The sequence below is a fragment of the Nycticebus coucang genome, chromosome 3 (genome assembly GCF_027406575.1).
Source record: "Nycticebus coucang isolate mNycCou1 chromosome 3, mNycCou1.pri, whole genome shotgun sequence".
Classification (NCBI taxonomy): Eukaryota; Metazoa; Chordata; class Mammalia; order Primates; family Lorisidae; genus Nycticebus; species Nycticebus coucang.
The window spans coordinates 24,689,792-24,761,880 of NC_069782.1; positions in this window are offsets into that span (position 1 = coordinate 24,689,792).

Consider the following 72,089-nt stretch of genomic DNA (forward strand, 5'->3'; position numbering starts at 1 on the left):
AAGCAAACAGAATTTTCCATCTTCCCCACATTTGCAGACAACCAGTTTGGGGAAATGACGTTTACTCCTTTCTAAAGTACATGGGTTAGTTACCAAAGCAAAACTGTAAAGTACATTTTTTCTCTTCTTTTCTACACAAGGTAGATAAAAAACACATCTGAGCAACAATGAGTGTGGAAAATTGCAGATAAAGATTAGAAATAGTCATGGAAGAAAATAAATGACAATAGGGTACAAAATACCAGAAAGGAAATCAATGTCATGATAAATATTAATTATATTTAGAAAAAAATCATATTTCAAGTTTTTTTAAATCAAACATGTTCTCTCAAAATGAAATTCTTCAAATACATATATGCATTATATATACATGATATATATACACACATTATAAATACACACATATATATAAAACATGATTCAGGCAGCTATTTATTTGCAATCAAATTATAGTATCATGAATCTAAGCGCTCAACTGTTTCAAAAATGTGACTTGTTCTATGCATCTGAATTTATAAAATCTTTCAGCAGAAAGAATTCGCTAGAGGTTGTCTAATCCAGACCTTCTAATTCTGGGATAAGAAATATTTAAACCATCCAATAGATGATTACCTATTGCTTATCCGATTTTAAAGTCCTCCAGGGATGTAGAACATATTATTATTACCTGTTCAAATACTTATTAACACTTCAGTTGCTGGGTGATTCTATAGAGTTATTCTGAGATTCAGGATCACTGATGTCTGTAACAATGGCACGTCAGGAGTGGGAGTGTGACGGGATAGAAGAAACGGAAGGAATACTAAGGCTAGAAAAGGTTGAAAATGTTAAGGAATAAGTCAAACTCAGAATTCATTATCTGAGAAAGGAATAAAAAGTATGCCTGGAAAAGTATCAGCCTGAGTAAATTAATTCTACAATTTGGGGACTGAGAACAGAAATACTTCTATATTTGATTCAGCTGATAAGGGTGCTAAGGAATTAAACAGAGGTGGAGGAGGGCAATCTGTTTCCAGGTGTCTCTTGCTGTTTCACAAACCACTCAAAAACACAGCAGCATAAAACAACAAATGGTACAAATTGGTGGGCCAGGAATTTAAGAGCTCAGCTGGGTAATTTTTCTATTCCATGGGGTATCAATAGAGGCCACTAGTAGTAGTCATCTGGCAAATGCAATGTTTTGACGAGTCAAAGAAAAATTCACTCGTTAGTCTCTTGACAAGGGGCTGAAGGTCAAGGCTCCACAGGGCCCGCCGATCAGAACACCTGCATGTGTGTGCTCTTCAGCTAAAGGGTCTCAGGGTATTAAACTTTTTACATGACAGTTTAGGGTTCCTAGAGTGTTTCCAGGGGATCACAAGGAAGCTACAAGGCATGACCTAGCCCCAGAAGTTCCAGAATATTCCTTCTTCTATATTCTGTTGGCCATAATGGACGCTAAGGCCAGCCCAGAAACAAAAGGAGATAAACTATATTCTTCTCAATGGAAGAAATTACAAAGAATCTATGGCTTTCTCTAATCTGCCACTGTCTACAATAATCTTGCAGGACAGGCTTTTTAGGCCATTATGTAATAAAAGCAAAGATTTATATATCCAATTAGGATTAAAATTTAAATAAATAACTACTATGACTATTTTTTTTTTTTTTTTTGAGACAGCATCTCAAGCTGTCACTCTGGGTAGAGTGCCTTGCGTGCGTCATAAGCTCACAACAACCTCCAACTCTTGGGCTCAAGCAATCCTCTTGCCTCAGTTTTTCTATTTTTAGTAGAGACAGGTTTTCACTTTTTGCTCAGGCTGCTGTCGAACCTATGAACTCAAGCTATCCACCCACCTTGGGGGTGGGTGAGGGCGAGGATTACAAGTATGAGCCACCACACCCAGCCTTATGACTATGTTTGTATTCAAGTAGAATTATAAATAAGCTAATGGACTTGTGTAAGTTGTGTTTCTTCATGTGTGATCAGGGGCTCACCTAGTGAGAGAAAGGAGAAGGTGAATGAAGAGAGAGTGAAGGTGAATGGAAATAATAAACTTCAGTTCTTTCTGTGCAATTGAACAAGTAGTTATTGAATTCTTTCTTGTCCTGACCCATAGTGTATGATAGGGACTTCCAAAAGGCAAATGGTGCCACCCTACAGCATATACTCTGTAGTAGTAAATCAAATACAGTAGTAGGACAGAGTAGTAAAGATAAAGGGGGATTTGTAAAATCTTGGAAATTCAGAAGACTTACTGATACGAGTGTGATTAATCTTGACAGTTCAGCTTCAGAGGAAACGTCAAGGAGAGACATCTAAGCAAAGTTTCCATTGTGGGGGGAGGAATCTGTTCAAGTGCACTGAGCAAAGCAAACAAAACAGATGCATAAAAGCAAACAGCCTGGAGAACCATGATATGGTATATTGTGTGTGTGTGCAGGGGTGGGAAAAAATGTAATTGGAGATGAAGGCAGGAGGCTTATATGTAAAAAGCAACCTTACGTTTCATATGCTTCATTCCAGAAGTTAGCAGATGTTGTTGTAGGATTTTAAGCAGAGGTCTAATGTGATAAGATTTTAGGAAGATTTCTCCAGGTCCTGATAGAGTAGAGACCAGACTTGACGCGGCCACCTCCCACTCTAAGTAACTGGCAAGTTAAAGGTGATTCACCAATTATCCAGAAATCATTTCTTTCAACTAACTGAAATGCCTCTTGCCCTCACTCAAGCCCATTTTTTCTTGTTGGATTCTTCAAATGTTTGCTGTTGATGCATTAAGTTATACCTCTGGCTTCTCTTTCTCTCCCTGAATTGAGAAGCCTTTCCCTCTTGATTTGCTAAGAACATACTTCACAGTCCTATTACCTGCTCCAAAGAATGTGTACCTGATGGGAGATCCTGCCATTACAGCTTTAAAACCTGCCTGCCCAAGGAGTTTTCAGAGATCAAAACAGAAAGAAACGCTTTTGCTCTAGCACAGAACAGGTTCAAATCCTTGTGTGTGTGTGTGGTATAGTTTTTATTGTCGAATTTATTTCAGCTTGACATTCTTTATGTTGTTGTTTCCTTTTACCATCTTATAAATCCTTCTTGGGCTAGAAACCACTTCTAAACACTTCAGTACCTAAGCTGCTGAGCGCTAAGCCTGTGAAATCAGGCCATCGTGGGACTGTTTCACATGTGAGGTTTGGTCTTTTTGTTAACATAAGAAATTTTTTTTCCTTGGAACTAGAGGACTCTGTATATATAATAAATACAGTCTTTCCTTGGTATCCTTTGGGGATTGGTTCCAGAACCCTTCCAGATACCAAAATTCATGGATGTTCAAGCACTTGTTATAAAATGGAGTGTTATTTGCATATAACTTATGCATACCCTTGTACATACTTTAAATCATCTCTAGATGACCTAGTACAATGTAAATGCAATGTAAATAGTGTTATACTGTATAGGGAATAATGACAAGAAAATATAAAAGGGAAAAATATGTACATGTTCAGTACAGATGAGACCATCTGCTTTTTTAATAATATGTGTTTTAGATCTACATTTAGTTGAATCTACAGATGTGGTGCCCATAAAGAGGGCCAATTATAGTTTTAAATGTACATATAAAAATGCTTTTATTGATGAACATCAAAGTCTTGTGCAAAAGGGAGGCATGTGGAATTTTTCTAATTTATTTTAAAAAATAAAACATCTCTGTAAAAATATTGAGATTAAGCCTGTACACAGACATCAAATAATTGTGAAGCATTCAATATCTCCCCCCAAATTTCTTAATTCTAATTTTCTTTCATTGTTATAAAAATTGCTACATTTACTCTTCAAATTACCCTTTATAGGAAAAATAAGAGCAATATGTCCTGTGTGGACAGATTGAATGAGCAGATACATGGGTCACAATGAAAGTTTTGAGACAGGCTGTGTTTACAGTCTATTATTTCACCCAGTAATCACAGTGACCAGTGTCCTCTCTGATTCACCCAGGCAAGCTTTACCTCCTGGATTTATCAGTGTTGCTGAGAAGGCTTCACTTGTTTCTGTCTATTCAGATTTTATGTTTCTTGATTTTTACATGTCTCAAAACTTTTGTAATGACCCTATTAATGATTTATAATGCATCATCCACTTTGAGAGAAGAGAGTGAAGCTGCCAGTTCTGCTTAACTCAATAGGTTACCTGGCTAAGTGCCCATACTCAGTAATTAGAACACTGGCCCTGTGCACCAGAGGTGGTGGGTTCAACCCAGCCAGGGCCTGCTTAGCAACAACAACAACAACAACAACAAACAAGTTATCTCAGCCACAATGAGGAAGCACAGGTATTTGATGAACTAGAATAGATTTATCCTGCTGGACACTTTTCTGTTTGAAATAACCTCGTAACTGACCCATTGGAGGCACCCTTTATTATATGAACAAAATAGCAGAACATTTAATTTTTAATTAGGAGGTATTCACATCGTCTTGTTCATATCACGTCCTTTCAGCACACTGGGGTACTGCATTATATATAAACAGGCATGTTTACCTAGATAATTCCTTTCTAGCAAAGCTATACTTTATATAATGCCTATTGTGCTGTGCACGTATACTACATTTCCTGAATCTCCTATTCTTATATTTCGTCCAAAAAAAAAATCCATGGCAACTAAAGTATTATTTTGAACTTCAAGCTAAATAAATAAATAAGTAAATAAGTAAATAAATAAAATTGTGTCCCTTAAAGCAATAAATATCAATTTCTGGCTTGAGCATTAGAATCACCTGGAAAGCTTTGGAAAAAAAAAATACCATTGCATATGTCACACTCGTTGGTATTTTTCTTTTTGTTCTTTTTTTAAATTTAATTTCTAATTAGAATCATAACTATACATTTATGGGTACAAGTGATAATTTGATATACAACGTGGAATGTCTTACATCAAACCAATTAACATAAGCATCACCTCACTTATTTTTTTGTGGTAAGACATTTAAAATTTACTCTTAGTCATTTTGAAACATATTCTTGCATTGCACACACAAGGCGAGATCCCACACACCCAGGGGTATTTTTCTGAAAATATACCAGGAGATTCTAATCTGCAGGCAGGTTTGAAAACCACATCACCAGAAGATTCTTTTGAGGTGTATGAGTTATATAAAAAGAAATTTGAATAATTGTATTGGAAAAATATTTTCTTCATGGCTTTACTTTATTGGAAGGTCTTAAATAATATGTGTAATATTATTATAATATGTGTAATATTATATAAAAATTCCCAAAGAAATCAACTTAAACTGAAGTTAATTTTAACAGCTAGCAAGAAACCCTTGTAAGCATGACACGCTATGAGAAGTGGAGAGAAGCTGATCTCAAGTACAATAGGATTCACCAGAAAGTTACTGAATTAAACTCCAGAGCCTTGCAGACCCCCTTCCAAGGCCACAAGCGGGGCCCTGGCAATGTCTTGATATGTTCCGATATTTTTGTAAGAACGAATCTGCAAAAAATCATATAGTTCATCCACCGCTATCTCTTTCCCTCGTAACATTCACACCACACTTTCCCCTGAGCCCGGTGGTATCTGAGTAGTCAGGAACACTTTTGAGGCTTAGCAAAGGGAAAGCTTAATTGAAGACACATTACTTTGGTTTATAGAATGTATTTAAATGCTTTCCTGTTATTTCTGTGTATACCTAAGTGATTTCTAGTTGTCCAGGTCCAAGAATGGCTTGCAGAAAGCCTCTTACTGCCCACTAGACAGATTTAGACTAGAGACATGAAATTTCAAGGCTGACAAAAAAAAAAAAATTCATAATGACATAGATGAAAAACTGGGTAATGAATGTTGTCCATTCAAAGAGCATTTGTGATTAGTCACCGCACATGAAAACTTGAAATGACCTGAGGTCAGACATCACATCTATGAAAGAAACTTAACAGAAGCTTTCCCAAATTCAACAATAATTCCAGTCATATATACGACACGACCAATCACAAACTGTTAAGATGAGAGAATCTTTTCAAACCTTTTAATAATGGATCTAATCAGCCATGCTGGAGGAAAGATGAGATTATCCTTTTATTTTCTATATAGAAAGTACTTTTCTGGGCGGCACCTGTGGATCAGTTGGTAAGGTGCCGGCCCCATATACCGAGGGTGGAGGGTTCAAACCCGGCCCCAGCCGAACTGCAACAAAAAAAATAGCCGGGCGTTGTGGTGGGCACCTGTAGTCCCAGCTACTCGGGAGGCTGAGGCGAGAGAATCACTTAAGCCCAGGAGTTGCAGGTTGCTGTGAGCTGTGTGATGCCACGGCACTCTACTAAGGGCCATAAAGTGAGACTCTGTCTCTACAAAAAAAAAAAAAAAGAAAGAAAGTACTTTTCTAAAATCGTTGTTAGATGAAAAGTTAAAGAACACAGGAATAAAATCACAAAAAAAGCAGGGGGAGGTGTATCATTGGTATGTCAGGAATGTTTTTGTTATTGTTGTTGTTTATTTTCCTAAATCTTAGGATGTTTATAGACTTTCTCAGTTTTTATAATTTTATTTCAAATTAACATGAGGGTACAAATGTTTAGATTACATTGTTCTCACTTCCAAGGTAACACTGCGTTTAAAAAGCACCCCCCTCCCAGGGGTCATGCTGTACACCCTGGCATTGTGCACATTTGGTGAGATCCTGCCAAATGCCCTCCTTCCTCCCACTAATCATCCTCCCCCTTCCCCTCTCCTGCCTCTCGCTATCCCCTTACTAGACGAAATTTGTCTTTTATTGTTCATATGAGCATGTAATTGTTTATATATTGCTTTTATAATAGTATTAAGTACATTGAATACCTGCTGTTCCATTCTTGAGATACTTTACTAACAGGAATGTGTTTCAACTCCATCCAGGTAAACATAAAAGATGTAAAGTCCCCATCTTTTTTTTTCTTTCTTTCTTTTTTTTTTTGCAGTTTTGGCCAGGGCTGGGTTTGAAACCACCACCTCTGGCATATGGGGCCAGTGCCCCACTCCTTTGAACCACAGGCACCATCCAAAAGTCCCTATCTTTTTATGGCTGAATAGTATTCTATGGTATACATATACCACAATTTATTGATCTATTGATGGGTTCATGGGCATTTGGGTTGCTTCTATAACTTATCAATTATGAATTGAGCTGCGATAAAGATTCTGGTGCAAATGTCTTTGGATTTTTGTTCTTCTAGGTCAGTGGTTCTCAACCTTCCTAATGCCGTGGCCCTTTCATACAGTTCCTGTGGGTTGCAACCCACAGATTGAGAACTGCTATTCTAAGTGGGTATCTAATAATGGAATTGCAGGATCAAATGGAAGGTCAACTTTTAGCTCTTTGAGAATTCTCTATACTTCTTTCCATAAAAGTTGTATTAGTTTGCAATCCCAGCAGCAGTGTAGAAGTGTTCCCTAGATTTTTCTTTTGAATCACCTTTAATTTGTCGGGCTTTGTTTTCTTATTTTAAACAAATATTCATTTTCATATCTATTTTGTATTTGTAATTTGTTTTGCTTTGTTTTTTTAACAGAGAGCCTCTCAAAATTGTACAAGTTTCATACCCCACCTGGATTCATCACTGCTTGAAAAAACTTATATAAGTATTGGCCCATAATTACTTACACTAGAAGCAGTCATGTGATTAAAATTCCACCTTCCTCCCAAATTAAAGCACTGGGTATCTAAGAAAAAGAAGACAAAGAGTGAAAAGTAGATGCTGTTAGTAGGGGTAGACAGCTCAGTGGAAACAGAATATAAAGACAGAGAGGCATTGGTCGTAAATATCAAGGGGTTACACTACTAAGTCATTTTTATTATATTGTATATACACCACGGTGTGCAGCTTCAAAACAAATCATATTATAGCTGTATCATGACTGTCTGGCAGCCACGCAGAATCAACCAGACCAGCTAGGCCAAACAAACGGCAAAGAGGGACGTCAGCAAGTTGCACACTGCAGGTGCTTCTGCCTTCCGTCCCAGCCCATGAGCCTCCATCAGAGTGTAACGTGGGACACCAGATCTGCAGTTCTTGGCTCTCCCTTCCTCAAGGGTCTCTTTTAGTGTCAGCTTATCCCTAGGCTAGGTATGAGTCCAGTGTTTAAAGACACGTATTTTTTGTACAACATGGAATGTAAATAGAAACCAACTTGCTCATCTGGCAAAAACGGAGGGAATTTTGTTCATGTGCAAATTTTTGCCTTTTGTGTTGATTTTTCAACCTGAAATTTTTAACTATAAAAAAAATATACGTACGTACATATATACATATATACACACACATATATGTAAAGATAGGACGATGAAATTCCATTTTTCGAGTAAGTAGGGCAAGTGCCATATTTGCTTCATCTCTCTCTCTCTCTATATATATCCATTTTTATTAAACTGTCACAAAGTTACAGACATCATGACACTTCATCCATAATACTTCAAAACACACCTTCTAAAATCAGGACAGGCTCCTATATAACATGACACCATTATCATCCTTACAGAAGTAACAGCAGCTCCAAAGCATGGCCCACACAATCCACATTCAAATTTCTTCAGTTGTCTCGTGCATAACTTTTAGAGCCAGTTTTTTCCAAACCAAGACCTAATCAGGTTTTGTGCACAGAATTTAGTTAATGTCTCTTTACTTGTTTTTAGCCTTGATGATATTGACTTTTTCAGACACCAGGCTCTGTATCTTATAAAATGTCTCACATCCTGAGTTTATCTGATTGTTTCTTAGCACTAATTAACTTGTGGCATTGTCCCCTGACTTTCCTGTAATGAGGACATTAGATCTATACACTTGATCAGATGCATACCCCATAAGTGATTCCAAGTATTGACTTTGGAATATAATTTCCTCATACGATGCAACTTTACTGTATTATCTTCGTCTTCAATAGAGCCCTGAAATTTCTATCCAGGGCACTGTCATTCTGAAGGCCTTCTCCTTACTTGTGGGACAAATATAACAGAAGCAAGGGGCCTAGAGCTAAGAGAACACCCTGTAAACTTCAAAAACCTTACAAATCTTTAAAAACTTTTATTGAACATTCCAAAATGTCACCACACCTTGATGTTAGGAGTTAGCCTACTAGCCATTCCATCTCACATCTCTCTGCTGGTTTACCCTTCCTCACCGCTTTTCTCCAATCCAAAGTATGAGGCAACCTCCTTTTGTTTAAGACCCACTTGCTCTCTCTCCTTTAATCCAACTCCCTGCCTTCTCCCCACATTCTTCTTCTTTTCTAATGTCTTCAGTTTCTTCCTCTCCCTTAAGTCACCTGTCCCCCAGATTATGAACATGTTCAAGCCTCTGCCTTCAGAATATATAATTCACCCTGGTATGCTATATTCCAAGTTGTGACCTTGAGAAGGTCAAGTTGAAAGAAGTCTATGCTCATCATCTCTACTTCCTCATCCTTCCTCTCTCCCACAGCATTCTGGCTTCTGCCTCTACTGTTTCATTGGAAATGCTTCCATCAGGATTATCAATGAACTCCATATTTAAAAAAATCACAAAGAACAGTTTTTACTGTCTTACCAGCCAATGTTGATGACCCTGTGCTCTTTGTTCTTTTTTTTTTTTTTTTTTTTGTAGAGACAGAGTCTCACTGTACCGCCCTTGGGTAGAGTGCCGTGGCATCACACGGCTCACAGCAACCTCTTAACTCTCGGGCTTACTCGATTCTCTTGCCTCAGCCTCCCGAGCAGCTGGGACTACAGGCGCCCGCCACAACGCCCGGCTATTTTTTGGTTGCAGTTTGGCCGGGGCTGGGTTTGAACCCGCCACCCTCGGCATATGGGACTGGCGCCCTACTCACTGAGCCACAGGCGCCGCCCGACCCTGTGCTCTTTGAAATTCTTCTTGCCTTTGCTACTTGTGGCCACAGCCTCTCATTTTTCCTACAATAGTTAGCTCAGTCTCCCAGAGCATTTATTTCAGATGGGCCCAATAAACTGGGACTTTTTCGAGTTCAAGGTGTTACTTTTACTCTCTTCAATGACTACCATCTGTATGTCAGTAACTTCCGAATTTATATCTCTCCAGAAGTGTTCACTACTGCCTCCCCTCATGAAAGTCTCAGAGGCATCTTAAAATTGACAGGCCCCAAGCTGAACTCACCTCTTGCACTCACCTTCTAATTCTCCTTCAATTTTCCTCACCTTGGGTCCTTGTAACCACACCTAATGGCATCATATCTGAGACAAATACCCATTTAATAGCATTGCACTCTGATGGAAGTGAGGGAGGAAGAGTCGTCTAGGGTGCAAAACAGAATGTGAATGTGGAGAACGCTATTTGTTGAGTGTGGAACTGTGCACCAGGCTCTGCATAGGTGGTGTTCACAGTGACTCCATTAACCCCCACAGCTCTGTGAAGGCCTGATCACCTTCATTTTGCATATGAGGAAGTTGCTGCTCAGAGAAGTTAAGAAACAGGCCAAGGTCACCCAGATAGTAAGTGGCAAAGCAGAATTTAAATCCAGTCCTATCTACCTTAAATGCCCTGACATACTCTATGCTCTTCTGTTGTCACCTAATGATAAACTGAAACCTCATGTCCCCCCATCAGCATGGTTTTTCTCCTCTTCATCCTGCCCTGACATGGTTTCGAGGCACCAAACTCTCTGTGAGTTTGAAAGAGAGACAGTGATGTCATCCTATTTGGCTTCAAGGATCAGTATGTGATTTGCAAAACAGAAAGTTCCTCTCAAAAGGTGAAGATCGGAAGGCTTTCTGACCTGCCCAGAAGGGAAGGTTCCAGTGCTCTAAATCATACCAACGAATAGGGCCCCAGTGCAAGTTATGTGCTGGTTTTCTCCCAGGCATCTGCAAGGTCATTCTGCAAAGTGGGGTTAGCTAGTGAGAGAACAAGACATATATAAGCCCCATACTTTGGAGAGAATTGAGAGAAGAGAAAGAAAAGAACGCTTTAAGAATTCCATCCAGGACCCTCTATCTTTTGTAAATTAGTATTAATGGCTTCTCATTTGAGAATTATCAAGCAGAGAAGCAAGGGTCAAAGAAAGCCATACCATCTGTTTCCTTCAAGAGCACTCGCATGCTTGAGAGAGAATTTTCTTTTGTTTATGTGCCCTTAGGGTTATGACTTGTTCAGTGCAATCCAAGTCCACACGCTCACACTTTTTAATGACTTCCCTATCCTTTTTTCACTTTTCAACATGAATTAAAAACATTCTCATGTGATATATATCTTAGCATCACCCTAGTTTCCAAATAAGACTGTTTTAAGGGAAAATTTCCAAACGATTCAGGCTCCCTGGGGAATCTTACATTCTGCTGCCTCATGATTTTTACATTCTACTGAAAAGCAGAGAAAAATTAGGGAAGCAGAGATAAATGCAAGTTATAAATACCATGGAAGGAAACAAAAAGATTGAGATGAAGAGATGATTTCTCCAAAAGAGGTGAAATTTATCTATATGTGGATTACTTGACTTTATAGAGAATGAACAGCTTAGACTTAATATCAGGCTTGTTCTAAATTGCACGGTCCCTTACTATTAACTCTGGGAATGCAAATGCACCCCCTCCTGAACTCAGTGGTCTTGACCTCCGTGGTATCCATCCTGTCTTCTCTTCTGAGGCTTCTTCACAGCTCTGAAACCTACAAAATCCTCTCTTACCTTAAAAATAGGTGAACAGACCCACACAACCTATGTTGACCTTCATTTATTTCCCTATTTTCCTTGTCAACCAAACATCGTTTGCTTTCTCATCCCTCATCTCCCATTCACTTCTCACCTCAGTGTCATCTGGCTAAGGTCACCAAATACCCTTCCATCCTGAGGACATGGCCTATTCCTTAGGTCACTGCCCATCCAGGGCACTACTGAACCTCTTTCTTGCAGTATTAGAACTTCGGACTCACCCCTGTCCTTACAAGCTCTGCTTCCTGGGCCTGTATGATGCCATCTTCTCCTCCTTCCCCTCTACTTGTCATATCAACCTTTTCTGGTTTATTGTCCTTTCCCTTGATCTTAAATACTCGTGTTTGCTAGGATGCTTTCCCTGTCCCCCTTCTCGTCTCATGCTACATAATTTTCTGGACAGGCTCTGCTATGGCCTCAGGTACAGTATAAATGTTGATGACTGCCCAGCCTGCATCTCTGGATCTTGCCTTTTGAGCCAGAGACTTTGGGTTGAATTCTGGTTGCACCATTTATTGGCTGTCTGCCTTAAGCATGCCTATAAACTCTTAGCACCCAAAGCTCTATCCTCTTAAGAATAGACATGATAATAAAACCTTGCTGGTAAGGGGGCTGTGAAACGTGCTGGAGTTAGGATCGGTGCCCTTTTGTAGCCACCTCAGACCTGAGATGAGTGAATCTAGCCACACCATCTTCGTGGACCTTCCTCCACTTTAAATTCAATAGCTCAATGATAAAAGTTGAATGAAAAGGTAGAGATGTGTAATTGTGCCCTCCTTGTGTTGCTCTAGGGTTTGTTTGCTAGTGTCTACTAAAAGGAGGTGCCAATCCTATCAAATGTCCAGAATGAATCTCATCTAAATCCACCCTGGAGGAGAAAGGGATTTCTCATTTTATGGACCGGGAAGGGGTCAGATAGGTCCATTAATTATGCTCATCTCATGACAATACTTAGTGGGATGAAAACCACTGCAAAGGACAGTGTCCCTCACATGCTTCTGGAAAAGAAAGGGTCAGCATTTCCTTTGCAAAAGTGATACTCAAAGTGTGTGCTTTACAAAGAGTGAAAAAACAAATGTGAGAGATACCAACCACATCCCTTGGATCCACTGGTCCTATTCTATTTAGGCAGGAACCCCAAACTCCTCTTAGAATATTGCATTGTAGAGTTTCCATTTACTCTGTCCCTAGGGTCTTCCTATGGGTGTTCCATCATTCATTCATCCCAAAGAGTCCCACCAATTAATTGTCAAGTGACTGCTATGTCTGTTCCAGTGACTGTGCTCAGTATTGGAGATAAAGTGGCAAATAAGATAGACATGATCCCTGTTCTCCAAAAGCTTCATTCTGATGGGGAGAGAGGGAAAACTTAATGCATAAGGTCCAAATCCTGAGAAGGAGCCAGCCACACCCAGTCCAGGAGAGGCACCCTCCAGACTGAAGACCAAAGCCAGGGGCAGAAGGAGATGCTGTCTTCAAGGAGCTGAAAGCAGGCAGTGTTCCCAGAGTAGACTGGGGGAGGAGAGAGAAACAGGAGCTAACAGAGGGCCTAACTGAGCATTTACTACTACGCAAGCCATTCTTCCAGGAACAGTGAATTTAGTGTTGCTAGAACTTTCCACAGTATTTTCCAACAGTATATCAAGAAACCCACTTAGGAGTTGTGATCAACATTGCTTAATGATACAATAGACTTAGCCAGAATAGAAAATACCAGATTGCATGGCACCGGGTAAGGATGAATATTATTTGTGGAACCTGCACTTCACTGGTGTGCACGCCTGTGCATTCCTGTGAAGGTTCAGGGTTTCTGTCCTTCTGCACTGTGGATGCTCTGGACCCCACAGTTCTTTGCTGCAGAAGCTGTCCTACCAGGGTGGTTTAGTAGCAATATTCCTGACCTCTCCCAGATGCCCATGACACCTCCCCGCACCTTCAGCTGGGACAAATGTCTCTAGACATTTCCAAGGATTTCCTGGCCAAAGCAATCTCCCCCCATGAACCATTGTATTAATTATAAAATGTCTCAGATAAAGAATTATGCTCTTAAAATGTTGAAAGCCACTAGATTCCAGGATGTGTCTTTGTCTCCTTTCATGCCCCCTCTCTGCCCCTATTCCTCACTCTGTACCCCTTAAAGAAGTGACTTCCTCCACTCTGCACCCTTCTCCTTCCATCTCACCCACCATCTCCTCCCACCTCACCCCTACTTCATCTTCTCGACCTCTCATCGTCACATCAAGACTAAACCAGCTCTCTAAATAGCATTTTGGAAATCTAGGGATTGTCATCCTTCTAGACAGGGCCCTGTGGGCGAGGGCGGTGGCATCTTGCTTAGGCTGCACACACCTCCCAACACACAGTGCTTGATTCACAACTGCTAAACAGGAGGGTGTTTCTGGGCTCAGAGCACCTTCCTGCCTTCCTTCCTCCCTTCCTTCTTCCCTTCCTCCCTTCCTTCCTCCCTTCCTCCCCTCCTCCCTTTATCCCTTCCTTCCTTTTCTCTCCTCTCTTCCTCTCGTTTAAACTCCCAGTCTTCCAAATATAAGGTAGACCAAAGTACTCAAAGGCACTATAACAGGGATGGCTAGCCCAAGAATGACCTAACGGGCCTCATCCTCCTCTAGTTTCCTTGCTCCCCCTGACCTCAAGGCCTGTCTGCTCCCTGCTGCATACATGGCTGTCTCCTGCCCACACACCCGTCCCCCTCCCAGGCTCAGTTACAGACTCCTTCTGTCCTCCGAGAGGCTGCGATGTGACTCCTGCCATGGGCGCCGACCATGCCATTCTCTTTCCTCTCCTGCTGTTCCCATGTCACCATCACTTTTTCTTTCTCTGAGTCCTGGTTTTCACTCTTTTCCTATAAACCAGAACCTTTTCCTTTTTCCCAGTCTCAATGCACACTCTTGGCTTCCCTCCACCCCTGGCCTGCCCACAGTCTGTAGTCAGGATCTTCTCTGTCTTTTCCGCTGGAATGAAGCTTTCTCTTTATTTCCCTGTTTATCTCCCATAACCACACTCAAACACACCTATACAGATACTTCCTGTGTCTATCCCCTATAGAATGTTTCTATACACTAGGGGAAAATTAGGCGGAAATGAATAGTTATTCTTCTTGAGACCTTTTTTAACATGCCAGTCTGTTCAAACTTGCTTACTGGTTTATCTGTAGCCAAGCAGGAGTTTGTAGAGAGGATGGCGGTCACACGTCTCCAGTCCTGGAGAGTTCATTGTGGCCAATTGATATTTTTTTTAAAAAAAAGAAATATCATCAGTGACACAGGTGGCACAGAATCTTCGGCTCTCCAGCTAAACCCTAGAACATGCTTGAGTTCATGCTGAGTTTTTCCTCGCTTTGTCCCACTGTCCCAACAAAAGTACCATTAGGCAGACTTCCTTGTGTTTCTCCTGCTCATTTGCCTGTGGGAGAATGGCAAGTCTCTCAAATAGGCCACTCGTATAGCCATTGTGGTGCTACATGTCTCCCCCAGGACCCACCAGATGATAATGAAACTGCGGTATATCTGCGTAGGCTTTTCAGAACATTGGCGCTCCTGATTCCCTTAACAAGCCCCCGAGGAAGGGAAAGAAGGCAGAATAAGAAATACACGCGCACACATACACAACTTTAAATAACTAACTACTACAGCTGGTCACCCTTGGGGTTTTATATACACGATCTCATTTCATCTTCACAGAAGCCATATGGAGCTGCTATGCTGATTCACACTCATAAAAACAAGGAAATTGGGACTTGCCCAGCTGGTGCATAGTGGAGTCAGGTTCATTCACTCATCTCTTTGATGGTGCTCACAACATGCTACCCTAAAATATGGCACCTTGGCATACTGAGTATTTTAAGTTGAAGGAACCTGAAAAACCACAGAAGCAGAATGGTCTCTCCGATCTTCTCCCACTCCTCTCCTCTGAAGTAGGTCATAAAATCTTGAAACCATGTTCTGGTTTTCTCCCTTGTTGCAGGTCATAAAACTTCAGGTGAGGAATGCCCTTCCTATACCAGAGGAAAGGAACAAACTTATCTTTGAAGACACTGGGACATGGAGAAGAATCAGGACAGACAAACCTTGCTAAGCTCCCCCCAGTTTATTACCATTAGATTGTGCCCCTTCATTCTCCAATCATAATTCTCCATGATAGTCCATCTCCTCATCAAACCTTATGTATAAAAATGCACACACTGACCTATAATCCTAGCACTTTAGGATCCCAAGGTAGGAAGATTGCTTGAAGCCAGGAGTTTGAGACCAGTCTGGCCCCATAGTGAGACCCCCATCTCTACAATATACAGGTACCTATGTATAAAAAGCAATGACCTGAGTGTGGTGATTACCACTTGTAGACCCAGCTACTTGGGAGGCTGACATGGAAGGAACACCTGAGCCCAGGGGTTGGAGGCTGCAGTGAGCTATGCTCGCACTTCCGCACTCTAGCCTGGGCAACAGAGTAAGACCCAATCTCCAAAGAAAGAGAGAGGAAGGGAAAGGAAGAGGGAGGAAAGGAGGAAGGGACGGAAGGAAGAAGGAAGGAAGTGAGGGAGGGAGGAAGGGAGGAAGAGAGGGGAAAATACACCTGTTTGAGTTTGAAGTTTACCCGTTTGAGTCTTAAGTTTCTTATGAAGGCTCCTGTGCTACGTGAAACTGATTAAATCAATGTGTAAGTCTTTCTCCTGTCAATCTGTGTCAGTTTTATTTTCAGATCCAGCCAGAGACCCTGAGATAGTTGAGGAAAAAACATTTCTTCCCTACAGTTTCTTGCAACCATGGAGAGACAGCTGAGACACCACACTTGCTGTGGAGCCCTCTGATAAAACCCTAAAATAACTGACAAAAAGCAAATGAAGGTAAAAATCTCACCAAAGTCAGCCCTCCTGGATCTGTGTCTGCAGTGCCTGGTCAGGAGAGGAGGGTAAACATTTCTCCTCGTTCCTTCCTTTCCAAATTTAGATTTCAGGACAAAAAAATATTCATTTGGGTTGTGACTCTGACAGCTTCTGTGTGATTGATGTAAGACCTACATTAAGTAAATCTGTGTGCTTTTCTCTTATTAATCTGTGTTTAGTTATAGGGCCTCAGTTGTGAACCTAGAGATGGGTGAGGAAAAGGTATCTTTTTTTTTTTTTGCAGTTTTTGGCCAGGGCCGGGCTTAAACCCACCACCTTCGGCATATGGGGCCAGTGCCCTATTCCTGTGAGCCGCAGGGGCCACCTGGAAAAGGTATCTTTTTCTTACTCCTCCAAACAACCAGCAGCTATTTGAGACCTGTGAGCAAAGCATTGTTCTAGGTCCTGAACGCCATGAGACCTCTGTGCTAAGGGAGTGAAAATGATATCATTTAGAGCAAAAGGCTGCTCTTACATACACACAGCCTGCATTACAAGCAGTGACCAGAAAGAAAACTAAGACCACCCTCATTAATTTCCAAACAATTCACACATAGGTGACATAAAAAGAATAACGAAACATGTACCATGGTCATCAAGGATTCTGTCAGAAATCCCTGTTTTGAATTTTCTGCCTTCTGTGCCAGGTAAAGCCTCCTTCATGAAAGAAGAGCTTTCTAAGCCCCTGTTTAATACATCTCAGAGAGGAGACGCCTGCCAGTAATGACCCAGGCTCAGAACGTAAATGCAAAACTGACTGCTTGGCCCACTCTGCTGGGCCACCCGGCCCAGCGATCCACGCTCCTGGGAGGCCACCTTGGCCTGCATTTGCCACCCCGCCAAGGGCTGCGTGTTTTTTGTGATAACCTTTCCTGTTAGGACACACACAGCCCTCCGCTGTGCCCGTCACTTTCCAGCGTGCATGTCTTTCTCTTTTGGCCGGGGGGTGGGAAAAAAAGCCAGCTGAGATAGTTGCCTTACTGTTATTATTATGGGGAAGGGAATGTCTCTGAATTGGGGAAGAGAGGTGAGCAGAGCATTCCGCGTTAACCACTTTCGAGATACAGAGGAGGCATGCTCCAGCGTGTCCTCCCACTGGGTCCCCGCACGCAGAAGCACTGCCAAAGGGAGTCAACAGCATTTGGATCCTATAAAGAAGCTACTTAGAACTGCTAATGTGCAGCAAAATAATGAAGGGAGGCCAGGAAGCGCTCGGCAAAGTGATAATAGGGAAATTATGACATCTGTGGCCCCATTCGGTCTCTAGTCAATAAAGCACACAGCCCAAATAACTCTCCCATTTCCCCAGAACTGCTGGAAACAGGGCTGGCCCCACTGAAGGGAAAGGTTGGTGAAAATCACATATAACCATCCCTGGTCCTGCTCACAGTCAGGTCAACCTGGCATCGTCTCCCCTCCTCACCCTTAACAATACAAGCGCAAAGGTAATCGTAGGGCGCTAGTTCATGGACCTCATGCTTTATACACAGGGTGCCAAAAAAGAATACACATTTTAAGAAAGGAAAAAACTGTATTAAAATTGTAATACTCAATATAGGCCAATAACAAAAGAGGAACGTGAAGTCATGTTGAGTACCTCTTGTAATTTCAGCAAACATGCCTTGAATATTACAAATTTGATAGCTTTTTTCCCCTTTCTTAAAATGTTTATACATTCTTTTGGCACCTTCTGTATACACATATTTGACTGCTTCTGTGGCCATTTTACAGATATATCTGTATGTTATACAGGATTGTTTTCTTCCCTCTAAGCCTTAACTTAAAAGGAGAGGGCTGCTTTCTTCAAAACCACATTGCAAACATTCAACAGAACTTTTTGAGAATCTAACATTTACATCTCTCTTTCCTGACCTAGCCCAAGAATGAGGCACTTTTCTTCTATTGAGACAGGAGAGGAGCTTTCTCAGCTCAGGATAAGTGAGTTAGACACAGGCAAGAGTGATGGGGTCTTTGAAAGCACTAAGGGAAAGACTTACACACTGCAAGCAATCCTTTTTTTCCCTTTTTTAAAGAAGTTTCATGGCATTGAAATGAAAGCCTTTAGTAAAGAAAAAGAAAAAGAGCACAACTCAAATGCAAAGACATGGGTTTTGGGAGAGTGAATAAGCCAATCGTATTAGCATGAATGTGCAGAACCAACTCTTTATGCCTAAAGATCAAAACAGGAATAACCTGGCGTGAACAGTATTCTGCCATCCTGACATCTCTGCAAATGCATCCTGGGAACAGGTTCACTATGTAAACGAAATTGAGGATTGTTGTCATATAACTTCTAATCAGCTAACACAATCATAATATTTCTTCAGCTGCAATATGAATTTTATTTTAATCAGCCATCAAAGAAGAGAAAATACAATAATCTCACTTTAAGATAGTATGCCTTTAAAACAAAATGCATGTCGAATGGTTTCTCTTTATCCTACCAATCAACAGGACGCAATTCTTGAACAGCGCCACCAGCTTTTGGAATACAAGTGCTCTCTGTCTCAAATTCAATATAGAATGTAATTCTCCATAGAACCACTGCCCAGAAAGCTAACAAGGATACACCTAGAACTGAGACTATGTTACTGTGAGTGCATACACGCATGTGCACCAAAGCACTTACACACATACCCCACCTTTACCTACAAACTAGTCTATCACATGCTGGAATATATTTCACAAAACCAAACCAAACAAAGACTGTATGGAGAAAGGATTTATTAAGCAGAGCACATAAAAAGAGCCTAATATTAAACCAGGAATAGGGATATAAATACATACAACTCACACATACCTAATAAAGGCTTCATAGCCAGGAGATCTGGAGAGAAAGTACAAGGGAGAGAGAACAGGAGGATGGCACAAAATGTCTGAATTGTGTGAATGACAACGGCCATTTTATCTCAAGGGGTTATCAGGCACAATTTCATAACAGAAGCACATTTTATTGGTGTCCTCTCACCCTGCAAGAAGATTCCTGGGTTTATTGAGAGAAACATTCTGATGATGATAGCCTTATTAATCCATGTACTTTTCCATTCCAGATGAGATTTATAAAATGGTGATATCTGTGGTCTCTGAGTACTCAGCTTCAGAGGTGGATGGGGAGATGGACCACAGAGGGCTGGGTGTGGAAGACAAGTCCTACATTAGAGTAGTCATCGAAGAGTCAATAACTGGAGATGGTATCAGACTAGGAAACAAAGATGGAAAGGCTGATGGGAGTCAGGAAATAGAAAGAGTAGTTATACAATAGCTATAAAGTAATCATTTCTCAAGAGAAAGGAATGAAAAACTGTTAGTTTGACTAGATTCTAGACGCATCTGTAGACAGTTTAGGGAGAAAATGCAAAGGCAGAACAAGGATACTCTGGTAGCTTGAAAGCTAAATTTTGTTTGGCTTGAACAATTTGTTTAACTTAAAATTCTTCAGGTTGGCACTGTGGGCTGGGCTCAGCTGAGTGGTTCCTCCACTCCAGGTTGATCTTTCTGTGTCAGAGGCAGTTTGGGTAGATGACTTTGATGATCTTGGCCACGTACTGTCACATCTCTAGACCAACACTGAGCTGACTGGACTCTGGTCCTTATGTTCTCTCATCCTCCAGTAGGCTAGCTCAGGCTTATGGCACATGGTTAGGGTTGTAAGAGAGAAGTAAAAGGAAGCACACAAGAACTTCACACAAATGAACCTTATCACTTCCACTTCATTATATTTTCAAAGTAATTAACAAGGCCAGTCTGGGTTTAAAGGATGAAGAAATCAATTTCAATTCTTGATGGGTGAAGCTGCAAAGTACTATGGCAAAGGGGAGTAAACATTGGGAGGCATGAGCAATTGCAGCCCTCTTTGTAAGCAGTCTCCCACATTGTGTAATGAAGCCTGCATTTCTGAGTGCCAGTAATCATCTGAATTCATGTTAGAGATATGCCCTCTAGATGACCATATTCACTAAGATTCCTGGCACTCTTTGTTATCTTCCTCATGTTATAACCAGACATCCTGACACATTTACACTTCCTGATTGTTCCTTATTATCTTCTCATTTTAAAGCCCTCTTATTAAGGCTGTAGATGGGGGGAAACATGGAATAACAAATCCTTCCCATTCTATTAAGGTGATCCATCCTTTTGATGTATCTTTTCTTTCCCCTCATAACAGAAAATCTTTTATGATAATTTCTTTTGAGCCCACTTGCTCTAATATAAATGCTGATATTCTTGTGGGGAGGGGAATGGCTCACAAAATTTCCTTTCAAAGGCATCATAGCCCATGTATGGCATATAAGGACCTCAAAACTAAAAACGTATGGCTGATTAGTCCAACAGTAGCAAAACTCTGTCCACCAATGTGCAGTAGAAGGGCTAAGTATGTTACCAAACACTTCACAAATTCCTTGAACTAGAAGAAGAAATTATTCTGATCATGAGTTTCCTAGCCATCCTCCCCTTCTACAGCTAGCTGTTTCACTTGTGATTCTAGGCAGTGAAATTAACTCCTGTTATATTCATTGTCTGGCCATGGAATCCCTTCCTCAACTTGAGTTATTTTTCTTCTGCTGCTCTCATCTCCCTGTATAGAAATCTTAACCATCTTTCAGATTCAGTCCCAAGGCTATCTGAACCTTCCCCTATTTCTCCCTCTCCCCTGTAACTTGTGCCTTATACCTTCTGCCTAATTTCATAGTTAATTATATATTTATCCCCCCTTCACTAACTACTTAGTAAATAAAAATTGGAATTGTTCCCTTCTAATGTCTAGGATAATGTTTAAGTTGTAGATACTGAAAGAATTGTCACTGGAATAAGTGAATACATGATTTAAATCTTGAATGAACAGCAATAAATTAAATCCAACCTTATATTAATGCACATGGTACTTATTTTTGTTTCAAAACATTTGTACATGTATTATCTCATTTTATTCCCCATAGTAACCATAAAGCTTTGGTAAGAAGATTAGAACCCCATTTTGGATTAAGACATGGAAAATCCAAGTATTAAAACTGTCTATCACCCAGTTAATGATTGATTGGGTTAGGATCAGAATCCAGATCTCCTGGCTTCCAGTTTAATGTTCTTATTTCTCATGGACTCAGTGACAGCACTCTAGTTTTACAATTAAATACAACCCAAATGGTATTTTTGGAGGCAGTTTCCATGAAGCCAAGGTTATTAGGAGTCCATAATGCCTCAAATATGGGGAATTCCTTGAGTTGATGCCATAGGTGTCCACTTGAGCAAGCAAAGAACGCACTCAAAGGTCCTTCCCACACAGAAATTCCCATTGATAGTTAATCTTTAGTGAAGTAGAAATTAAAAGTTGCCAGTTTCCAACCTAGTACCTTCTGGCCTTCATTAACCTAATTATTTTTCTAATTAAAATAGATAACAAACCACCAAAGCTTGCGTATAGCTGGTTACCATTCTTTGATTTGAATGATGTCTAAGCACAATCTTGAGGTAGGTTGACACACTCATTTTACAAATGAAAAAGTTGTAGTGGGAAAGAAATGTCTTCTTTCTTATAGCCAGGTTTACGGCTAAGCCCCTGTAACGAAAGGCAGACTAACAAGAGAAAAGCATAAATTTTACGTGACATGGAAACCTTCAGAAATGAAGACTCAATAAAACAGGAAAACCTGTGTATTTTATGCTAAGTTCGATGAAGTTGTGCATAGCTATAGAGGAGAATGATTGGACAAAAGGAGTATGATCAAGTGGTAACAAAAGGGGGGGAACTCAGTGAGGTCTATTTGTTCAGATTCGTCTGTGTCCTTGTGTTTTCACAGATAAAGATGTACCTTTCTTCTGTGTAAACAGGGGATGCCTCGTGAGTGAGGGCTTATTGCCTGTTTCAGGGAAGAAGAGTGGGAGTTCAAAAAGTGACCTTCCTGTTTCCAAATACCAAGGTGCTGTATTCTAAGCTAGCATTCCCTGAACCCCATCGAAGTCAAGGCATAAGAGTTTAAATAACCTGGACCAAAGTTACATAGTTAGAGACTAACAGAATCAAGACTTAAACTCAAACATCCCTGAAAATCCTGCGCCACCCCTCCACTGGATATGAATCCTTTCTAATATTCTTCTCCATAAAGATTTCAATGCAATTCTAGAACATTCTGCAGGAAATGAGCTCACTCTTCTCTGCTCTTTCTCCCATCACGATCTCTCCTGCAGTCACTGGTAGTTTGATAACAACAACTTCACTCCTTTGGCCAAGCAATGTAATAGACCCTACCCTCAGACCAATGAGCGAGGCAGTTAGGAATACTGTCTTGGAAGTGAGGTGTGTGGACCTAAACCGTGATCTGGCATTTTATAGCTGCGTGACTAGGGACAAGTTAGTTATTCTAGTCTTCTTTATTGGTAAGATGAGGCTGAAAAATTGAGTGCGTCTTGGGGTTGTTGTGGGGATTAAATAATTTTTGGAAAGGATTTGGTATAGAATTTGACATATAGTAACGATCAGGTGTAGTGAACACTACTCCAAAATCTCACATACTGAGAGAAAACCATGAAGGCAAAAGTGTCACTCTCCAGATTTTCTCCTGTCTTTCTCCCTTAAAACACAGACATAAAGAAATCTTCTGATCTACTTCCTCTGCAGGTAGATCTTAAGAGCCTCACGTGACAGGTATCCTGCCATATACCATAGAGCAAAAGAATGAAACACAGAGATGCCGAGAAGTATCTGTACAAACAGGTCTTGTAGAGTTCTCCCCAGTTTATTACCATTAGATCATACTCATTTTGTTTTCCAATCACACCTCTACATGATTTTCCATAAAATACACAGTTCTCTCTGTGTCTTTGGGTCTTTGTTTCTGGAGTTTCTCATGTCATAGAAAACTTCAGTCAAATAAATTTGTGATGCTTTTCTCTTGTTAATCTGTCTTTTGTTATAAGGATGCCAGCCACAAATTTTGCAATGGATGAGGAAAAGATAGTACTTTTTCTTTCCTACAGTAAGTTCTCTATAGCATTGGCAATGATGATGACGATAATATTGTTGGTGCATTCATACGAAGCCACGAGCTTATGAGATGGAATATGGATTTTCTGCAAAAAAATAGTACCAATCACTCATCTCATTTGTCATAAAAGCAGTGATCATAGAATGAATGTATAAACCATAAAATGATTGTTTTAAGTAGATCAGGGGATTAATGGCATGTGAATGTTTGTCACTGATTCATTTATTCAATGGCTAGATAGATGACTGTTAGGAACTCGTGATGCAAACATGAATAAGACAAAGACTTCCAAAAAGCACACAATTTCAAATAGAAAATATCTGGCAGAGGGTAGTAAGTAACATTTATTAAACATAGCACTACAGGTTAAGAACTTCACACAAGCTTAATCCATATTAAGCCATTTAGTACACAGTGATCCCCTGGATTAAGTCCATTTTATAGAGGAGGAAACTAATTAAACAACTTGCTTGAGATCATGCAGCTATTAAGTGTCAAAACTGAGACCCAAACAAACATGGGGAGTCCAACTGAGAAGTCAGAACCCTCTAATAACTACTTTCATTATCTCTCTATAGGGACTCAATTAGCACATCTTGAAATAAAAGAAGATTTGGAACACTGGAGATAAAGCCTTGAGCAGAAGTGTTCTTAAGTTGTGAAGAGGTGAAGTCAGTAGGGATGGTCTCTCTCTCTCAGTCTGGGATAGGGAACATGGATGCTCTGACACAGCAGAGAGGATTTCACAGCAAGACATTAGGAATATAAACTAAAAATAAAGTCCTAAGCCTTCCCTCCTTCCACTTACTGAACAGACCTCCTCTGGGTCTAGAGGGCCACAGCAAAACCTTAAAACTGAGGATATTGAACTTGTCTCTAATGAACAGACTTCCTTACCTTAAATTAAAACATTTGAGTCCTATAGACAAAGCTTTATTTCTTTAATCAATTACCAATCAAAGAATCTTTGATAACCTGGAAACCCTTCATTCAAGATGTCTCCCACCTTTTCAGTTCGAATCTTCTAAGTGTTAATTTATGATGTTCCCTGCAATTCCTGACTCCCTAAACTAAACGGTAACCCAACCACCTCTAGACCACTTACTCAAGGCTTCTTGGGTATGCCTCCCCAAGCCCATGGTCACACATATTTTGCTTAGAATAAACCTCTTTGAATTATTTTACATATCGTGGATTTTGTTTTGTTTTTCTGTAAAAAACCATTTTTTTATTAAGTCATTTGTACATAAATCATAAATACATTTGTGCCATATGGGATTCATGTGTGTTGATTATTTATACAAATTGGAGTGCTTACATCCTACCAATCAACATAGCTTTCACCTCATTTACCCTATTACAGCATTAAGACATTTGTGTTCTACACTTGATAGATCCAACTTGTACTTGCAATGTGCTCCATAGGTGTGGTCTCCCTACTAACCCCACCCATCGACCCCCCCCACCCCTGCCCCTCTCCCTTCCCTTCTCTCCTTCATCCTAGTAGGAATATTCTAGGTGATCAAAGAGGAAAAGGGCATTTCAGGGGAAAGATACGGCATCTGCAGAGATTCAAAGTTGCCATGGAAAAACACATTTAGGAACCCAACTTAGGAAGCCTATGATATTTCCCTCAATATAAAAATGGGATCAGGGATCTCCTATGAAAGTGGAGTCAGGGGCCCCTCATGAAAGAGGGGCCAGGGATCCCTCCATCTGTCTCACTCACTCTAGCTATGAGGTCCTCGGGGGTCCCACTTCCCACACAGCCCTCTGTGCTCAATAGGTATTAATAGTACTGAATGAATGAATAATGTTCCTCCCCCAACTGAGCAAGAACTAGACACAGAAGTGGAAACCAGAGTTTCTGAAGCAAAGGAAAGGTAGACGCTGGTGGAGATGGGGGTAAGGGAAGGAGCAAAGAGGGGGAAATAAAATGCTAGTAGCCAGGTTCCTCTTTATTCAAATTATTACTAGAAGGTGTTCTTCCTCCAACAATTTTTCCTGGCCCCAGGCAAGCCAGCCTTCCCGTGCTGCCCCTGTTCTACTCCCTTTGCTTCTAACGAATCATTTCCTTAATAATTTAAACTGAAGGGAAGGGAGAGTGAAAAGAAAAGAGAAGAAAAGCTCCGTCTGCATCCCCCAAAGCACATTCTGTACGCATCTAAACCATTTGCCCTAGTAGCAGGTGAAACCTTCACTTTTAAATGCAGAGCAAAAAAACAAAGCCACTGGGAGATGCTGATTATAAGGCTTGGAGCTCTCAAAGGACTGCTGGAGGATAAATCTACATTTCAAAGGCAAACCAAACTGAGTCCCTCTGGGTTTTATAGGAAGACCACACTTAAGAAATGTAGTATGGTGAGGTTAGAGGAGACCAGCTTGGACAACATAGGAAGAGCTTTGTATTTACAAATAATTTTTTAAATTAGCTAGGTTGTGGCAGCACATGCCTGTAGTCACAGCTACTCAGGAGAATCGCTTGAGCCCAGGAACTGGAGGCTATGGTGAGTACAGTGAGCTGTGACTGTGCCACTGCACTCCAGCCTGAACAACATTGTGAGATCCTATCTCACAAACAAACAGAACTCTAGGATAGAGTTTTATTTGTGAGAGAAAGAAGGTTCCATCTTCAGAATGAATAGGAAATGGACACTGGGTCAAGGAAACATTAGGAGATATTGAAAATTACCCACTAGCCTCTGAGACTATGTTTGTGGACCCCTAGCGGTTTAAAGAGAGCAGAAAGGGAAACCAGCTTTCTGGTGTGAATGCCTCAGTAGATGGCAGTCCCGGGAGATAATGACACCAATCCAAAGTGCAGCCCCCTCTTCCCAATAATGTTTGGCTCTCTGTAGGCTCCTGGGACCTTAGTGTGTCCCCAAAAGACAAACACACAATCAGGCTCACTGTGCCCAGTTCTGATGGTTGTGGTCTCATGGGTAACCCCAGACAATCCTGGGGTACTCTTACCATCAGAGATTGGGCTTCTGCCTTCTGGCAGGCAGACAACTTTAAACAGAAATTGCATTCAGCTATAGAAAAATAAACATTGAGTTTCTTGTACACTGGAGATTTTAAGTCAACATCTCTCCTTTGTCCCCCCCTATTTCAACAACCTGAGTCTATTGGACTATATAGGATTTGTTCTACTTCAACCCCAGTATCCCGTCCATCACCAAGAATTAGCATTTCTGCAATGTGTGTTTGGAAACACCTTACCCTCTCTATTCTGTCTGCCCCTGAACTGTCGTACTCCACGTCACCAGGTATATTAAAATGCAGGTTTCTGAGCCCTAGGAATCACCTCATCAAGTCTAAGTCCATACAGTTGTTCCTCTCCAGCAACCCCTGATCTCTCTGTTCTCTGAACCCTGTTTTCACAGTGCATACTTCTTCGCCCAGCACATAAACATTCCCCCCTTTCCTCTTAGGCATGAGAGGGGAAAAGAATTTTTCTCACCCAAAGTGAGGCTCATGGTTGAGGCACCAATAACAAAAGACAAATTAACAAGAGCAAAGCATACAAATTGGTTTGGCATTAGTTTCATGTAATAGTGAAGCCTTCGGAGTTGGGAAAAACCCATGTATTTCTGTGCTAGGTTTGATGGAGAGTGAACAGTCATGGGGATGGATGATTAGACAAAGGGTGCATGATCTCATGGTAATGAACTTGGGCTATTTAGCAAGAACTGTTTGTTCAGATTTTTCTTGGCATCTTCGTAGATAAGGATTTTTTTTTTCTCTGTACTAGGAAAAACATCTCTTGGATGAGGGTCTTATGACCTGCTACAGGAGAGCAGGGTGAAAGAAACATGGTGACCTTCCTATTTCTGCCATTGTCTCAATAACCAAGGTGCTGTATTTTGGAGTAGCGTGTCCTGAATCCCATCGGGTGATCATTTTGTTTTCCAAGCTAGAGTTTTACTTTTTTGAGGGCAAGAATTACATGTATACATTTTTAACCCAGGAAAGAGAAAAAGAAAGAAGCATATTATGTATATAACGTAAATTATAGATAAATAATATATGTTATTTGGAATATATAGTATAAGCTAGGAGGCTTCCCACATGTGTTCTCATTCAATTCTGACAAAATCTCTCATCAAAGCGTAATTTTCAAAGTGTTAAAAACATAACTTTTATACAAATATAGAGCGAGTACATGTCAAATTTTATTTAGCTCTTTATTAAGGAAACTAGCAGGATGGAAAAGCCAGTTTAAAAGAGTTGGGAGTAAAAAAAAGTAAAAAAGAAATAAAAGAGTTGGGAGAAACAAGAATTACAGGGTAGCAGATAGGAGAGAGGGGAAAGAAACAGTATGCCAAACGAGCATTGCTAAGTAGGTACAGAACTAGTTACTGGACTACAAGGCAAAAAAACCATCACTTTGGTGGTGTCAAAGACAAAACAGAACAAATTTAGTTTGACGATCTTATTTGGCTTTTATTTGCAATTCTAGAATTAGATGATGCCTAGATAAATGTTTTCATGAACCAGTTTTCATGAACCAGTCTATAATTCAGTTTTATAGACAGAAAAGGGCTGAGCGAAGAAGAAATAGAGAACAAACAGCAGATTGGTCATTTCAAAATTATTTTTCTCATAAAGGTTAAAGCAGAGGGGGCTTTTGCATGCTAACCCTGCCTGTTTGGGGAGCTGGTTATTCTCTCTCTCTCTGTCTCCCAATTTCCTGGAAGGTCAGATAAATAATTTAATTTCAACTCGGTGGGTAGAACTTCAGCGTAAGTCCATTCTGGTCTGTTGGGCCTAGTGGAGCTCAGTCTACACTAATGGCATCCTACAAATTTTATGTAATAGGGGCTATCTTCTCCATTGGACAGAGATATTCATTATCATATTATATCAGTTTTACAGGTAACATACCTGAAACCTAATAAATCATGCTTATGAACATTACTTTAAATAGTCAGATGATGTGTAGGTGGGCTTCTTAGAAAATGTTATCAGCATGGCATTAAAAGATCACCGTATCTTCTTTCTGCCTTATTTTTTTTTTGTAAGTTTTTCTTAACAGGAGGTGTCATTTATCCCCTTTTTACAGACATGAAGGCTGAGGTCCAGAGTAGTAAGCCCTTTGCCTATGACTGCTAATGAGTAGAAGAACCATGTAGCAATGCTAAGGTTTCTCTGTTTCCAAAGATGACCTTTCCTCTGCTATACTATATACAGTCAGGCACACAAAAGGTATTCAATAAATATTCTGAATTGAGTAGCATCCAAAGGCTTAGTTTATAGAATACTGGTCCAAATCACCTAGAATAGTTAATACCTATCCTTAAAGTGCTTAAAATACTCACTAGCAAAGCTTATGTACAGAGAAAAAAAGCAATTAGCAGTATTTGAACAATAGTCCTTCAATTCTGAGCCAGAGCCCTACGTTTTAGAGAAGCAAGCAACAATCTTGACTGCCTCTCTACTGCAAGCAGGATTGTCTCAGATGCTCGAAGATGCTGCATCTTAACTCTGTATTATTAACTCTGTCTTTGATAATCATTAAACAAATATTTTTGCTCACCTACTAGATATTGGGAACCCTAGTTCCGCCAATATCACCATTCGTTGTATACTTTAAGACATGTATAAATAATTATTTTATTATATTTTGAGAGTCATAGGATATTAATTTCAGATGATCAGAGACAAACCAGTGATAGGTAATGATGTCACATGTTAAAGACTAAGAATTATCCTGGTAGTTAGGAGATCATGTTGACTTCCTAGTTCTAATAATTCCCTACCCATTAAGGAACACCATCAAAGGTGACATTTGGTAATTTTTTTTTTTTTGAGACAGCGTCTCACTTTGTCACTTTCCATAGAGTGCTATAGCATCATAGCTCACAGCAACCTCAAACTTGTGAGCTCAAGCGATTCACTTGCCTCAGCCTCCCAGGTAGCTGGGAATAGAGGCGCCCATCACAACATCCACCTATTTTTAGAGACGGGGCCTTGCTCTTGCCTCAGGCTGGTCTCAAACTCCTGAGTTCAGGTGAGCCACCTGCCTTGGCCTCCCAGACTACTAGGATTACAGGCGTGAGCCACTGCACCCAGCCTGCCATTTGGTAGCTTGACAAGGGAAGAAAAACTATGTAATTTTTTTCCCAGACATGTAAAACAACACTACAGTGTATTTACATCTTCAAAGAGCCAAATAACGTTTCAGTAAGGCACATCACCTTTCCTTTGAATATAACTTCAGTAAATCCATTCTTTTTATAAAAATAGTATCTAATTCCCAGCTGATTTGTATAGTTGCAGTACTGCTTCTGGACAGCAGAGGTCACTAATAACAGCTACACTAGATTAGCAAATTTTAATAAATTCAGAACAGCGGAAAGAGGAAGAAGTTTTACTTAAATTGTGTGCTCTGTGGTAATTCTACAAAATAACTAATAATGGCATCCATCCTTCGAAACCCTCCACACTTATACTGGGGAAAGAAGTTTCTCAGAAAGTTAATGTTTATTGGTATTCCATTTGTATTTTACAGAAAACAAACAAAATAACTTTAGGAAATTGGTATCCTAAGAAAGAGTCGACCATTTACCTAGTTAACAATCCATAGTATCCATCAGATAATTCCCTCAAAAATCTTGGGAGGAAATATTAGGTCACCCTGAAAAATATTAGTAGTCACCCATTAGCTTGACAGTGCAACTTTAAAGGACCAGTATTGAGGCCCCCCATCTTTGGTATGACTCATTGATGGTAACAAAACATTCAAAGAAGAAGAATTCAAGTGAAGGGCACTCATTTCAAGTAGCTCTTACCATGTGAAGATTGAAACATGGGTGTCTAGGCCCTAGGCCAATGGCTCTCAAGATTTTGGAAGCCTTGGTTCTGTATCAGAATCACCTAGAAGTCAAGTTAAAACTCAGATTTCAGGTTCTACTTCCAGAGTTTCTAATTCAGGAAGGCTGGAGTCAAGTCTAAAACTTGCAGTTGTAACTGGTTCTCAAGGGATGCTGCTACCATCGGCCCAGGGGCCACACTTTGCAAACGATTGCTCTCCACCAAAGCCTGAATTCTACAAGCCCCCGGATGCTACACGATGGTCAGGTATACAGAATAAAGCCTCCTCCCAGAGCTCCACAAGCCGCATCCCAGGTGGCTGGGACTCAAACGAAAATGTTGCTATTCTGCTCATATATATATATTTTTTAATTCTTTTTTTTTGTGTGTGTGTGTGTGTGTGTTTTTTTTGGCCGGGGCTGGGTTTGAACCCGCCACCTTCGGCATATGGGACCGGTGCTGTACTCACTGAGCCACAGGCGCTGCCCTATTCTGCTCATATTTTAATCATGTCCTGTGTCATCCCATCATTTTTCTTCTGTTCTTATCTCAATGTTATTAAATGTTATACTGATTCTGCTACCACTTTCTATCAGCCTATCCAGCACCTCACTGTTTGTGTTGAATTCTAAACAGCTTGAAGATGTAAGAGTTAACTCTTAAAATTTCCAGAGCAATTTATAGCAATGGAGAGAAAAGAAATCATAAAGAGACAAAGTACCTAAAGCAAGGATCAAATGAGAAGAGTTTTCACAAGAACAGCCAGAAAATGCCTCACCCATGGCAGCCTGGTCTTTCTAAATGAAGAATTGAGTTCCCCATTTCTTTGGGCTGTCCTTTTGCCTAATTACCAGCAGGCAGGCCAGATCTTGAGTGGGCATTCAATAGGAAGTTATAATACAATATCAACTTCCACGCTCATAGAGAGAACTATTGGCAGTAGAAATACAGAGAGTGAATAGAATGCAAAATCCCCAGCAATTTATCACTGACTCATGAATTCATCTCCAAATCTCCCAGAAATGTATATTAATGCCTTTATAGTTACAGTCTCTGGGTCAGATAGAGCCATGTGAATAGCCCAGGTATAACAAAAGGATTCTTTAGTGCCCTCATGAACGAATTCACCTCATTTCTCAGGGCTGTGAGTGAATGAAAATAAGAAATTACAAGGGAAATCACAGGGCAGTCTTCATTCTGGGCTAGGTTACAATGAAGGCTATAATAATACGTAATAAATATGCAGCAAACCATGCCTATTAAAGAAGATGCTCCTTCTGCCGGCACATGGTACATGTCCATCAGTGCACGCACAATAGGCCAACTGCTCCCCAGTCCAGGAGCCACGTCACTAGCCAGTAATTACAGGCAGGAGATTTCCTGGGCACAAAAAGGAAGTAAAAGTGCCTTAAAACAATACAGACCTGATACACTTGCTTTGTATGCAAAAAATGTCCTGTTTTAACACTGTCATTCTTGCCTCTTGAGATGAATATTTATTAAAAGAAAAAAAAAAGCTTCTAGAACAACTACTTCATTTCAGACCCAGGTTGAAGTCACAAAGGTTAGGTTTCAAGGGCCAGGACTTCAGAATGAGGTTAGGATCTCCAGGGCTCTGCTGGCAGAGAGGCCAGAGCAAGACAGGTTTCTGACTGTAACTCCAACAGAGAGTATTTTAAAAATAATATTTTATTAATCCCGTCCACATACAGACTTCTTCAGGCAGAGAGAATTTGCATTTTAACTAATGCACTTTGTGGTAAGGATCAGAAATGAAGGAGTGTGCCTCTATCAGAAATTAAAAAGCCTGGAGAGATTCCTGTCCACTGGATTTTGGGGTGGTGGGGCATGCCATCTCCATAATTGTATGCTGTCAGCAGCTTGCCACAAAGCACGGAGCATATGGCATTCTCCAAGGATTCGCTCCTTTTTTTTTTTTTTAAACCGTGTGAATCAGCTGGTCACTCTAGCTTCTCTGTAGGATAATTCAAACAGCTGATCCCAACCAACGTGAGGTGGGAAAAGGTCTTTGTCTTACTTTCTAACCCATTGGCTTGGATAAGGTTGCAGCATTTTGTCAGTGGTTCTTTTAAAAACATGTAACTAATTGGCGTGACTACCCTGGAAATAAAGAATGGAACAATGAATGTATTCTGTCCACAGAGCATCCCAGAACCAAACAGGTGAAGTTATATTTTTATGTAACCGAAAATTAACTTTCATCGGGTGGCAGCTTCAACGCAAATAAATTGCCACTTTGCTTTTATGTCACTAACACAGAGAAACATTGAAAATGTTTCAGGACCAGCTCTACTTAGAGCAAGATGGGAAAATTGGAGACTTTTGAATAGTTTTAATCTTAGTCAAAATCTTGTAATCCAATTTATAGAATAATACTTTCTTTCAATCTATTTTTTGTTTTGTTTTGATCAGAAGAGGATAGTGTCTGCTGTAATTTTGCTGTGGCAGTCTAGACTTAACATAGAGCAAGGTCATGAATATCAGACTTCTTGGAGTTCTTATCTTTCATGGTTCACAGATCTCATCTCTTCTTTGATCATCAGGGTAGCTCCCAAATTGAATCTGTTTTTCTCTCCCTTCTCCCTCTGCAGCCAACTATTTCATTCTGGACCCAGAGATTAATGAAATCATGGTTCGATGAAAAAGAACCTAGTGAACCAAAGAATGGTAAATGAGTAAATAAATTTCAAAGAAAAAATATAAACAGAGAAAAATTTCCCTAAGAAGAAAGGTGAATACAAATAAAGACCTGGCAGTGAAGCTTGAGCATCATATACATTTATAGATAATGAGAAAAAAACAGAAAGAAAATCTCCCAAGAGATTTAATCCTAAAGGGAATCTTTCAAACAGAAGAGGTGTTTTCACAGCATTTTATTGACACAATTTTCAAGTTTCACGTTTAATTGCAATTAAATGCTAAAACAGATTCTAGGTGAGACTTAACTCAAACCTGAGTTGAATTAGGCTTTGGAAAGACAATCAAATCCAGACATCAATGATAAGCCCTCTCTTTATGAACAATGGCTATCGTTTTACTCAAATGTCTCAATCAAATAAAAAATAAATGATGTAATATAGAGTGACACTGAAGAGAAAACCATGACATTCTTTGTTAATTATCCAGCTGCCACAAAAAGACACACATTGGCCAACTGTGCTCCTGATTCCAAAGGCTCCCCCAGATCTCCTAGTGACAACTGTCAGGAGGCCCAGTTTACCAACACAATTTCTCATGGTTTATATGGCTTGCCCAAGTAGCTAGCCACTGCACTTCAATTAAAGGGAAAACAAATAAACAAAAACCCTGGAGTCTTTCATGTCCTTTCTGTTCTTGTTTATCCTGTGCCTCTAATATCCCTGCACCCACTTTGGCCCATCCTGCAGCCATTCTCAAAAAAGCAAGAGTGGCATCAGCTGCAGCTGAGAATTGAAGGCAAATTTTTAAAAGAAAAGATGACAAGGCAGCAGAGAGAAATCTTAATGACTAAATAGAAAGGAAGGTGAAAAGCAAAGCAGAAAAAAGAAAGTTAAAAAAAAAAAAAAAAGGTCTAGGGATCTAAGACAGTGCTAACCTAGAGAACATTTAGGAAAAAGGGGATTACTAGAGCCAGGATAATTCACTAAAGTTTCCTGAATTTAAGACCAACATGAGGCAGCAAGTTGCCATTACTAAGACTATTCTAGGCTCTGGAGTAGTCTGGAAACCCATCCTTTCTTGGAGCAGGTAGGGTGGGCTGGGAGATTCCAACCTGAACAGCAGCCATAGAACTAAGCCCAATGCCCGGAGGCCGCCAGTAATGTGCTGCTGTGCACAGTTCATGGGAGGGTGGTACAGTAGACAGCTCAGATATTCCAGCTTGTGGTGCTCTATGTGCAATACTTGTAAAAAGAGGCAGCATTAAATGTGAAAACAGAGTTGTTTTTTTAAGCTGAACAAGTACAAAGTATCACGATTATAATATTTAACAAGCATATGCCTGTTACTTTTCTTAGTTTGATTTATTAATATGTAATCAATAGTTGAAAGCAGCTGTCACCAAAGAATCTGCCTCCAAAGAAAAGTATAATTTTTATTTAAAAAATCCCTCAAAATTCACTTCTTCCCACCTGCTTTCCCCTAGCACTACCCTGCTTCCCCTTCGGTGGTCTTTGGTTGTTTCAGGGGTGAAGAGGGAAGTCAAAGGCTCTCAGTCTGACTGCTGTCTTCTCCTCCAGCTCCATTTCCTGGCCACTCTCTGGGCTTTAGCCACCTTGCCCTCTTGTTTCCCATACTCAACAGGCTCTTTCTACCACTCAGTCTTCCCTACATGCTGTCCCTACATCATGGAACACTCTTGGCCAAGACTAATGCATAGTCTTCCCTATAGAACCACTTCCTCGGAGAAACCTCTGACTTCCCTGATAGATCTAGTCCCACTGGTACAGGCTCTCAATGCCCCATGTACCTCTCTTCTCCACCAGGTATGGCAATTCTGTTCTTGGTTCTTGGTATGTTCTCGGCCAAAGAATTATCAGACCTCCCAAAGGCAAGGCAAGCATGAAACGATGTTTATTGACAAAGGTCAAGAAAGGTTTACAGAGAAAGAACAATATACATTTGCCACAGATGATGACTGGTTTCCCTGTCATAACAAAAAGGCCTTGGTTATGGTCTGGGGTCTTGTTTTACAGTGTTTGGATTGGACCCTCCTTATGGTTCAGACATCATTGTGGAACTACTTTGATGGACAGTTGGGCATTATATGACCTCAGTCTTACTACACATTTGAACCTTCCAGGAGCCTCTCTGAAGTCCATTTGGGGATTGCACCACAATGTAGATTTAAGGTAATGACATGAAAATTAACCTTAAGATTATTCTGGGTCACCTTTCAGACCCTGCTATGCCTGTGCTATTAGGCCTGTGGCTAGGCAGTCCTCTGCATTCTTTTGCAGTTGGCGCCCTGAGTTCTAATTGGTAGATTGGTAGAGCATTCCCTCTTCCCCCAGATGTGGGCAAGTGCTAGGGGCAGGACCATGGCGGGGCAGCACCAAGTCAGGACACCTGTCCTTGGTGCCCCAGGAGGACCAGAGGTCCTAGCTACCCAACACCCCTACTATAATTAACTCTATACACTGGAAATGTGAATGATGTCTGTCTCCCTCCAAAGACCCTTAGGCTCATGAGACTCACTGTATCAATTTTGCTCAGTATTTGTCCCAATGCTGGGGATAATAATACACACAGTAGTTGATCAGTAAAGAATCATTGAATGAATGGACAGTGAAAGGAATAGATCCATCTTCAGGTAATTAGCCATCATAGTTTACCTCAAGCAAACAAACAAACAAAACCACCAAATTTTTGAATCATTGTCTCCACTAAATATCAATTTATTGATTAATTTATTCAATAAGTAGTTATGGCACTTCCTGCTAAGTGGACTAGATACAAAAATAAACAACGTACAGTTTTTATGCCATCACTTTTCTTATTTTAAGAATAAGGTCATTTTTTCTATTAAAAATTTTCGAATGTCTAGATCTTTTCACTAAAAAAAGATCTGTATCAAGATTTAAATGCAAACATTGTGGCAATCATGAAAAAAAGCACAATTACTTCCCTGACAGTACTTATGCTCTAGGTTCTGTAAAGTGTCAGAGAGTAAATATTTCCAGTTTTGTAGGAGAGACATCTCTGTTGCAATTATTCTATTGTGCAGTGCAAAAGAGGCCAGGGGCAATATGTAAATGGATGAACACAGCTGTATTCCAATAAAACTTTATTTATAAAAACCGGCACTTGGTTGGTTTGGGTTGTAACTGGTTGCTGGTTGGCTGTGTTTTGCCACCTCCAGCTCTAGGAGAAATTACAAGACATTATTGCACATATTAAACATTCTGATTCAGCAGCCATGTGTTCAGTCCCTAGTATGAGCCGTGCACCGGGCTAGGATTTGGGGGCACACAAGATAAAGAAGACTAGACCTGCCTGAGGGCCAGCTCACTAGGGAAGACACTTACATGCCCATTAATTATTATAAAACAACTGGAAAAGGATGCAAAATAAAAAGCTCTGTAACGCAGTAAAAACAAACTGTTCTGAAGGCACAAAGGGGACAGAGATGTAGGCATTTGGATTCTTGAAAGATTCGTCACCAGTAAGTGGTACATAGACAGCCACGCTTTGGAAAAAGAATCTGAGCCCCAGTGGGTTGGGTGGCTGCAAAGGAAGGAGGCAGAGGGAGGGGAGAATATAAGAGCTGGTGAGTGCAGCCTGGGTAGAGGATTGGAATTAGTGTGGCAGCTGTTGAAATGGGGAGGAGAGGACAGATTCCAGGGACACTGCAGAGGTTCCATCTGTGAGACTGATCTGCTAATTGGTTTATACTGTTGTGATAGGGCAGAGCTGTCTTTTAGCTTACAGACAGAGATAAAGCCTCAAACGTGTGGTCAGAATGTGAGCTCGGGGTTATTTATCCACCGGTGGTGACAGCAAAGGCCCTGAGTCAACAAAACTCCATTCTAGCGAGATGCCCTATGACCTGCATGCATTAATAGATAAAACACTGCAGTTAGGGACACTGTGAACAGGTAAAAAACATACTTTGCACTTTACCTCTTAGGCCACCCAGCCTATTACGGGAGCATCATTGGTGGCTAATGACTCTTCCATGCAACTTTCCATCTCACCTCTGAGTCTAAGAGAGACCGATTCTTGCTCGTTGACTTTAAAAGCCAGATCTCTTCTGGGAAGACCCGGTTTTAAATCACTCCTTTTGCCAAGGGCTGGAGAGTTATTCTGGAGACAGGGACTTGAGAGGCCTGAGGAAGAACTCCTAGACACCCCAAAATGTACCCTCCTTCAAACAGTGAGTCAATGCCCTGCATTCATCTCCTCTAGTATTCTCCTTGGAAGTGCTAATGAGCAATGAAAGTGAGGAAGGAAGGAAGGAAGGAAGGAAGGAAGGAAGGAAGGAAGGAAGGAAGGAAGGAAGGAAGGAAGGAAGGAAAGAAGGAAGGAAGGAAGGAAGGAGAGAGGGAGAGAGGGAGGGAAGGAGGGAAGGAGGGAAGGAAGCAAGGAAGGAAGGAAGGAGGGAGGGAGAAAGGGAGGGAGGGAAGGAAGGAAGGAAGGAAGGAAGGAGAGAGGGAGGGAGGGAAGGAAGGAAGGAAGGAAGGAAGGAAGGAAGGCCGGCCGGCCCTGGGGAGGTGGAGACCCACGCTGGGCTGACAGAAACCATCCCCTGACTCACTCAGATCTCTGGGACCATCTTTCATGTCTCAATTATTTTCTAACACTCTGAGGGAACTTTGACTAAGCCTCCTGCATCTTAGAGCCCACTGCTGGCTCCCTGGGGGAGTTTTCTGCTCCAAGTGTAAGAGTCACTGAGAGAGGGGCTGGGCCTGGCAAATCTAGCTCTAATTCCAGCTCTGCTGAGTAACTCACAGTGAGTTATTTTCTCTTTTGAAATTTCTGCTTCAAAGGGATAGTGTCATTCATCACCAGAACCACTATTTTATTGGCAGAAATCTCTGATTAACATTAAGGAGACCACACACAAAACAGAGGAGTCTGATTGTCTATAGTTGTAAACAAAGTGGGGGGGGCGCATAAAGGCAGAAGCCACAGGTTCAAATCCTACCCTCCCACCCCAGCTAGCGGTCCAGTGTGGAGCAGGTCACCCTGATCTATACAAGGATTTGAATGTCGCTGTAAGAGAAATGGAAAGGGAAGGGAGGGGAGGGGGGAGGCTTGACAGAGGGAGGGTAAAAGGCGGGACCAGACCTATGGAGCATATGACAAGGGTACAAGTCAGATCTGTCAAGTGTAGAACATAGACGTTTTGGCACAATAATCAAGTAAATGAGGTGAAAGCTATGTTGATTGGTTTGATCTAACCCCATCAGACTGTATAAAAAAAAATCAGCACATTGTACCCCACATATGCATAAATGTATTCATGATCTATGTGTATTCGACTTAATAACAAAAATTTTTTTAAAAAAAGACAGAGGGCGAGCGAAAGTGTGGGAATGGGCTTTGGAAACAATAAAAACTATTCTAGGCTCTTGTGAGGGGAGGCATGGCTAAAAAAAAAGAACACGGATTTGGGGGTGAGATTCCAATTATCCATGCCTCACTCCTCAGGTGAAACATGTGACATCTTAGAATCCTCATCTCTTGCTCTGCATAATAGAGAAATGAAACCTCAAGGGACTGCCAGGAGGATGCGGTGACAGGAGGTGTGTGCAGGGGTTTGTAAACAGTGGGTGCTAGACAGATTCGAGTTGCTGTTGTTCCCGTGACAGTATCTGATAAATCACCAGCCAAGTTCGATTGTGTCTGTGTTTTGAGGAAGGTACAGAAAGGACATAAAAGGGAGACCGAGCCAACAGCACGAGGCACCGGGGAGATTATAAAGATCATATTTCTCTATGCCAGCAAATTAATTCTTCATGAAGAGCTCCTGAGGAGAGGAATCAAGTAAAGCAGAGAGGCCGACAGTAGCACTTTGCAAAGAGCAAGTCATTTTCCTCAGATCCAGTCTGAACTTTGCCAGGTGTGGTTCATCGAATATTTGAGCCTCCCAGAGACTCTAGTCCCAGCGTAAGATTGAAATTTAGCTCAAAAAAAAAAAAAAAATCAACTTTTTTTTTTTTTCTGTCAACAACATAAGCACTCTGAAGCTGCAGGAATAACAACTGCTTTCGTACAACATTCTTCAGAGACTTGGACTAAACCAGGGGCAGAGGAAAGAATGCAGTTGTTGATGTTAGACTGACTTTAACCCCAGCCCATGGAGATGCACTGTTCCTCCTCGCTGAGCCCCTTCCTCTCAACTCTAAGGTGAAAACTCCGCTGCATTTCTCATGATTTGCATTGAGGGTCACCAGGTAAGCAAAAGGCTTGAGAAAGTGTTAATTCAACTCTTGGTAAAAAGAAAGTACCCAAAGGCTGGGTGGCATGACAACTAGGGCTGGAAAGAAATTCTCCATGTATTTCTAAAGAATAAGCATTACTGGTGGTTCAGTGGATTAACAATTTAGAAATAAATGTGCATTTGCAAAAGCCACAGATAGGAAACAATGTTATAGCTGATCTTTCATTTGTTTGCCTTTTTCTTCTTTTTTAAGACCTCAAACGCACAAAGTTTGACTCATTGTCCTCGTCCCCCGTCATCTCTCCACTAAAGAATTTGGTGTATAATCCTGCATTTCACTGTCCACAGGTGTGTGGCTGTGTATGCAGAGAGAGAAAGAGAGAGGAGCATCAACCATTCGGCCTTGGTCTTTTTATCCGCCCCCTTTAGTGATAGACACATACAGGGCTGACTCAGGGCCTAGGATTCCACATACACCCCTGCAGTGAATATTCTCCTAAGGATCCGAGCCCACTTGTTAGGGGCTTGTTCTCAGGAGTTGGGTTTCCAGGCTATGAGGTATGCAGGTGCTTATTTGTGTCACTTGCAGCCATAATCCCTCGCAGATTGGCTGCCCTGACCATGCTTCATTCCACAGCCCATGAAGACTGCCTGCATCCCTGCATCATTGTCAAGCGGGTGGGATTTAACTTTCTAATTTTTGCCGATCTGTTGCATGTGAAGTCATGTGTCCTTGTTGCCTTAATTTGTATTTTTCTGATTGTTAGTGAGGTTGTCCCAAGCCTCTGCCCCTATCCCCAGGCAACCTGATTCTAGTAACTGGCTGATTGGGCCCTGAAGGCCTTGGCTTCAAGTGAAAACAGCTCTGAAATGCCATTCTAACAACTCTTGAGAAGATTGGTCAAGGCTTCTGCTAGAACACAACTTCATCACAGGTCTCTTCTCCAACCCACCCCCAGTCCCATTTCCCTCATTTACAGGTGCTGCCTTGTAAAATGACAACATGTAGACTTCTGCCTCAGACTCCATTGCCTGGGAAATTAGACCTAAGAGAGTTGGTCCTGGGAGTCATCCTAGGAAGCTGATTCCAAAAGGGCATTTTGGAGAATGATCACCCAAGTGCCAGCCTGGCAGGGACAACACCATCACTTGTAGCAGGTAGAGTATAGATATTCCCTGGCAGCCTACAATGGTGCAATTTTGCAAACTTTCATTGGTGGTAAAACATGATGGGGCAGAAATGAAAGAAAATCCACTGGCATGTGAACTATCTAAGGAGCTGGAGAGGTGTGGGGCAAATGATTATTAGAGAAACTATGAGCAGCTCTTACTTGGTGCTATCAATGCAATTCAGAAAGAGAAGGAAGGGCTGAAGATTGTTTATCTCCAATTTAAGATGAATCATGAAATCCAGGGGGGCTCCTTGGCACACAGGAAGACACTTATCTCCTGAAGCTAGAGGGCAAAATGCAAAACAAAAGAAAACAAAACAAAAACAACTGAGGATCAGCCCAGGACTTCATTATAGGATATGAAAGTTCCAGCGAAGGCTGTATTCTCAACCCCAGCAAGTCTGCTATGCTAAGGTCAGGGGCCTACAATTGGGAGGATCGGGAGTTAAACCCCAGAATAGGGACATTGGATCAATGCATCTGAAAACCTTGAGTCCTCGGATTCCCCTGAACCCTTTGAGCCTGCAAGAGTGCCAAGAAGAGGTGTCTCTGATAGAGTAGATCAATGTAGTTTCAAATGCATTCTTTTCCAATCCTATCCGGAAGAAAGATCTGAAAAAGTTTGGATTCATATAGGTCAAAAAAGCAGTGCACATTTATGATCTCACCTCAGGGCTGACCTGCATCAATGTCAGTACATTAGTTGGATATGATGAGCAAGATGGTGCAAGCTGACTGGAGGAGTTAGTAACTCTTCAAGACCCTTGAATCCTTATGGAGTGAAGACTTCAGGGGCCCAGTGGCCTGGGACATACCAGGACTTTCCCCCTCCAAAATAAAGAGAAAATTAAGCTATCTTATGCCCCCAACTCAAAGGAGGTCCAAAATATCTTATAGCTTTGAGAATTAAGTTCAAGAACTGATCCAAGAAAAAGTGGCCCATACGTCATTGCTGAATATCACTACAGTCCCCTTTGAAGTACTCCCCTTGGGAAGCTATGCACCAGTACCAGTGACTGACTGCTCTGTCACATCCCACGGTACCAGAGCTACAGTGGCAGAGTTATGGAAAGGGCCTGGGAAGGCACAGCTGAGAAAACAGACTCAAAGAGCATCCTGCAGGGACCTGGGCTCTTCTCCAGGACATAGGATACATCTCTGGTAAACAGAATAATGACACTCTGTTCTGGTGCAAACCACTCCCCCCAGCAATGCAAGATGTCCACATCCTAATTTCTATAACCCATAAATACTTTGTCTTACATGGCAAAAGGAACTTCGTGAAGGGGAGATGACTCTGCCTTATCCAGGTGGGCTCAATGTAATCACAAAGGTCCTTGTAAGTGAATGAGGGTGAGGCGGGAGGGGCAGAAAAAGAGATGGGATGACAGAGCAGAGATGAGTCAGAGAGAGACTGAAAGGTGCTATGCTGCTAGCTTTGAAGACGGAGGAAGGGGCCAGGAGCCAAGGCATGCAGGTGGCCTCTAGATGCTGCAAGGTCAAAGAGATTCATCTTCCACTGGGCCTTCAAGAGGAACAAAACCCTGCTGACACCTTGATTTTGTCACAGTGAGACTCATTCCAAACTCATCTGCAGAACTGCAACATAACACACTTGTGTTGTTTTAAGCCACTAAGTTTGTGGGGATCTCTTACAGCAATAACAGGAAAGCAGCAGGACACTGTAAACCAAGGACCATCCAATGGTTCTGTAGCTTTGATGAGTAGAATATATAGGTCCAGGGACCAAGCAATGGAAATTGGAGATAAAGATATGAGCCCCACACTTTAGCCCACCTTTGTAGACTCAACACCTGTCAGAGAAGATGAGTCACACAAACCATATTACAGAGTGAAACTGTCAGTTATCTAATTACTCTGAGATTCTGTTTTCTCATTACTACATGGAGATAATACAGACATCTCACTGTTGTTATGAGACCTGAGCTATTTATAAACAGAACCTGGCAGAACTTTCACCTCCATGGAAACCTCAATTCTCCTCTCCCCTCACCTGCCCATCATTAGCTGAGCCTAATTCCTTTTCCTCCCACATTTATTTTAAATCCATTCTCAGGAAAACTGCTTGAACAAAAGTTCAAGCCCTCATCATCTCACGCCCAGCAGAATGTGAGAGTCTCCTAGCTGGCCTCCCTGTTTGCAATCTTTCCCTATCTCTCATCCCTCCTCTTCAGCACAGCCCGAATTCACTTTTCTAAAAATTCTTCTCCAAGATACCCAACTTTTATATTTTTCAAACCATTCACCCCTAATGAAAAGCCTTCCATGGGTCCCATTGCTCTTAGGATAAAGTTTAAAATCCTCAGCACTGAATCCAAGGAGTTTCATGATTTTGCCCAACCTGCCTTTCTAGTTCTTCCTAGAATTATGCAGAAGGAAGAGCTGTTTTTTAAGGGTTCAGAATAGCCCAAGGGAGGGAGATAGTCCAGGGAAAGTTGTTTATTGTCTATGTTTTCTCTTTCATTAGCTTGCGGCCTGGAATAAACTGAGGATTTTCTTCAAGAGCTAGGAGAACTCAATTTTTTAAAGTGTGTTTTTAATATGTATATTAAACAAAAATTATATACACACACATACATATATATGTGTGTGTGCAGTTTGCAGTAGAGAATATATATATATATATATATATTTTTTTTTTTTTTTCTTTAGAGACAGAGTCTTGGCTGGAGTGCAATGGCACATCATAGGTCACTGCAGCCTCAAACTCCAGGGCCCAAGCAATGCTCTTGCCTCAGCCTTCCAAGTGGCTGGGACTACAGGCATACACCACCACCTCGTCCATGCAATTCAATTTTTTTCTTTTTGTAAGGAAGGTGACAGTGTATTACTCTCAGGTGTCCCAAAATAGTAATTAGTAAATTGAAACCTTCCTTCTGCACAAGAGAATGTGTCCATGCCCTTGCAAACTATGTCACTGCCAAAACATACACTGTTTCAGACAAAGGGGCAGCTAAAACCAATTCAGGATCTGCTGCATCCGCTTCTAGTGAGCTCTCCATCCTTGCTGCCTAAATTGGGACTCTAATTTCATTTCTGTGTACACATCTGTGTGTGTATGTGTGTGTATATATGCCTGTGGGTATATGTGTGCATACCCATGCGTGCATGCATATATTTGTGTGTGCCTGTGTGTGTGCATTTGTGTGTGCATGCAACTATTCACAAGGCTCCTTAACAGGGTCACTCTTGGCATTCTGAAAGGGCAGTTCTTAGATGTGTGAAAATCCCAACAGTCTTACAGGATGCTTAGCATGCCTAGTAAGCAGATGCTATAGTTAGTGTGTAACACAGTGACAGCCGACCTCACATTTCCAGGTACCTACTCAGGTGGCAGCACCATTCTCTGCTGGGAATACCTGCTTGATGGAAGGTTCCCTGAGGGTGAGCACCTCACCTGAGGCTCTGTATGAAGTAGACACTTAAGAAACATTTATGGATGAGCAAGTGAATTGCTGAATCAGACCCTCGTATTCATGATTCTCTGCCATTAGAAATTATGAATGTGCTCTTTTCTCTCTTTGGAGCAACCTTCCTCCATCTTCATAAGTTTAGGAAATTTCTACCCATCCAAAGGATACTCTACTGCAAACCTTCTCTGACTTTGCAGCACAGTTAACCCTTACGTGTGAACCCTTCATTGTGTACATATCTCCCTCATGGCATGGCTGACAGTGAATTGAATGTGCCTTTATGCCTCCGATCCCATAAGATTGTGAATACCATGGTGGATGTGGGTGATGAATTATTTATCCAAGCATTCCCTCGAGTCTTAGCATCAAACATGGCACATAATAAGTTGTTGAAATTTGTTGAATGAATAAGTGAATGAAAAATGAAGGAGAGATAATTTCGAGTCTATGCAGAATGGTTTCAAAACCCAGGGGAAGAATCTGTGGAAACCAGATATTGAGGGATTTTCTAAGAGCAAGAAAGAGGGGCTGAGACAAGAGCTAGATTTCTGGGAGATGCCATGGATATCGAGGAGGCACAACGGCCTAGAAGAGGAATGCCCAAGGGAAAGGGTGACAACATGAGCCCAAGTGGTCCATCCTTGAAAGCTAAGACGCAGGGAAGAACCACAGATCCCAGAAAATCTCAAGAGCTCTTGACCTCAGCCCTCCATGGGCTATGTCTAAGCAGTATACACCCTAAAAGACAAACACAGGCTTCAAATCAGGCTGTCAGGCCTCAAATCTCAACGTTACCACCTACTAGCTGGGAGAGCTGGGGCTCCATGATTGCATCTTTTAGGCCGTAATTGCCTCATCTGTAAAATGGGGATAATAATAGTACATACCTTTAGGGCTAATTTCTGAGGTTTAAATGAGATAATATGGATGATGTGTTTAGAATGCTGTCTGGAACATTGTAAACACACACTATGATGAGTTGTATGAATGATGAGTTGACACTATCACTTAGAATCATCTAAGAAGGACTCCCAGGACTTTTAACTCCCCAAGTGCTTATCATCTTTGTTAACTTACCTATAGTTCCACAGAAAGTGTCTATGGGTTTATTTGGGGGCATATTCATGAAGAGAGGGTCTATCAAATCCAGCTACCAACTCCATTTTGATAGAGGAGAAGCCCTGAACAGCAAGCAGGTGTTAGCCCTCAAAAGAAGAAAGGAAAGTCAAATCGTCAGGACATGGAGCCCAAGGGCAAAGGGAACAAGGGACTTCCCAGGATGGAGAAGTGGCTCCAACACCTGATCTGCATGTGCTCAGTTCCCTGAAGGTGACCTTGTCACCTCTGCCTCCAACTGCTCCATTTCTGGCAGAGAAGGACTCCTTAAATGTGTTACACCAGTAAGCGTGAGGTCCTTTTCATTATTTCCTTCACCTTGGTCTTTCGTATCAAGTTTGTCGCCCAATGCTAGCTACTTTTTCTATTTTTAAACATTTTCTCCATTTTATTCTTGAAATATAAAATGTGTAAATGTATATGTCCAGTTTACTGAACAATAATAAAACAAACGCTATTGTATTCTCCCATCCAGGTTGAGAAGCAAAATATTAGTAGGGCTTCCAATGTCCCGTACAGGCTCTTCTTTGATAATCTTCTCACTTCTTACTTCACTAGTTCCCTTGGATTCACCTTTATGGCTCTGATCCCACTGTTGTCACCAGATTATCATTACTCTGTGACAAGATCAAAGCCATAGCTGCTTCATTTATTCATTCAAAATATCATTTGTACCTCCTCTGTGGTGAGTGGCATGTTGGACCTGAATGACACCAAAGATGAAGTCGTCCCATCCAGGAGTTCAGAAGTGATGGGAGAAACCAGAAGTGGACAGGTTAGAACAAGCAGGTATGATGCCCATGTAACAGAGGAAGCACAGGTGCTGTGCTAGGTGGGGAAGATCTCTAGATCCGACCCTATAGCTCCAACCTGCAGTGCTGTTTTCATCACATTTTATCCCTGGTCTAGGGGTAACCTAACTCCCCTCAGCCTAGTTTGATACCTTCCAGAATCTGGTACCAAAGAGCATTGGTCAGATACAGGTATGACTCTAAGGTCTCCTGATTACAAGCTGTGTCATCCTAGAAAAATGACCTCTCTGAGCTTCAGGTTCCTCATCTATAGATCAAGAAAAATAATAGCACTGATTGTCAGGATCAGTCCCATGACAAATGTGAAAGTACTTTGCCAACTAGAAAGAATAACACAAATATTGCAAGAGATGTTCTTTCTTCCTTTCCAAATGGATCCACCCTTCAAGATTCAACAACTGCACCTTCCATGGAACTTCCAGTCACTCTTTCTGTTCCCTTGATCCTTCTTGTTATTTCTGGGTCAGCACCACATATTGTGTCCTGTGATTACTTCCTAAGAGTGAAATTGCGTTTCTCAACTCAGACCCTGAGCATTTTGAAGGTAGGGTCATGTCTCCTATTTCCCTAGTGTCCTCATAGGACCGAAAACTCTGCGTGATGTCATTTAGAACATTCCTGCTCAGTATCCATTGCAGATGGAACAGAAAATGCCCTGCTCAGTGTTGGCATTCAAATACAGAAACAGTGTTTCAGCAGTACTCTATATATTTCAGTGAGAAATTTGTTAGGAAATTAAAATGGTTGAAATGAAGGAAATACCAGTTATACCCCAAAGCCTAATGCACTGTTAAGCTGACATCAAATAAAGAATCAGAAGTTCCAGATCTTGGCTTATTTTCCCCATCACTGACTGCATTTCCCCAGGCAGGTCTGTTAACGTGGCCATATGCCTCAGTCTTGCCATCTGCAAAATGAAGTCATTAACTGCTGCTCACCAATTCTGAAAGAATTAAGTGTTGACATAGTTTACGAATATGACTTTGAAATGCCATGATCTCCTAGAAATAAAGGCATCCAACGTATTCAAGATATTCTTATAATTATTACTGTTTCTGCCTTACCCTAAATGAGCAACAAATATCACAGATATCCACCAACCCCATGGCCAAGGTAAATTTCCAAATCTGTTTGAGTTAGTCTTAGTCAAAAATGGGAGCAGGTTTGTGATTCCGTACACACCATGGAATTGAGGGGAGGCTAGGAGATGCTGGTAAAATAAAGTAATCTCCATCTCCCAGGAAAGCCTCATTTTTCCCCAGCCCAAATTCTTTCTCATGCTCCTAACAGTCAAGCTTTAAAATGAGGAAGACCAAAGTACTCTGAATGCCAGGAAAATTATGATTCTTTTCTCATCATTTTCTTCTGACTTGATGATTAGCAGTTGGAAATCTGAAAACAAAAACCAATAAATCAGAGCTGGAATGCTGATTTTTCATTTTTTTAATTTGTTCCGCTTTTAGCATCCAGGGGTTGCTTACCTTTTAGCCAATTCACATTGATTATTACTGCAACCCCCAACAACACGCCAATGGTCAATATTAAAGATAAATAAACCACTACCATTAATTAACATACCATTGCTTAAAGGGAAGGTAAGAGACAGAGAAGAAAGATAAGATTTAGAGCCAACAAAACCTAAGTTTGAAGGCCAGATCTCAAAATCTAGATCATGGGCAAGTTATCTTCTCTGAGATTCAGGTTTCTCATCTATAAAATGAAGAAAATAAAATTGATGTCAGAATTAGAGTAAAGACTGATGTAGGAATGAGAGCAAAACATCCATCACCGTGTTTGCTCTGAGTCATTACACTATACGTTTTAAATGCTGCTACGCTTGCTGGCAATTTACATTAAATTATCTTTAACACGGCTCTGCTTCAACTAGCCCTAACCCAATATGAATGGCTGGGGGATAAAGGGAGGGCAGAAGTGATCAGAATATCCTGAGGAGGAGAGAAGGAATGAGGGAGGGAGGGAGGAAGAAGTGTCTGGAAAAAGCATATTCAATATTGCCATCCTTCTGGATTGGGTTATGTGGGTTGAGACATGATTTCCAGTTTGTCTAAGGAATCCACAGACCACCTTCCTGGGAGCTTAGATTTCATTTCAGGTGGATTGTGGTTTTTGTTATTTTTGTCACTATTGTTTTAACGAATGCCAGCATTGATCACTGTCACCCTGGAACCCCTTCCGAGCAGACACACTTTTAACAACCAGCATTAGCGGTGGCCATGGATTTCTCGGCTGTGTCTGGGCTGCTGCGGCATTAGGTTCGTGAAGGTGAGGAGTGCCTGACAGCCTCCTTCTGGCATTTGAAGATTTCATTTGACAGCATCGACTGCAGTGAGCTGAACAGCCACTAAACAACACTGATAAGAGTATCTCTCGTGGTTTTGAGAGGCAGTCTGATACCATGAAAAGAGATGTGGCTCAGAATTCACAACAGCCAGCCCCACCCTGGCTTCTACATTGGATTTGCTCTGTGACCTTGGGTGTTTTATTAAAGCTCTTTGGCACTGAGCAGCATCTGTAAAATTGGGGCAGTATCAATGTAATACAGCTCGACTTGCAGTTCTCTGGCGTGGCGTTTCTATTACAATCTAGTGAGCACCAACAATTGAATGGAAGCTCTCCTGGACGCAGAATACCTTTTTTGGCTGCCAAACTGAACTGGGAAAGCAGAACACAAACCCAGAGAAAAGATGGGTTAATAAGCTCATGGAATTACCATGCATTACAAAGAATTTCACAAATATAGTTTTAGCTGGACCAGTCTAATGATAATAATTAAGAGACGGGAGGATGCTGTGCCCAGTAGAATGGAAGGACCGAGGGATTGGCAACTATCGCTTACCTCTGTTTCAACACCCAAAGCTACAATTATTTTTGCTGGACAACATGGCTAGTTTCTTTGTAGCTTCCTGTCTGAGTGGCTGAATTCAAGCTTTGACACGTGGCTTTGGCTCTACTGGTAGATACAACCCATGCTGTCAAGGAAAGGCACTTATACAAGTCACCCTCAGTTTCTGGCTCCTTTCAGCTGTAAACATAGGGGTAGGGAAGAGTAGCCCTGCATCTGTTTCTAAAGTCTGTGGCCTAAAACTCAGGAAAATATGGGGACACTTTATTGCCACAGAAACTACTTCCTCATAAAGGAAGAGAAATTGTATGAAAAAGGAACCATTATTGCAGTAGGTGAAGATGGACTTGCGGAAGTAACGTGGGTAACAGCGTGTGCTGGAGGCAGAAGCCACGTACACAGACCCAGAGAGGGTTGAGACCCCAGCACTGTCTCCCCGAGGCAGTCAAGCAACCCCCGCAATGCAAGCAAGGGGCAACGAGAGGGTTAGACTTGACACCGGGGTGTAGGACACAGTAGGGCTCCTAGCATTGGCAAAATAGCCCGGATGAGTGCTAATCGCAGTGTGTGACCAGCCCATGGTGACACAAGTACAGCTACTACAGGTAGGCACTTAGAAACTTTCATAGCAATTTGATACAGTAATTTTATGCCTGTCCAATCTAATACTAAAAAAAAAAACCTGAGCTTGTATTTTTATATTGTTTTTAAATGCCATTTTTCTAGTATTTCATCTTTATGCTTTACAAAACTATGGGTTCATGCTAGATTTAGAAATCAAATTTTTTAAAATGATCCTTTACCACATACAGCGTGTTGATCAACAGTGGTCTAGTTCACAACCCACGTGATCTCTTAAAGTTAAAAGGGTTTGCAAACACACCCCTATCCAGGCTGTGTGGGACCTCAAGTCTCCTCCATATCTCTTAAGCACCCAATGGCACACTGGTAAGAAAGGAAGCAGATAGAGTGTATGTGGATGCACAGGAAACAATATAACCAGAATGTCAGTCAGCAAGCAGGAGGCGTAGACTCCAGGGATGTATCAGTCTGGGTTTAATTAGGAGAGAGAAAGCAGGTGGGAATTTAAGTAGAGGAAGTTTAATATAAAAAGCTCTCATACTGTGATGGGGAGTTAATGTAAAGATTTACTCTAAAGGGTACCCGTAGAGCTGAGGCAAAGTACCCATGGCTGGGCACTGTCCCTGATTAGAGAAAATGGGTGGCTGGGACATTTGTTGGGTTCCTGAGGCCCCAAGTGGCCTACAGTCAGGAAACAAGCAGGAAGCAACTCCCCTGGGAGGCGGTAAGTTGGTGCTGGGGGTGACACACGGAGGTAGGTGGGAGGGCCACCACAAGTAGTCACCAGGCCCAGTCTGGGGCTGCAAGGTGGCCTGCATATTTCTGGGGACACATCTGGGACACAGTTCAACCATATATACACCCATCCCCCATTCTTACTCCCACTGCCTACCTCCACTCCCCACCCCAAGTGGACCATGCCCCAGCAGCAGAAAGGAAAAGCCAGCGCAGCAGAATCAGGAAGAGACACCCACCTCCTTCAGAGTCCCTCCAGCGCCCCCTCCTGGCCAAGGTTAGCATCATAGCCTCTGTAGAGGAGAAATATTTAGCGCCCAGTCCATTATTTCAGAAGAAGAACAGAAGGCTGAATTGGAGCCAGGATCCAATACACTGACAATGGGCACAGGGTTGAAAGGAACAGTATTACATCCAGAACAGAGGAAAAATGACTCAAGAGGCAACACATTCTCTAAAACAGAAGTGAGCATTCACAGTTTTTAGTGTTTAATTATTCACCTACTAGATGCAGGTTACTCATGCTCTGGGACTACAAACAGGGACACGTGATATTTGAATGCTCATATCTTAATATATAGATTATCTGGCAGTGCCTGTAGCTCAGTGGGTAGGGAACCGGCCACATACGCCCAAGCTGGCAGGTTGGAACACGGCCTGGGCCAGCTACACAACAATGACAACTGCAACAAAAAGATATACGGGCACTGTGGCGGGCGTTTGTAGTCCCAGCTACTTGGGAGGCTGAGGCAAGAGAATCCCTTAATCCCAAGAGTTTGAGGTTACTGTGAGCTATGACGCCATAGCACTCTACCGAGGGCAAGAAAATGAGACTGTCTCAAAAAAAGAAAAGCCAAAAAAATTACAGATTACCTTTCCATATTCCACCCACAACCACCCTTCCCTTTAAAAAAAAAAAACAATCCGGGCCCCACCTGATGCTAGGGCCCCGGCCCCATATGCTAGAGGTGGTGGGTTCAAACCCAGCCCCGGCAGAGAACTGCAAAAAAAAAAAAAATCCCATCAGTGTGTGAAATTGATAACATTGTACAATGACTTTGAGGTGGACAGGCCCTGACATTTTTTAGTTGTGTAACTTTGGATAATTTAACCTTTCTGATTTTCACTTTTCTAAGGTAGAAAAAGGATTGATAATATCTATCTTGAAGGTTAGTTGCAAGGTTTAAAAGCAATATATAAAACACCAGGGTCTGAGTCTGAAAATCAGTAGCTGACACTCTAAAAGTTGCTTCCCTACTCCATAAGAACACTAGAAATAAAGCCAAGATGTACAGACTGAACCTATGATTCTTTTTAGCCATTTGGAAGGTGAGAGGTATAATACAAATCCTGATTGAGCTTGAAATGTGCTTGTACGGGTGGACATGCCCACTTGTATTTCTGTCATCTCCATGAGAAGAACATGCCTAGACTAGCTCACAGGTCCCAAGAGGAGCTACCTAGCCAGCTTACAAACCTATGTGTGAGAATCTTGTTTAAAACCCTGAGTTTTAAAGCAGTTTGATAATTGCAAACCAACACACCTATTAACCTTTGAGAGAGACTTCTGAAAAAGTTCTCGCTTTGGGCAGAAAATTTGAACACATGACTTCAAGATCACTTCCAGCTGTAAGATTCTATAATTTTCCTTTGTATTCCTCCATCTCTTAGGTACTGTGAGGGCTGCAAACAGACTATCTCACATCCCTACTTTTGAAAAGCTCACACTTCAGTAGTATAGACCAGGCTGAGCAAACTTTTTCTGTTAAGGGCTGGATAGGACATCTTTAGATGGTGCAGGGTATCAGTTGCTGTCTCACTGCTCTCCCAATGAAGTGAAGCCATAGACAGTATGTAAACAAATGGGTGCATCAGAGTCCCAATAAAACTTCATTTGCAAAAACAGGCAGAGGACCAAATTTGTCCTGAAGCTGTAGTGTGCAGGCCCCTGGTATACACAAAACTAATATATAAGAAACAATTGAAGAACAATGCACAGTGTGATAATTAGGTACATTTTGTTTTCTTTACCACTTACAAGGTACTATGTGCCAGACACTCTTCTAGACTTTACGAATATTTACAAAAAGGTTAAGTAACTTGCCCAAAATCACACAGCTGGGAAAAGGTGAAGCTGATATTTTAGCCTTGGACACCAGGCTCTAGAATCCTCTTTTCACTACTATGTAATGAGCTGAGGTTGTAAAATATAAGTGATAATAGCTAACATTCAATGAGAATTTTCTTTTTTTTATTCTTTTTTATTATTATTAAATCATAGCTGTGTACATTAATGCAATCATGGGGCACCATACACTGGTTTTATAGACTGTTTGACACATTTTCATCACACTGGTTAACACAGCCTTCCTGGCATTTTTTTAGTTATTGTGTTAAGACATTTATATTCTACATTCTACAATCACCCTCCCTCCGCTCACCTCCCCCTCCCTCCCCTCTCTCTCCCCCTTCCACCTATTCTTAGGTTAAACTGGGTTATAGTCTTCATGTGAAAGCCATACATTAGTTTCATAGTAGGGCTGAGTACATTGGATACTTTTTCTTCCATTCTTGAGGTACTTTACTAAGAATTTTCTATGTCAGACATTATGCTGAATATATTTATAATCTCTTTCAATCTTGATCATATACCTATGAAATAGACAGTATGGTTATTCTCTCCTCTTGGGAATAAGGAAAATGAGCTTAGACAGGTTGATTATTGATACATTGGCAAAGGTTGCACAGCTAACAGGTGACTTTGCTTCCTGACCTTGTGCTCGTAACCATCCAGCTACCTCTCTTTTTACAGAAGAGTTAGAGAGGGAAGAACACAGTCGTCAAATTCATCCAGGAAGGCTTCAGAGAGAGAAGTGGGGCCTAAGCTGGGATCAAGGGTTTGGTGGGATCTGAATAAGCCAAAGGTACAGCACTGGATTTCTCTTATTTGGTGCACAAAGGTTTTGTTTTGTTTTGTTTGTTGTAGTTTTTATCTATTTTCATACTTTTAAAACTCTCAAGATTTCACATAAAATCTGGGTTTCTAGCTTCTGTTAGATCAACCCTGAGCTGTACCAGGCCATGCTGGGATCTAATCACTCCAACAGCCTTCGAGTGGCTGTGTCCTCTCCAGTTTGTCATGCTCCCCACCACTCCCTATTGTATCCCACACACTTAAATATGGAGGCATAATTTCCTAGGGAAGGAAGAAAAACATGAGGAAGGGAAAGAAATTGCACATGTTAGGGTCTGTGCACACGTGCACGTACCTGTCATCCCAGCCGGGAAGGAAAAAATAGGAGAGTAAGGAGTGATGACATCGACATTGTCCAGAGAAGGATGGAGGAATTTTGTGGGAACCTGGCAGTGTATTAAAGGAAAGAAAAGTGAAGATTTTCAGCAAGGAAGTCCATAGGAATGACTCCCCTCAGGAGCTCTGGGTAAGAGAAATCCCACAGGGGAGAAAGGTTAGGAAGAAGAGTTGGAAGGACATGATAAGGACCCACATGAGAGGCAATAAAAGCCTTAGACAAAGAAAGAGCCCCTGTTCCTGCCTGGTTCAGCCAAGAAACATTTAGCTCCTTGTCTGTCTTTATTTACTTAAGTAGTTGCTGGGATGGTAAACAGAGTGGGGAAAGGTGATGTTTAGGCTAGAGGGCTGATACAGGAAAGAGAAGATTCTTCACTGCGGCACAGATGGGGGCGCTTCAACAGGAGAGTGTTGGCAAATAGAGAAATGTCACAAAAGGAGTCTGCAGTAACAGCCTCAAGCCCTTGCTGTCTCTTTTCCTGTCTTTTCCTTCAACACAGTCTGCACAGATCTGCCCACTCCTTGTCAATTTCCGGACAGTTCATGAAATCGTGTGCGTGAGAGCCATTTGCATGGGGCTGAGCATATAGCAGGTGCTCACTAAGTATTAGTCTGCATCTGAGTCTGGATGGAGACAGGCATTTCAGCCACCCAATCTGTATTTTTGTCAGGTCTACAAGATGAACTTGGACTGTAATAGATTCAGTGCTTTGAGGGTATTACTGCAGCTCCCGAGGAAGGAGAGCACTAATGAGGAAGAACCACGGCAAGAAGAAAAGGATGAAAGGGTAACACATACTTTTATTCCTACTGGAAATAATTGCCTAGAAATCGTATAAACTTTTCCAAGTTGAAAAAGAATACTCTACTTTAAATTCCCCCTAAAGTGCATGATCTAGTGACCGCGTTTTCACTCGAGCTGAGTCGTTTGACACAGTAAATACAATTCCAAGCAAAGTCAAATATGCTTGTTCTGTTCCACGTTTCCTTTCATCAGTGGGTTTCAAAGGGTTGGTGTCAGTATGGGGTGGAAAGACTCCTGCCCAAAGCATCTAAGTCACGGGAACATGAAGAATTGCTTCTTCCATGCTCACTTTTTCTGGGGAGCAGTGTGACAGCGTAGAAAATGTACTAATGTAAAATACCAAGGATTCTGACACTATCTGCCAAAGGTATCGAGACTTAGGCAAATCAGTTTACTTCTCTGGGTCTCAGCTTCTCCTAAATAAGAGAAGGAAATTTTATGAGATTGGTGGTTTGCATTGCCTGGGAGAGATTTTCAGACACAGATTCCTTGACCCTCAAGCCTGTTGCTCAGATTCTACAGTCTGCATACCTGGAGATGGAACTAAACTCAAGCCCTTAGCAAAGAAATGCACCATCCCAGGGATCTATAGCAACTTGGTACACTTGGCTGTGGACTCAATGGCATCAACTGACCTTGGCTGGCTCAGCCACATCTAGGGGTCAGCAATAGGTTCCTGATGAGAACTGGGCTCTGCTGGGTCGCTCAACTCTTATCTATGCACCCCTTATCCTACTCCAGGGCCCCGCGTGCTGGGTTGGGCACGTCTTCTCACGGCAACAACACAGGGGCAAGAGAGCCAGCTTTAATTCACAAGCTCGTCTCTCCCACATCCCCTTAGCATCCAAATGGCAAAAACACAGCCAAGGCTAGTAGCAGAGGGAGAAGGTATGTTCTTCCCACGGAAGTTAGTAGGAAGGACTGAGTATTTTTTGAAGAATAATCCAATCTACCACAGGATGCCAAAACACTGGAATTGTTTTTTTGTTTTATTTATTTTTTATTTCAGGTGACTTGGATACATAGCTGGGAGTAAATGATCTAAGGTATTTTCTAACGCAGACATCATAAAATGCTGTACGTTGAAAAAGAGAAGCAGAACTCGGGTCGAGTGAAAAGGTAATCTGGGTGAAATTAATACACATCACCACAAGGCAAAGCCTTTGTTGATGGCACAAGGCGAGGCCAGAGAGGTGAGGAGACCGTGAAAAAGACTCACCTTCTGTGAGCATCTGTTCTCTTCTAAACACAGGAGTGTTTAGTTTGTCCCTGACAAAACCCCTTCTTGTTAGGTATTAGCGTTTTCATCCTCAGATGATGAAAATGACACAGAAAGTTGAATCCCCTCGCTCAGAGCAACACAAGTCACACCGGGCAGTGACGGGTTCTAACCCTAGTTTGGCTCCAGTGTCTTTGCTCCTCCCACTGCACCTGCAACTGCCTCATCTTGGGGCTCCAACGAGGACCTAAGCCTGCAGCAGAGTCTAGCTGCCCGGGTCAAGCTGGGGAGACGGTGACATTGCCTAAACCCCCTGAAATCTTTATGCCTTCCACTGAAAGGTTTGCATCTCTTGTTTTACTTATTCAGTTCTGTCACGTGGTCACTTACCATCTGACAGTGTCTAAGATACTAAATCTCTCTGTGCCTCACTCTTCCCATCTATAAATTGGGCACATTAAAACTTGCCTTCTAAGATTGCTGTAAGGAATATATGAGTCAAACTTTGCAGTACCCTGTATTGTATGTGTACAAAGTCCAGCACTCAGTTGCTAGTTTGTTAAATAAATAACGGTCTCATTTACACACCTTTTTTTGGTATAGGACATAGAGCAGTGGTTCTCAAAGTATGGTCTATGAACCATACCCCACATCCAGTAAATTAGAAACTCCAGGAATGGGTCCCAGCAACCTGTGTATAACAAGTCTTCCAGGTGATTCTGATGTGCTCTGAAGTATTTCAAGAATCTTTCTGTCCTCTGGCTCTTATTAGGTATCTCAATAAATATATATCAAAAAATGAATAGTATCTGACATTTTTCTAACCCTCGAATGTACTAGGCGTACTCTAAGAACTTTTAATCCTCCCTCTCACCCTCTGAGTCAACTGCTATTATTGGTCCTCTATGAGGAAACAGAGGAACAAGATAACAGCTAGTGACCTGGAAGATCTGTGATTTGGGTTCTTCCATCTAATGTCAGAACCCACACTTGTCAACCACACGTGACAGGTCTGAGCAAAGGCTATTGAATAAATTGGGAACAGCTATAAAGTTCTGGCTTCAAACACAAACCTGTTATCCAGGACCAACCACCTTCCATGGGGAAGTTGAGAAGGGTGGAGGGCAGCTGCTTTACTCCAGGATCAGAAATCACCCTGGTGGCTCCTGTCTGCCCGGGGCCACAGTCTCTGCCTTACTGATCTCTAGACCCTACCTGCCAAGACCTTTCAAAATTCATTTGGCCCTTCTCTCTGTGACCACCTCCCTAGACTTAGTCTCTCTATTTTTAGACTTCTAATGTTCTGGATTCCTCCAGGCTTGTCAATTTCTTTGTTTCTAACTAGACCCAAGTTTCTCCTCCAGCACCTGCTGCCCAGCCAGCCCTGCACCTGCCCGGATGAGCACACAGAAACTCTCTCCCGACTTCTCAGAAACATAGTGCACTCCTAAACATATTAAGACTTTCATGAGAGGCAGGTTCATTTGGCTAATTTTTAAACCACATTATCAACTCCTTTGTGCCTATTTCTTAATACTTAGGAAATGAGATCCCATGATTTATAGCAAAGAGACCATTTCTAAAGGGCAGCTGTCAAATCCCTGAATGTGTGTTTCTTCAGGGACAGTCCTGTGAGATTAACCTTTTCCGTCCATTCACTGCCATTCGCTTCTGAGCCGTTTCCGCCTCCCTTGGACTCTGAGGGCTTTGATCGCAGCAACAAGGCACATGGTTGTTTGTAAAGCGCCCTTGCCAAATCCAGGAGCGGGGTAGGGAGTCATAAATGAAACTTTAATCTCACCTGGGACAGAGGCCAGCTACGCTAGCAAAAGAAGCAGAAAAGAAAGGAGTTGGGCTCAAAAGCAGCACCACCTGCCCTCCCCAGCCCTCAGAAGTGGGCACAGACAGAGGGGAAGACAGACAGAGAATGTCTGCGCACATATGCCATCACGGAGGGCTCCGGGGAACCCCAGAGGAGAGAGCAGCTGCTTTTGTTTCCTTGGAGGCAAAGCCCAGCAGGGAGTGGGTGAGATAGGAGCCAGGAAGACAATTGCTAGAAAGGCATTCCTTGGTGTTCTAATGAGGCAATTAGCGCTGGAGTTTGAGACTGTCAGAGCAGGATGGGGCTCCGAAGATCCCCCCACCCCGCCCAGCCCTTCCACTTTATAGAAAAGGTAACTGAGGCCCAGACAGGGACAGGGCCTTGTCCAGGGTCATGGCGCCAATTAGAGATCAGACTAGAACCCAGATCTCCAGCCATCATAAGGCTCTGCCCCTTCCAGAATCAAAAACCCACCCACCAGGCGACACGTAATTGAGATCAGGTGAAGGTGGGGGATGCTCCTGGCAGGAATCATGTCTTCACTCTGAAAAGCACTGATGGGAATTTCTTTTAAGAAGCGCAGTCCAGGTTCAGGAGGAGGCACAGAGGAGAGCAGAGAATGGGGTGGCAGGGTGGCCGTCTCAGCTCCAGGAAGCTGTGACTTTTACCTGCCTCTGTAATGTCCTGTCATATTTCTGCCACCTTGTGCAAGGATGCTATTCACCCTGCATTTCTAAGGGGCCCATCCCCAGCTTTCTCAGGGGATGGGGGATGAGCCCCAAGATCTATGGAGCTGGGAATTCAAAAGGGTCTCCCCAGGCCCAGAGGCCACCAAGGCTCACAGTGTTTTTAACGACACTAATAAATCTGCTAACAAAGAGAGGAAAGAAAGGACCTGAAGAGAGTCCCCTGCCCTCCTCCCTCTCCCCAGCGGGTCAGCAGCCCAAAGTCACACAGCCGCCACCCGCTCCCCTCCTCCCCTGTCCTCCCCCTGCACACTGCTCTGCCTGAATTGCCTCTTTGTGTACTGGGCTCCTCAAGCAGCCTCCACAATTCTCATCTTTGCTGTTCTCCTTTAAAAAATAAATAAATAAATAACAGAAAAACACTGAGCAGAGTGGAGCCTGTCCAAGTGGAGCTTCTGCCGACAAAAACAGGGGCACAGAAGTCAACCCGACATTTTCCCAAGTGTGACGTCCCCTTCCCCGCACACACATCAAAACATATATTTTAATGAATAAGTTTCTGAGCGGGTACTAAGGAGGGGATAGAGGGAGAGGGACAGGGGTGTTCTCGCCAAGGACGATTAGGTAAACATTTCCGTGCCCAGATTATTGTGTGGGAGTGCTGGAGATCAAGGGTGAGATCAGGGGTGAGCCCTCCCTGGTGGGTTTTCTTTCCCTCTCTTTTAACCTTTAAAGGGTGAGGGAGGAAGAAAACTATATTTCCTATGCATTGTGAGCTTTATTGCAGTTCATTCAACAGCCCAAATGTTCTCACGTAATAGCAGGGCTGTTGTGAGCCAAAAAAGTTAAATATCTTATCCCAGGACACATCTTAGATACTGAAAATTGGAGCCCCCTACATTTTTCCATGTACGTGTTGGCCCTCTGGCTTTAAAGCTGCTATATGTAGAAATCTAGAAATGTTTTCACTCCAAAGCCTACTTTTTCCTTCCTATTAAAAAGATATGCCAAAAGGTCCTCTTCCGTTGATTTTTGCATAACACACCCTCTGGTGCTTTCCATGTGTTTCCTGATCCCCACTCACAGACAGAATAGAGGGGTATACCAGAAGGGAGAAGCCCCCATAGCAACTGCTTGCAAGAAGCTGTGTGGTGGAATGGAGCCCTTATCCATAGGGATGAGGCACGCAGGGAAGTGGCATGGGCATTTGGAATGGGCTTGGTAGACACGTGGATCTTAGCTTGGAGCTGAGGTGAAATACAGGCAGTCTCATGGTCTGTGAGTACATTTGGGGTTACTCACAGAAGAGCAGCAGTTTCTCCTCCAGAGTTTTCAAATGCCAACAAAATAATCTCACATAATGTAAACCAGATAATGCAAGCTTCAGTGGGGTTCAGGTAGAATCAGGCTCCCTGATGTTTACAAACAGCAGTAAGCTCCACCATCCTGCCTACCGATAGCCGGACTTTGTCTTCATCGACCTCCTTCAGTGAAGTGCATGGCATTTGTACTTGGGAACAGGAACCCTCAGCTTTATGGTGACTGAAGGAGTGAAATGCTAACTGCCAGAGGCCAGGAATTGCACTGCAGTATCCTCTGACTTGCTCCTCAAGGTCTGTGGAAAGATCATAGAGGTTTCCAAGCAAATCATCACAGCTACTTTCTTGAGTTTTTTGATCCTGTCGGCTGGGAGGTAGCAGTGCATGGACTGGCTCATGGCAAACTCAACAGAATTTGGCACTTGCAGGTGCAAAGTGTTTTATCTTCAAGCTAACTGCTGTGGGTCAGAGAAGCGGACCTCCCACGACCTTATCACAGGGTTGAGCTTCATTCTCAGGCAATGCTCTTGGGACCAGTTTTCCTTTCACAGAGATGGCTGCCCTGCAGGGTGCCCAGAGCTGAAACTGAGGCGAGTCTCCTGCTAAAATCTACTTAGAGTCTTTGAAGGAGGGAGAACAGCTAGGAAAACCTATTTTTCCAACCTTCCTTTGGTTTGCCAGAGCTATAGGCTGTTTGTAAGAGACTTTTAGGAGTGTGACAGCAGGTGCCAAGCTGCTGTAAAGAGCTGGTACTAAGGAGAACACTCAGACTGGGAGACGGTGTTCAACCCCTCTGTGTGGACCACAGCTCCACTGCCTGCTGCAAGAAGAGGCTTTTGGCAAGTCTGTGGAGGCAGCATTCAAAGCAAAGACACTGGATTTTTGTAAACTCCTAGTATAGTGCCTGGCACATGTTCGCACCCAGCCAATGTTTGTTTTAAGAATGGATGATTGGTGTTCTCAGCTATGGCACCTAGGAACATTTGTCTCCAGCAAAAGCAAGTGAGTCTGAAAGAAGAAAGTGGGCAGAGCATGATGGATGCAACTGGAAGGCTGGAGAGAAGGCTTCGGGAAAGCATTTTTTATGGGCCCCCAGAAACAACCAGGAGTTATCTTCTGTCTGGTCAGAGGTTAAACCACCTCTGGTTAAAGACCATGGCCAGGTGAAACACACACACACAGAGAGACATATTTTTCAAGTTTTAATGAGTATATATGTTCCTTAGTCCCACATTTCCAACTTAAAAAAATAAGTACCAGCTTAACTTTGCCAAGAATACAGTGAACCTCTGTAAGTTGACCACCCACCGGCCTATACCAAACTGGGCAATACATGGAAGTGGTAAGGTGCTTTCGCTGAAGTACATGGGGTGCCTGCCCAGTCTAGGAAAATTAGATCAACTTGAAGTAGTCAGTGTAGGGAGGTGGTCAACTGTGAAGGTTCTACTGTATAATAAGTTTAAAATACAGTATAGTTAACCAGCCCTTTACCGAAGAGCTGGGACTGGTGACTGTGGCTCTTAGTAAAGTATCTCAAGAATGGAAGAAAAAGTAGTGAATGTACTCAGTACTATTATGAAACCAATATACAATCACCCACACTTTCATATGAAAGATAAAACACAATTATAGTCCAGGATGAAGGAGGGAAGAGGAGGGGGCAGAGAAGAGCTTGGGTGGAGGGACGGTAATCGCTGGGACCTCACCTATGGTGCATATTGGAAGGGTCCATGTCAAATCTATTAAGAGTAGAGTATAAATGTCTCAACACAATAAGTATGTGAGGTGAAGGCTATGTTAACCAGTTTGATGCAAGCATTTAAAATTGTTTATATAATCAGCACATTGTACCCTATAAATGCATTCATGTATACAGTTATGATTTAATAAAAAATGAAACTATGTGATAAAAGCAAAAAAATACATTAGCATAGCCATTTTCTTTAGAAATACTAAAAGTTCAAAATATCTAATTATCAAAAGCCATCAAAATATCTCAATTATGTCTAGCACCACAGTGTGAACTAATCAAAAAGAAAAGTTTGTTATTGTGCTATCACCTAACAGGAGCAATATAAGGATATATGGCACGCCTCCTGGGGTACCCCTGGGGGAGGGGCACAACTACAACCTGGATTTTACCTAACAATGTAACCTAATTGTCTGCACCCTCAGATTAATCTCAAATTTTACAAAAAAGTTCTAAAGAATCAAACCTGAAAATAAAATTTTAAATAATAATAATTAAAGAGAAAGACAATGAAAGAAAAAAATAACTTTCAATCACTTTATAAATTATTTTCTTTCATGTCTAGACTGATGGAAACTTTTTTTAAAAGCCAAGAACCAGAATATCACCCAAAGACATCTGTTCCTCTCATCCTTTAGAGAAGTGCAGATGGAGACTCCTACATGGTTTGGTAAGAGGAATTGGTCATGCTTATTAGCCTGGGCAGATTTAGGTTTCAAATAATAAGCTAAATTGAGAACTACCAAGAGACCAACACTTGCAAAAGCTGCAGTGGAGCCTGAAGAGGGACATGCCAATTTTAGATTAATTAAAAAGGTTATTAAGTTGTTCAGATGGCATGTTAATGAGCAATCTGCAGGGTACTCAGTCAACAACCACGCCTTCCTGCCTTAATTACAGGACCTTTATTGAAAAGAATCTGGGCAAGTCTGCAAAGGAGCTAGAACATCCATCTTGAATACAAAATGAGTATTGTCAACACGGGATAAACCCCAGGAAGAAAGATGATAGTTACACTTGTCATGTAAACTCTTTCTGAAGATTGGTAGTGCTGATTCCAGCCAGCTTAGAGACACTGAAATATTAGAATTAATTAAGAGATACAACAGATAACGTGCCTTTAAAATATATTTTGGACCCAAGAAGTCCAAGTGCCTTGGTGCATTTTATCAACTCTCATTTTTCTTAATACGTAGCGATAAAATTAGAAGGCTTAAATTATTGTTTTAGTTTATGAGGCTGACCTAAACTTACAGATTAAGACATTGTAATATCCACTACCTTCTTTTTTTTTTTTTTTTTTTTTTTTTGTAGAGACAGAGTCTCACTTTATGGCCCTCAGTAGAGTGCCATGGCATCACACAGCTCACAGTAACCTCAACTCCTGGGCTTAAGCGATTCTCTTGCCTCAGCCTCCCAAGTGGCTGGGACTACAGGCGCCCGCCACAACGCCCAGCTATTTTTTGGTTTGCAGTTCAGCCGGGGCCGGGTTTGAACCCACCACCCTCGGTATATGGGGCCGGCGCCTCACCGACTGAGCCACAGGCGCCGCCCTCCACTACCTTCTTGAGCACTCAAATGCCAGAAAAAGAACTCTGCCCACATGAGTAATTCTCAGTGGGGGCCATGCGGCCCTCTTATGGCCCTTGGACTGATCTACAACTATGGCTCTCTGCTTTGGTCCTTGTGGGTGAATTGCATATAAATTCATAGGCTTTCATTTACATGAACCATCAAGGATTATTTTCTAGCAAATTCTTAAGCCTTTTGTTAATGGTTACTAAAATTTGGCATTTATCAACTAAAACTAAGTAGCTCCTAGGATTTGTTGGAAAAATATTATTCAATATTCTTCTAAGAAGTCAGCTGTACAAGTGCTGGGCAGAGATGAAAACATCCTATTGCATATAAGCATTTGCACATTACTGGAAATTATGCAAAATTCTGGAAAGGTGATTTATTTTCATTGTATCAGAAATTTTCTTGAGGTGGTCATGGCTTGAATAGCTATGATTATTTTGAATTTAGAAGTACTATTAGTTTGTTCTTCTCTATTCTAAGGTAGTTTATTGTGAGTCATTTAGTTCTTAATACAGTAACATCGTCATCACTATGTTGTGCTGTGGGCTTTTTTGACCTTTGTCACCTCAATAAATTCCCCCAGACCCGTGTTGCCAAGGTTGGCAAATCATCAATTAAATATTAATTTCACCTAGACAATAAAGAATCCAAATATTACTGTGAGGCATACTTATAGTCAAAAAATAGTTCATTCATTTGAAATTTAACTTTCATTGGGTGTCTTGAATTCTGCGTGGGAACTTCACCCCAAACAACCTTGTATTTTATTGAGAGAAGCAAAAATAATTTAGTGATAGAAGGTTTGCCTTTGTGACAAATTAAGATTGATTAGTATTGGCTGTCTGAAATGCTCTGAGACACTTCTGTCAAGTCTGGTTCCATCAGGGAAGAAAATCGCCACGACTGAGTAGTGATGTCTGCCATGGATAAGGCACCAGGGTTCACTGACAGGGGTGCTGAATATTGGCTATCTCTGCCTTCGTGACTAAACTAGAAGTTCCGTCTTGCAACATCCTTCAGAAGTTACCTATTGATTGTGTCACTCCTTTGCTCAAAACCCTAAAATTCTTTAGTATAATACCTTCCATTACCCTTAGGATAAAGACCACAGGGAGATCTTAAAGTAGGTTTCAAGCTCGCTCCTGCCAGCTCCCCAGCATCTTCAGCCATGTCCCTCGTCACCTTCTGTGTTCCAGCCTCCCTGGCCTTGGTGAGAATTTTCATGTAGGTTCTTCCTACTGCCCAGAAATCTCTTCCTCCTCCTTTACCCAGTGCCTTTTGCTCATTCCTTAAATCCCAGTGCAAACATCCCTCCTCAGGTAAACTTCCTGACACCCCAGAAAAGGTCAAGAATTATTTAACATGGACTCATTGGAACCGTCACAGTTTGTGAAAATGATTTGTGACAATAATTAATTAATGTCTTTTTAATAGCTAGATCATAAAATTCTGGAAGGCAGGGTCAGTCTTTGTTTTATTCACCATTTTATCCCCCAAATATAGCACGAAGTGTACTATATACAGTGTCTGAATTATTAATATTTTTTTTTTGCTTTCAGTTTTTTTTTTAATTTTTTTATTGTTGGGGATTCATTGAGGGTACAATAAACCAGATTACACTGATTGCATTTGTTAGGCAAAGTCCCTCTTGCAATTGTGTCTTGCCCCCAAAAGAAGATGTATTTCTTGAGTGAATGAATGAATGCATATGTTGGCTTAATGAGCTTACTGTGAAAAAAAAATCTCAGTTAGCCATTAAAAAAAAAAACCTCCATTTTTGTTTAACCAGGGCTATAATTACAAATGTATTTAGGACTCATCAAGTGTTCTAAATAAAATGAATATTATTTCTTGCAATACAAATCACAAAACCCTTTCATTTGCACACTTACCATCCATATCTTTAAATGTTTACTTAGGAAAATGCTTTGATGGAGAGTTTAAGAGAGTGGAGGGAAAGTTCTTATGTATGTATAATATTTCCTTTTTGTCATTAGTTAAATATTAAAAATTTTGTTGAAAGACATTCTAAGCATCGTCCTTTGGTAAACATTTTCTTCGGTGTATCCATCTGCAGTGGCTTTTTTTTTTGGTATGTCAACTTGACTTGGTCATAGCCCCCAGCTATTCAATCAAACACTAATCTAGGTATTTCTGAGAGGTATTTCACAGATGCAGTTAAGGCTCCAAATCAGTTGACTGAAAGTCTAAAGAAAGAAAGAAAAAACAGTATTTATTTCTGGATATTTGGGGCAGGGCTGAGTCAATCAGTGGAAAGACCTTAAGAGCAGGGTTGAGGCTTCTCCCAAAAGGAGAATAAATACTGTCTGTGGACAGAAGCTTTGGCCTATGCTTTTGAGTTCCAGCTTCCCTTTCGCCTTCCAGATTTCAGGTTTTCTTAGCCCCCAGATTCATGCCAATTCCTTGTAATAAATCTCTTAATATATACAACACACACAAGGGCTATCCAAAAAGTATCCAGCCGTGTCATATGAAAAATAGAAATATGCATGACTGGATAGTTTCTAGACAGTCTTTTATATGCACATACATAATATATAGTCCCTATATATATTATTATATTATTAATATATCATTAATAATATATTAATATTAGTTATATTATATTATTAATATATAGTCTATTATATATTATATGTATAAAATAATATATATGTCCCAAACATCATCATAAATAGGAAAAACAATAACAGTTATCTTGGGACATGAGTGGGAGAGAAGATTGTGTGTGTACTTAAAGAGGTAGCCGACGCATAGGTAATATTTTATAAGTAAAGGTACCTTTAGCTACAATTTCTCAATTTCCCTAGGTATGGTGGCTTTTGAGACACCGTGTGTGCACGCGTGTGTACACACACATCTCTTACTGGTTCTGCTTCTGTAGTTGAGCCCTGACTCATACACCATCCCTTGATAACTCACGAGAATGTCAAGAATATGGGTAAAGAAATGAGTACCCCAATGGCCAGGACAGAGCTGACCACATTGCTGATGGCAGAGCTTTTGCAGTCTAGGTCCCTTCACACCTCTGCTCCACTCCAAACCACTTACAGGCACAGCAGAAAATGTAAGGGATCGTTTAGTATAACTCTGAAAGCAGATTAACACAAACTCATTTTAAAAGTATAACAGGAAGAGCAATGTGGAAGGGGGAATGTAGCTGCTGTTTCAAGAACAGCCTTATCCTTGTTGGGAAGAGACTTTGAAGATCATCCACCTTAGAGTAGCCATGGAGCTATGAATGCAGATGTAACTTTTCTTTATGAAGGGAAAGGAAAATTTCAGTGGCACTGGAGGATGTAACAGGGGGAAGATGAGTGGCCAGGAATGGTAACAAGAAGGCAGGTATTCACAGCTTGCTATGATCTATCTTACTATTTGTGTCTCCCTAAACTTCATATGTTAGAATTCCCAAACTGATGGTATTAGGGGGTAGGGCCTTTGGGAAGTGATTAAGTCATAAAGGTGGGGTTTTCATGAATGAAATTTGTGCCCCTTTAAAAAGGGGGCCAGAGAGCCCTATGTGGACATAGTGAGAAGGCACCATTTGTGAACCAGGAAACACACCCTCTCCTGACACTAAATCTGTCCTTAAATCCCAGGGCAAACAGCCCTTCTCAGGTAAACTTCCTGATGGACACCCCAGAAAAGGTCAAGAATCATTTAACACAGACTCATTGCAACTCTCAAAATTTGTGAAAATGATTTGTGTCAATATTTGATTAATGTATTTTTTAATAGCTAGATCATAAAATTCTTGAAGGCAGGTTCAGTCTTTGTTTTATTCACCGTTTTATCCCCCAAATCTAGCACGATGTGATCTTGGACTTCCTGGCCTCCATAACTGTGAGAAATAAATTTTTGTTATTTATAAGCCACCCTGTTTATGGCATTTTTTTATAGCATCCTGAATGGACTAAAGACTAAGTCATCTCCTCCGTGACTAAACCCCACCTTCATTCCGTTCCTTGCTTCTTGGATAAAGTGCCTAAACTGAAGTATAAGTGAATATTCTAAGAAGCCAAGGAAGGAGCCAGACTTTGTGTAGTGTGACATGGTAGCATGGCTGGCTGTGGGGGTCTGTGGGGAAGAAGAAGAAAGAGAGAGATGCAGGAAAAGGCCTCCAGCCTTTCTCCCCCTCCCCTCCGCTCCTCCACCACTACCATCACCACCATCCTCAGCAACAAGGGGAGGGTGATGAATGCTCACTGGGCCATGGAACCGCAGCTCTGGGGGAGCGCAGGCAGATTCCTAAGTGGTGAGGGGGAGGACACTGGGCAGCATCTAGTTACCCAAGTATGACGTCATTGTTGCCTCCCTCACAGACTCAGGCATTTCTGGGAACCTGAAGGCTTTACCTAATTGGCCTAGTGTTAAATTGTTAATGGGTCATTGTAAATTCCCTAAGGCAGCAGCCAAATATTAAATTGGCTAATTAGCAAGAAAATATTTCAAATATTGTTAAAATTCATAGCAGGTTGTCAGAAGGGTAAGTTCTGCATTTCCTCGGCACAGACAGGTCCAACTTCTGTCTTCATATGCTTAAAAAGATAAATATTCACAAGCCACTAAGTTTATTAAACATGTCCTACCTTTGTGTGAACCTCTGAAACTATCGGCCGTAAAGGTTTTCTCATAAGTATTTACCCAAACGCAGCAAGAAAAGAGGATCCTGTTTTCTAACAACCATAGCTACACTCGGTGGAATTTCCCGAATGTGTTTTCACTTACCTGGTTCCCTCCCCAGCTGTGTATATGGTGCCTTGGAGACAAAGTAAAGGCTGAACAGAAATACATTCCTATCTGCGAGTCCTGGCAGTGTTATTTTTTGTGCCTGTTCAGTTCAATTCAACTGATATTTATGGTCCAGACTTTGTGCTGGATGATAGTAAAACAGGGGTGATTAATATATAGCTCCTGAGCTCTGTGGGTTCAACATCTAAATAATGAAATGCCATTTGTGTGACGGGGTATAATAGAGGCAGAGAACAGTGCAGAGAGTGAATGGCTCCATCTGTGGTGAGTGGGAGGTCAGGGAAGGTTTCACAGAGGTAGCAACATAGGACGACAGAATTTGAACTCAGTAAATGAGAAATTTAAAAGCGAAGGTGCATTTTAACCACTAATAAAAGGCTAGGAATAGGATGCACACGGAAACCTTAAACCAGAGAACTTTAAAGGGCAACTAACTCTTTTAATGAGCTCAATAACAATCATGAGGAATTGGGAAAAGAAAGGGCAGCTCAAATAAACCAGACGTGCATAAAGGATACTAGTATTTTTGGTGGTTTGTAATTAAAGAACTTCTATCGTGGCAAGACTCAGACTTGTAGAATAAACCTTAAGTGCCAGGGGCGGCCAGATGCCTTGAAAGTCAGTACTTTAAAGATGGGCAAGAATCTATCACATGTGTCTCTGAGGGAAAAGCATTTCTGCCCTGTTCTCAAACTTAGACCAAGCTTGTAATGGTATCTTAATTCTCAGCTGCCTTCTCACCACCTGGTACATACAAGGTGCTCGATAAATAATAATTTTAAGAGCTATCATTTATTAAGATCTGCTTTCTATGTGCCACAACTGCTCTCTCACAGGTTATGAACAAATCTCGCTAGGTAAAGAAAAAATTTGAACTGAAAGTCTCCTAGAAAACTTACATTCCAAGAATTTATACTCAACATGCCAGTACCCATTCTCCATGGGCAACTTCATGCTCTGTCATAAAGTATAACTTCGTGTTATACTTTATAACAACAACATATGGATAAATAACCTCCAAATGTTTTGCCCCAAATTAAACCATTATAGGGCCACCACTTGTGAGCTCTGCTTTTCAAATACCTATGGAACATCAAAGGATGGAAATAAATTTCTCCCGGTGACTATGGTTACACACCTTATGTGACCTTTGCAGGGAGAATTGTGTAGGTCTTGTTAGAGAGCATTCATTGTGTTTTTGTTCAGAATGCAGAAATTAGAACCATAAAACATAAACATTTTAGTATCCTACAAAACAGTTCTCTCTCTCTCCCTTCCCCGTGTGCTCGCGTGTGTAACTGATCATAAACAAAAAGTCAAATGACCTAACTCATGTTTGAAACCTCGCAAATCTTGCAAATAAAGCACAAACATGACATGACGTGGACATAAAGAGCATTTTCTACTAGACACTGACCTTGCAAGACAAAATAGCATATTTTGAATGACAAAGGCAGGTGAGAATATGTTTAATAAAGTCAGTCAATTGAGCATCTATGGCCAACATCCATCTGTTTACTAACCACTGTGTCTTTAAAACGTTTCTTTTAGCATCCTAGAACTACTACAATAATCTGGAATCCAAACCCTAAATTGGCAAAGTTTTTAGAAAATTTAAATACATTAATTACGTGATTACAGGGTTATTCATTCTTTCAATGGAACCTCTCTTCTAAGAAACAAAGTTAATTTTGTTAGATACTTTTCAATTAGAAAAGTATTGAATTAATGAAGAGAAAAAAAAAAAACAGAAGAAAGCTGAAAAAAGCTGAGAGTTTAAGTAACTTATCCAAGTATTCGCAACTGGATAATGATCAAGGTGGGTCTGCCCAGTAATATGGGTAGTAGAATAAAGCAAAGAATCTTTGAAAGCCACACAGTTTGCTGTATCAGGCAGGCAGCAACCTTACTCTGTGATATTCTCTTTCTAGGCTTTTTTCTTAAAACACTTATAAGAGATATCCAGCAAAAGAGTTGCTCAGCATTTCTTCTTGCCCAATTTCTGGCATGGATACTACTGGGGAAAAAGTGGCTTTAAAATACAGTTCTAGAAAACATCAAAGGAAGTTACAACAAGAAGAAACTTGGGGATCCACAGCCAAAAAATTAGTTTCTGAAATGCTGTTGATTTTATTAAAAGCTTGTTAATACTAGCATTTGCCTGAGTGTGCTGGGCAAGACACTAGCCCTAAACATGATGTGCGTGTACACTACACACACGCAAACACACACATACACACTCACACACAGGGGGCCTCCGCGGAAGAAGTTTGGGAAATGCTTGATGTTAGCTCCTCCCGCTTTCTGCTTAGTCACTCATTCACACTGGAACGTTAGAGCTTTTTGAGTTTAACGCAGGATTCCCCACACTTATTTGACTACAGGCCCATCTACAGCATTCGCAGGCTTTTGGTTTTCTGTTTGGGTTTCAGAAAACCTATTAAATGTTAAGGAACTACAGTTTTGTGGCGTGCCTTAAAAAGCATTCCTACAGCCTACGCATAATTGCATATATGGTTGATTTGAGAGGTAGATTAATTGAAAGATCTCTTCTGAGCCCCATTGTAATACCTGAAATATCAATACTTCCTAATGCTGTTGGACTTCTGAGGACTTTATTAATAAACAAATATTCCAGGAATCAAATATTTAAAGTCAACGAGTTAGCTTTAAATAAGAGATAACCAACTAGTTAGTGCACACAACTGATCAAGGGGAAGCCTAACTAGACTCTTAGTCACCTTGTTGCTGTCCACTCCAAATGCAGAGAAGAGGCTCGTTCAGAACAGAAGTACTCACACAGAGTGCACACGCTGCTAATACTGGCATAGCCAGGCTCTCCAGATTGCTGATTCTTCATTATAAATATTCTCATGTATCATCTCCACTAGTACCAGCCTAGCCCAGATTTTTGTCACTCTAAGCCACTCTCTTCCAGGCCCTCTTTTGAATGCCCATCATGCTTACACCAAATAGATCTTTCCAAATAAATAGAATTTTTTTCATTTTTAGAGATGGGGTCTTGCAATGGTGTCATCATTGCTCACTACAGCCTCCAGTTCCCAGGCTATCAAGTGATCTTCCTGCCTCATCCTCCTGAGTAGCTGGGACTACAGGCATGTGCCACCTTGCCTGGATAATTTTTCCTTTCCTTTTCTTTTCTTTTTTGTCAAAAAAGGAGTCTCATTACATTGCCCAGGCTGGTTTTGAACTCCTAGCCTCAAGAAATCCTCCTATTTCAGCCTCCCAGAACACCCAGAATCATTTTTTATCCTCTGCTGAATAATCTAGAAAGATTCTCCATGCCCATCAAGTCACTAACTTCATCTCGGAATTTAGTATCCTACAAAAGCCACATCTCCCTAACTTTACTTTTCACTGCTCTCCATTCCTCTCACCAAAGACAGATTCTTCAGTCTCCTCTATGAGTTCCAAGCTCTTCCTACCTTCCCTTATTTTTTCTTTATATTCCCCTAACTTTCTTTCCCACTTCTCATCCTAATCATACTCATATTACAAGTTCTACTTCTCTGAAAAGGATTTTGGTAACTTTACCCAGCATCAATCTTTTTTTATATCAGAGTTGAGGATGTTATTCAATGCATTTAGCACTTCATTGTATAATTTTATTTTTTTCTATGTTATAATTGTATATATTTTTTCCTCTCATGCCACCCTTTGTTTCTAAATATAAATCTCCTAAGAGAACAAATTTTGCCATAATCTTAATTTGTATTCCCTATCACATATACCATAGCACTGGATACACAAGAAATGTTTCCTCAATTATTGCCTGGAATGAAAACAAAATGATGATTATAAATGGATATTACGTAGTTACTAAAGAAAGCCAGATAGGATTTTTCCCTGATAATCGTTTATTTGCATCTATTTTAAGATATCCTCTACTATAAGGAGCATAACTACATCTTATATTATTCTATTAATATAATTCAGGCCTTTCATCATTGCAGACTGTCTTCCCCCAAATGAACTTAAAGACTCCTTTCCTCTAAGACAGGATGGAAGTAAAGAACTAAGTATGACTCTTTGGTTTCATGTCTCCAAAGTCCATGGCACACATGGGACTTGCTCAGGCTGGTCTTGGATACTGATGGGAAGGTCTGAGGAGCTCTCCGTTACTCCGCCTCTTGATATGCAACTCTGCATACTTTCTTTTCCTGGCAGAAGGCAGGACCTCTGATGTGTCTCTAACCAATAGACTGTGGCACAGGGATGGGATGTCATTTCCATGATTTTATTGCATAAGATTATAACTACTATTTCACTAGCTGGCTTTCTTTGGCCTTTTTAGCTTACAGAAAATAGAAAATAGCCATTTTGGAAGAAGTTCATATGGCAAAGGACAGAGGGTGGCTTCCAGCCAACAAAAGCTACAAACTGAGTCCCACAGTCCAACAGCCCTGCAGAAATGAAATTCTATCCACAAACACATGAGCTCAGAAGTAGATCCTCCCCTCTTGAGCATTCAGATGAAACGGAATCCTGACTGACACCCTGATGGCAGCCCTGTGGGCAATCTGGAATTACAGTCCTAGCCAGATCATGCCCAGATTCATGTCATGACCCAAAGAAACTGTGAAGTGATAAATATGTGTTGTCATAAGCCACTAAGTTTGTAGAAATTTTGTATGCAGCGCTATTCAAATGCAGGATGTTAAAGGAGTATCTTTATGATTCTTTTCATGGCTGACATTAAGATGTACCTGTCAAAACAAAAGAACCAACCTTGTAATAATCCAAAATATTCAGTATGGGCACTCTCCCATTGTGGAAGCTCACGCAGTAGTGCTGGAGAAATTAAGAATATCTTATGTGATAGCTGGTAGAAGCTTAAAGGCAT